Genomic DNA, 72089 nt, shown 5'->3' with positions numbered 1-72089 from the left:
AGGACCCTGAACTCCACGCAGGAGAACATCAGGACCCTGAACTACACGCAGGAGAACATGAGGACCCTGAACTCCACGCAGGAGATCATCAGGACCCTGAACTACACGCAGGAGAACATCAGGACCCTGAACTACACGCAGGAGATCATCAGGACCCTGAACTACACGCAGGAGAACATCAGGACCCTGAACTCCACGCAGGAGAACATCAGGACCCTGAACTCCACGCAGGAGATCATCAGGACCCTGAACTCCACGCAGGAGATCATCAGGACCCTGAACTACACGCAGGAGATCATCAGGACCCTGAACTACACGCAGGAGATCATCAGGACCCTGAACTACACGCAGGAGATCATCAGGACCCTGAACTACACGCAGGAGATCATCAGGACCCTGAACTACACACAGGAGATCATCAGGACCCTGAACTACACGCAGGAGATCATCAGGACCCTGAACTACACGCAGGAGAACATCAGGACCCTGAACTCCACGCAGGAGATCATCAGGACCCTGAACTACACGCAGGAGAACATCAGGACCCTGAACTATCAGGACCCTGAACTCCACGCAGGAGATCATCAGGACCCTGAACTACACGCAGGAGAACATCAGGACCCTGAACTACACGCAGGAGAACATCAGGACCCTGAACTACACGCAGGAGAACATCAGGACCCTGAACTCCACGCAGGAGATCATCAGGACCCTGAACTACACGCAGGAGAACATCAGGACCCTGAACTACACGCAGGAGAACATCAGGACCCTGAACTACACGCAGGAGAACATCAGGACCCTGAACTCCACGCAGGAGAACATCAGGACCCTGAACTCCACGCAGGAGAACATCAGGACCCTGAACTCCACGCAGGAGAACATCAGGACCCTGAACTATACGCAGGAGAACATCAGGACCCTGAACTCCACGCAGGAGAACATCAGGACCCTGAACTCCACGCAGGAGAACATCAGGACCCTGAACTACACGCAGGAGATCATCAGGACCCTGAACTACACGCAGGAGAACATCAGGACCCTGAACTACACGCAGGAGATCATCAGGACCCTGAACTACACGCAGGAGATCAGGACCCTGAACTACACGCAGGAGATCATCAGGACCCTGAACTACACGCAGGAGAACATCAGGACCCTGAACTACACGCAGGAGATCATCAGGACCCTGAACTACACGCAGGAGGCCCGTCCAGCCTTCAGCGTTTTGTGTGGAAGTCCGACATCAGATCCCCTCAAACTTTAATCGTCTTTATAACGTTTCAATACTTCTCCAAAGCCCGACACTCAGAGGACACATCTTTATGTGGACGATCCGGCTGAATCCATCGAACATCAACACAAAGTCTCATATAGTTGGCTAGCTTAGCACGTTAGCAAACAATCACGGTTGAGGATGAACTTTTAAGTATGAGAGCCCCGGTCTGTGGAAGCTCCTCATGTAGGTAATGAAGCGTCTGAGGAGTCTCAGCGCAATGTTCACCGAGCGTCACTCAGTAAACAGGAAGTGTTGTCCCTGTTGGTCCGACGCGGCGTTGAGGACGTTTGTTTTGACGTCCACGGCGACGTGTGAATCCTCCAGCTGGAAACTCGCTCTGTCACAAAGCCAGTTGTGAGATCTCCATCAGTCACATTTTAATATCTGGCTTTTGTCCAACCAAATGTTTCTGAGGTCGTTTCCACCCAGCTGGTCTCACGTCCTCCGGTTGCCAGACCAGCTCTGAACGCCCCCTTTTCAGAGGCGCTAATGTGACGTGCTTATTGCAGCAATAGAAATAATTGGAAGCTGTTTACAACAGCTGTTAAAATATGGACAATTATCTAGAAGGGTCAGATGAGACGCAGCAGTCTTCTTCTTCTCTCGAGATATTCTTCTTCTTCTTCAAAACAGAACCAACATCCACCAGTGAAATAGTTTCATATCAATCAGTCAGAGGGTCATAAATCATCCGCTGAAAATATTCCTTAGGGACGCTTTATTTACACAAGCTGCTCCTCTTCTTCACGTCCTCTTCTTCACGTGGGTTAACCCTAACCCTAACCCTTAAATGCTGCTGGACTCACATTTCATCTCCAGATATAACATCAAAAGAATAAAGCAGACATGAGATGTGAGTCAGTGTCTTGTCTCACTTCCTGTCTGTCCCCTCAGCTCAAAGCCCATTGGTTCCTCATGCAGCAGCTTCCTGTAGGATGGGGACTACTTCCTGTAGGAGGACATTTGATGGGACTATTTCCTGTAGGAGGACATTTGATGGGGACGACTTCCTGTAGGAGGACATTTGATGGGGACGACTTCCTGTAGGAGGACATTTGATGGGGACGACTTCCTGTAGGAGGACATTTGATGGGGACAACTTCCCACCATGATGATCGACTTCCTGCCAGGAGGACATTTGATGGGATACTTATGAGGACATTTGATGGAAGACTTCCCTGGAGACATTTAGGGGACGACTTCCTGTAGGAGGACATTTGATGGGGACTACTTCCTGTGGTGGATTCACACTCCAGTGAGCGTGAGACAGAAGGACGACAACATCCCACCATGATGGTTCTTCGCTCTTGAACCCATGTGGTTCTTCCTCTTCCTTCACCAGCCTGGTTCTTCCTCTTCCTCTTCCCACCCTGTGGTTATTCCTCTTCCTCTTCCCACCCTGTGGTTCTTCCTCTTCCTCTTCCCACCCTGTGGTTCTTCCTCTTCCCCCCATGTGGTTCTTCCTCTTCCTCTTCCCACCCTGTGGTTCTTCCTCTTCCTACCCTGTGGTTCTTCCTCTTCCTTTCCCCCCCATGTGGTTCTTCCTCTTCCCACCCTGTGGTTCTTCCTCTTCCTCCCCATGTGGTTCTTCCTCTTCCTCTTCCCACCCTGTGGTTCTTCCTCTTCCTACCCTGTGGTTCTTCCTCTTCCTTTTCCCCCATGTGGTTCTTTCTCTTCCTCTTCCCACCCTGTGGTTATTCCTCTTCCTTTCCCCCCCATGTGGTTCTTCCTCTTCCTCTTCCCACCCTGTGGTTCTTCCTCTTCCTCTTCCCACCCTGTGGTTCTTCCTCTTCCTTTCCCCCCCATGTGGTTCTTCCTCTTCCTCTTCCCACCCTGTGGTTCTTCCTCTTCCACCCTGTGGTTCTTCCTCTTCCGTCCACCACCCACCGTCCACCTCTGCCCAGCATCCTTCTTGCTAACGTCCAGTCTCTGGAAAATAAGATGGATGATGTTAGGGCAAGGATCAGATTCCAACGGGACATGAGGGACTGTAACATCTTTTGTCTGACGGAAACATGGCTGACCCCGCTGGTGCCGGATCGAGTCATATGCCCAACCGAGTCCTTCTCTGTTTTCCGTGCAGACAGAACGGAAGAGTCTGGTAAATCTAAGGGTGGAGGGGTTTGCTTCATGACTAACAACATGTGGTGCGACCCCAAGAACATTAAGACTCTTTCTCGTTCCTGCTCGCCGAACCTGGAACATCTGGCGATCTCATGCCGTCCATTCTACCTTCCCGGGGAGTTCAGCTCGGTCATCACCACAGCCGTCTACATTCCACCACAAGCGGACACCGGCGTAGCACTATCGGACCTACATGATGTGTTATGTCGGCATCAGAACAAGTATCCCAGCGGCTGTGGTGGTGGCTGGGGACTTTAACAGGGCAAACCTAAAAAAGTCATGCGAACTTTCACCAGCACATTACGTGTGCTACCAGAGGAAAGAACGTTGGACCACTGCTATCGCCATTCAAGAGAGGCTACAAGGCTGTCTCTCTCCCTCCGTTCGCAAATCAGACCATGCCGCCATTTTCTGCTTCCGGAGTACCGACAAAAGATCGCGGGAAGCGGTAGTGACGAGGCGTAGCGGTGGTCTGACCAATCAGAGGCTGAGCTACAGGGCGCTCTGCGTGTCGTCGACTGGGACATGATCCAATCCAGTTCCAGTGGCGTCAGCGAGTTTTGAAGTAGCAATGAGCCTCATAGCAACGCTAGCGGACACCATCGTCCCCACGGTAAAAGTTAGGGTCTTTCCTAACCAAAAGCCGTGGGTTGATAGATCCATCCGTGAAGCTGTGACGCCCGTACTGCTGCCTATAACTCCGGTCTTGTATCCGGCAACATGGACGAGTACAAGGCAGCGGTCTATGGACTGAGGAGGCGGTGAAGGAAGCCAAGAGGAGGTACCGAGACAGAGTGGAATCACAGATGGAGCAGCGCGACACCAGGCGCCTATGGCAGGGGCTACGGACTATCACAGACTACCAGAGCAGACCCGCGCAATGGTGAGTGCCGACGCATCCCTAGCGGACGACCTGAACTCATTTTATGCACGGTTTGAGGCTAGCAACAACAGCGCTAGCTCGCCGCTAACAACAACACCGTTAAGCGTAGCCGAGGTGAGTTCTACCGCTGGGGATGAACACACACTCTCTGTGACCGAGCACAGTGTGAGGAGGGCTCTGTTGAGGGTGAACACCAGGAAAGCTGCAGGTCCAGATGGCATATCTGGGCGAGTACTGAAGACCTGTGCTAATCAGCTAGCTCCAGTGTTCACCACAATATTCAACCTCTCCTGGCTGAGTCCGTGGTCCCCGCCTGCTTCAAGAGATCCACTATTGTCCCTGTGCCCAAGAATGCTTCTCCAGCATGTATGAATGACTACCGACCGGTGGCCCTCACCTCGGTGGTCATGAAATGCTGAGAGGCTGATAAAGGACTACATCTGCGCCTTCCTCCCTTCCTCCATGGACCCGCTGCAGTTTGCTTATCGCCAAACAGATCCACAGATGATGCTGTCTCCCAGGTACTGCACACCACACTCTCTCATCTGGACAGCCAGAGGGGGCTATGTGAGACTGCTGTTCATTGATTATAGTTCAGCTTTCAACACCATAGTCCCTCCAGACTGGCGGCAAGCTGATTGAGATGGGACTGAACACCCCCTGTGTGCTTGGATCCTGGACTTCCTGACCGCCAGGCCACAGGTGGTCAGGGTGGGCAGACACACCTCAAATCCCTCACCCTGAACACAGGATCCCCAGGGTTGCATCCTCAGCCCCTACTGTACTCCCTGTACACACATGACTGTGTGGCCAGGTTCAGCTCAACACCATCATCAAGTTTGCGGATGACACAGTGGTGGTGGGCCTGGTCTCCGACAACGACGAGAAGGCCTACCTGGAGGAAGTTGCTGATCTGTCACTCTGGTGCCAGGACAACAGCCTCATCATGAATGTCACCAAACTAAGGAGCTGATTGTGGACTTTGGGAGGGTGCTACATCAGAGGACGTACACCCCTCTGGGAGTTATCGGGACCACTGTGGAGAGGGTGGCGGGTATAAATACCTGGAGTCCACATCACGAGGATCTGACATGGTCAACGAACACAGACACTCTGGTGAGAAAGGCAAGGCAGCGCCTCTACCACCTCAGGCAGCTGAGGAAATTTAAAGTTTCCCAGAGGATCCTTCAGTCCTTCTACTCTGGAGCTGTAGAGGCGTCCTGACAGGAAGCATCACAGCCTGGTTTGGCAACTGCTCCGCTCAGGACAGGAAGGCTCTGCAGAGAGTAGTGCGTTCGGCTGAACGCACTATTGGAACTACACTCCCACCCTGCAGGACTTGTACACCAGGAGGTGCAGAACCAGAGCCCGCAGGATCATGAAGGATCCTCACCACCCCAACAACAGACTGTTTCAGCTGCTGCGGTCAGGCAGGCGCCTCCGTAGTCACGCTGCAAGAACAGAGAGACTGAGACGGAGTTTCTTTCCTCAGGCCATCAGGACTGTGAACTCCGACCTCACCAGGACCCCCACATAGACCCACACAACTGCCCCTCTTAGGCACACACACACACACACACACACACTTACTGTAAATATTGTGTTGTTTTTTATTGTAAATAGTGTGTACTTGTTGCCCTTGCACATTCCTGCTGAGCATTGCCACTTTCATTTCACTGCACACCCTGTGTGTGTATGTGACAAATAAAACATCTTGAATCTTGAATCTTGAATCTTCCTCTTCCCACCCTGTGGTTCTTCCTCTTCCTATTCCCACCCTGTGGTTCTTCCTCTTCCTTTTCCCCCCATGTGGTTCTTCCTCTTCCTCTTCCCACCCTGTGGTTCTTCCTCTTCCTTTCCCCCCCATGTGGTTCTTCCTCTTCCTCCCCATGTGGTTCTTCCTCTTCCTTTCCCCCCATGTGGTTCTTCCTCTTCCTCTTCCCACCCTGTGGTTCTTCCTCTTCCTCTTCCTACCCTGTGGTTCTTCCTCTTCCCACCCTGTGGTTCTTCCTCTTCCCCCCCATGTGGTTCTTCCTCTTCCTTTTCCCCCATGTTGTTCTTCCTCTTCCCACCCTGTGGTTCTTCCTCTTCCTTTTCCCCGATGTGGTTCTTCCTCTTCCTACCCTGTGGTTCTTCCTCTTCTCTTCCCACACACATGGTTCTTCCTCTTCCACCCTTGGTTCTTCCTCTTTCACGTCCACCTTCCCCGTCTCACAGCATCATGCCCTTTCAGTCTCTGGAAAATAAGATGGATGATGTTGAGACGGATCAGATTCCAACAGGACATGAGGACTGTAACATCTTTTGTCTGACAGACATATGGCTGACCCTTTGGTGCGGATCGAGTCATAGCACAACGAGTCCTTCTCTGTTTTCCGTGCAGACCAGAGCGGAAGAGTCTCTGAAATAAATCTAAGGGTGGAGGTTTGCTTCTTGACTAACAACGTAGTGCGACCCAGAACATTAAGACTCTTTCTCGTTCCTGCTGTGAACCTGGAACATCTGGCGATCTCATGCCATCCATTCCTTCGGGAGTTCAGCTCGGTCATCACCACGGCGTCTACATTTCCACCTGGCGGACGCCGACGCACTATCGGACCTACGCGTGTGTGTTATCGGCGTAGAGCTAAATATCTACGGCAGCGGCTGTGTGGTGGTGGCTGAGACTTTAACGAGGGCAAACTAAAAAAAGGTCATGCGAACTTTCACCCAGCACATCCGTGTGCTGGAGGAAAACGTTCGGACCACCTCAACCCATTCAGGGCTACAAAGGCTGTCTCTCCCTCCGTTCGGCAAATCAGACCATGCCGCCCATTTTCTGCTTCGAATACCGACAAAAGATCGCCTTGAAGCAGTAGTAGCGGCAGCAGCGGTGGTCCTGACCAATCAGAGCTGAGCTACAGGACGCCTGCGTGTCGCCGACTGGGACATGATCCAATCCAGTTCCAGTGACGTCCAGCGAGTTTATGGAAGTAGCAATGAGCCTCATAGCAACGCCATGCGGACACCATCGCCCCACGGTAAAAGTTAGGGTCTTTCCTAACCAAAACCGTGGGTTGATAGATCCATCCGTGAAGCTGTGAACGCCTGCACTGCTGCCTATAACTCCGGTCTTGTATCCGCAACATGGACCAGTACAAGGCAGCGGTCTATGGACTGAGGAGGGCGGTGAAGGAAGCCAAGAGGAGGTACCGAGACAGAGTGGAATCACAGATGGAGCAGCGCGACACCAGGCGCCTATGGCAGGGGCTACGGACTATCACAGACTACCAGAGCAGACCCCGCTATGGTGAGTGCCGACGCATCCCTAGCGGACGACCTGAACTCATTTTATGCACGGTTTGAGGCTAGCAACAACAGCGCTTAGCTCGCCAACAACAACACCGAAGCGGCCGAGGTGAGTTCTACCGCTGGGGATGAACACACACTCTGTGACCGAGCACAGTGTGAGGAGGGCTCTGTTGAGGGTGAACACCAGGAAAAGCTGCAGGTCCAGATGGCATATCTGGGCGAGTACTGAAGACCTGTGCTAATCAGCTAGCTCCAGTGTTCACCACAATATTCAACCTCTCCTGGCTGAGTCCGTGGTCCCCGCCTGCTTCAAGAGATCCACTATTGTCCCTGTGCCCAAGAATGCTTCTCCAGCATGTATGAATGACTACCGACGGTGGCCCTCACCTCGGTGGTCATGAAATGCTTTGAGAGGCTGATAAAGGACTACATCTGCCTTCCTCCCTTCCTCCATGGACCCGCTGCAGTTTGCTTATCGCCCAAACAGATCCACAGATGATGCTGTCTCCCAGCTACTGCACACCACTCGCGATCATCTGGACAAACAGAGGGGGCGCTATGTCAGACTCCTGTTCATTGATTATAGTTCAGCTTTCAACACCATAGTCCCTCCAGACTGGCCGGCAAGCTGATTGAGATGGGACTGAACACCCCTGTGTGCTTGGATCCTGACTTCCTGACCGCCAGGCCACAGGTGGTCAGGGTGGGCAGACACACCTCCAAATCCCTCACCCTGAACTCAGGATCCCCCAGGTTGCATCCTCAGCCCCTACTGTACTCCTCTACACACATGACTGTGTGGCCAGGTTCAGCTCAACACCATCATCAAGTTTATGGATGACACAGTGGTGGTGGGCCTGATCTCCGACAACGACGAGAAGGCCTACCTGGAGGAAGTTGCTGATCTGTCACTCTGGTGCCAGGACAACAGCCTCATCATGAATGTCACCAAAACTAAGGAGCTGATTGTGGACTTTAGGAGGGTACAACAACAGAGGACGTACTCACCACTGGGGATTAACGGGACTACTGTGGAGAGGGTGAGCGGGTATAAATACCTGGGAGTCCACATCACCGAGGATCTGACATGGTCAACGAACACAGACACTCTGGTGAGAAAGGCAAGGCAGCGCCTCTACCACCTCAGGCAGCTGAGGAAATTTAAAGTTTCCCAGAGGATCCTTCAGTCCTTCTACTCTGGAGCTGTAGAGAGCGCCCTGACAGGAAGCATCACAGCCTGGTTTGGCAACTGCTCCGCCAGGACAGGAAGGCTTCAGAGAGAGTAGTGCGTTCGGCTGAACGACTATTGGAACTACACTCCCACCCTGCAGGACTTGTACACCAGGAGGTGCAGAACCAGAGCCGCAGGATCATGAAGGATCCTCACCACCCCAACAACAGACTGTTTCAGCTGCTGCGGTCAGGCAGGCGCCTCCGTAGTCACGCTGCAAGAACAGAGAGACTGAGACGGAGTTTCTTTCCTCAGGCCATCAGGACTGTGAACTCCGACCTCACCAGGACCCCCACATAGACCCACACAACTGCCTCTTAGGCACACACACACACACACACACACACACACTTACTGTAAATATTGTGTTGTTTTTTATTGTAAATAGTGTGTACTTGTTGCCCTTGCACATTCCTGCTGAGCATTGCCACTTTCATTTCACTGCACACCCTGTGTGTGTATGTGACAAATAAAACATCTTGAATCTTGAATCTTGAATCTTCCTCTTCCCACCCTGTGGTTCTTCCTCTTCCTATTCCCACCCTGTGGTTCTTCCTCTTCCTTTTCCCCCCATGTGGTTCTTCCTCTTCCTCTTCCCACCCTGTGGTTCTTCCTCTTCCTTTCCCCCCCATGTGGTTCTTCCTCTTCCTTTCCCCCCCATGTGGTTCTTCCTCTTCCTCCCCTGTGGTTCTTCCTCTTCCTATTCCCACCCTGTGGTTCTTCCTCTTCCTTTTCCCCCCCATGTGGTTCTTCCTCTTCCTCTTCCCACCATGTGGTTCTTCCTCTTCCTCTTCCTACCCTGTGGTTCTTCCTCTTCCCACCATGTGGTTCTTCCTCTTCCTCTTCCCACCCTGTGGTTCTTCCTCTTCCTCTTCCCACCCTGTGGTTCTTCCTCTTCCTATGCCCACCCTGTGGTTCTTCCTCTTCCTTTTCCCCCCATGTGGTTCTTCCTCTTCCTCTTCCCACCCTGTGGTTCTTCCTCTTCCCACCATGTGGTTCTTCCTCTTACTCTTCCCACCCTGTGGTTCTTCCTCTTACTCTTCCCCCCATGTGGTTCTTCCTCTTCCTCTTCCCACCATGTGGTTCTTCCTCTTCCTCTTCCCACCCTGTGGTTCTTCCTCTTCCCCCCATGTGGTTCTTCCTCTTCCTCTTCCCACCTTGTGGTTCTTCCTCTTACTCTTCCCACCCTGTGGTTCTTCCTCTTCCTTTTCCCCCCATGTGGTTCTTCCTCTTCCTCCCATGTGGTTCTTCCTCTTCCTCTTCCCACCCTGTGGTTCATCCTCTTCCCACCCTGTGGTTCTTCCTCTTACTCTTCCCACCCTGTGGTTCTTCCTCTTCCTCTTCCCACCATGTGGTTCTTCCTCTTCCTTTTCCCCCATGTGGTTCTTCCTCTTCCCACCCTGTGGTTCTTCCTCTTCCCACCCTGTGGTTCTTCCTCTTCCTTTTCCCCCATGTGGTTCTTCCTCTTCCCCCGTGTGATACAGATCTTAATGTCATTGATTGTCTTGTTCTCTGCTCCTCTTTGTGATGAAGATGAAGAGCGGATCTCCTCTTGTTCTTCACGTTGGTCGTTGGCTTCCTGTGGTTCTGTAAACATGGCGTTTCTTCCATGATCAGAATGTAAATGGCGGCTGATGAAATGCTGGACCGGGTCGGGTTCTCTGGCGATGACGCAACGCGCCCGTCGACGCCGCCGAGCCGCATTAAGCGGCGGAGCACGTAGGAGCGGCTCGCCGACAGGATATGAGAGATGAGCAGCTGGAGTTTCCACTGCAGTGACGTGGAGATCCTCCTCCGGGGTCGCGACCTCTCCTTTCCACGTCGCTTTAACGGCCCGCAATCTTTTGGATTATTGGCACAATCGTCATGTTTTACTGCCCCCGTTATCGTACCATGAGCCTTAATGCGCTCTCAGGGTCTGTGGAGAGCTAGTCACGTTAGCAGCACCGCTAACGGAGAACCAAAAGGAGAGCTAGTCACGTTAGCAGCACCGCTAACGGAGAACCAACAGGAGAGCTAGTCACGTTAGCAGCACCGCTAACGGAGAACCAACAGGAGAGCTAGTCACGTTAGCAGCAGTGGTATATTATTATTATTATGATGATTAGCATACAGACCCGTGTCGGCGTCGTTCGGTGGCTTCATCCATTAAAACGGAAACAAAGAAACACGTTGACACCACTGAGTGGAAACACCTGTTATTACTTATTAATACAATAAATACACGTTATAAATACACGTTATAAATACATGTTATAAATACATGTTATGAATACATGTTATAAATACATGTTATGAATACATGTTATGAATACATGTTATAAATACATGTTATGAATACATGTTATAAATACATGTTATAAATACATGTTATGAATACATGTTATAAATACATGTTATGAATACATGTTATAAATACATGTTATAAATACATGTTATGAATACATGTTATAAATACATGTTATGAATACATGTTATAAATACATGTTATAAATACATGTTATGAATACATGTTATAAATACATGTTATAAATACATGTTATAAATACATGTTATGAATACATGTTAAAAATACATGTTATAATAACATGTTATAATAACATGTTATAAATACATGTTATGAATACATGTTATGAATACATGTTATAAATACATGTTATAAATACATGTTATGAATACATGTTATAAATACATGTTATAAATACATGTTATGAATACATGTTATAAATACATGTGATGCTGGAGTGAATAAATAAACGACTTTTAGAAAGTCGCGCTTAAAACAATTAAACTGTTGAGGGTAAAACCAGAAGCTCCAGACGGAGTACCTTCAAACGCTTAGTGTCACACTCTCCTGGTCCTAAAGGGGGTCTGGGTAGACCTGGTCCCTGGTCCTAAAGGGGGTCTGTGGTAGACCTGGTCCCTGGTCCTAAAGGGGGTCTGGGTAGACCTGGTCCTAAAGGCGGTCTGTGGTAGACCTGGTCCTAAAGGGGGTCTGCGGTAGACCTGGTCCTAAAGGGGGTCTGCGGTAGACCTGGTCCTAAAGGGGGTCTGTGGTAGACCTGGTCCTAAAGGGGGTCTGTGGTAGACCTGGTCCTAAAGGGGGTCTGTGGTAGACCTGGTCCTAAAGGGGGTCTGTGGTAGACCTGGTCCTAAAGGGGGTCTGGGTAGACCTGGTCCTAAAGGGGTCTGGGTAGACCTGGTCCTAAATGGGGTCTGGGTAGACCTGGTCCTAAAGGGGTCTGGGTAGACCTGGTCCTAAAGGGGTCTGGGTAGACCTGGTCCTAAAGGGGTCTGGGTAGACCTGGTCCTAAAGGGGGTCTGGGTAGACCTGGTCCTAAAGGGGGTCTGTGGTAGACCTGGTCCTAAAGGGGGTCTGTGGTAGACCTGGTCCTAAAGGGGGTCTGCGGTAGACCTGGTCCTAAAGGGGGTCTGCGGTAGACCTGGTCCTAAAGGGGGTCTGCGGTAGACCTGGTCCTAAAGGGGGTCTGGGTAGACCTGGTCCTAAAGGGGGTCTGGGTAGACCTGGCCCTAAAGGGGGTCTGCGGTAGACCTGGTCCTAAAGGGGGTCTGGGTAGACCTGGTCCTAAAGGGGATCTGGGTAGACCTGGTCCTAAAGGGGGTCTGGGTAGACCTGGTCCTAAAGGGGGTCTGCGGTAGACCTGGTCCTAAAGGGGATCTGGGTAGACCTGGTCCTAAAGGGGGTCTGGGTAGACCTGGTCCTAAAGGGGGTCTGCGGTAGACCTGGTCCTAAAGGGGGTTTGTGGTAGACCTGGTCCTAAAGGGGGTCTGGGTAGACCTGGCCCTAAAGGGGGTCTGGGTAGACCTGGTCCTAAAGGGGGTCTGGGTAGACCTGGCCCTAAAGGGGGTCTGCGGTAGACCTACTCCCTGGTCCTAAAGGAGGTCTGGGTAGACCTGGCCCTAAAGGGGGTCTGCGGTAGACCTACTCCCTGGTCCTAAAGGGGGTCTGTGTAGACCTGGTCCTAAATGGGGTCTGGGTAGACCTGGTCCTAAAGGGGATCTGGGTAGACCTGGTCCTAAAGGGGTCTGGGTAGACCTGGTCCTAAAGGGGGTCTGGGTAGACCTGGTCCTAAAGGGGGTCTGTGTAGACCTGGTCCCTGGTCCTAAATGGGGTCTGTGTAGACCTGGTCCTAAATGGGGTCTGTGTAGACCTGGTCCTAAAGGGGGTCTGGGTAGACCTGGTCCTAAAGGGGTCTGGGTAGACCTGGTCCTAAAGGGGTCTGGGTAGACCTGGTCCTAAAGGGGGTCTGGGTAGACCTGGTCCCGGGCCCTGGGGGGTGAGCAGACAGCCTAACCTCCACATGCAGAGGCAGAACACGGGGAACTCCTCCGACAGCAGGAAGACCCGGTCCAGCTGGGCCCGGAAGCCGGTCTGGTCCGACTCCGCCTCCAGCCGGCACGGCGCCGTGGAGTTCTGCAGCAGCCGCTCCGCCACCCAGAACAGGTAGCACGAGTTCTGGTACCGGACCACGGGGAACCGGGCCAGCGCCGCGGCGTCCGGCCCCTGAAACAGGAAGCGACATCGCCGTTAGGGTAAAGAAATGCATCCTGGGAAACGGACCGGAGACGGAAGACTGAGGGGTTTTGGACCTTCGTCGTCATGGCAGCGTCAGAACTTTAGAAGATTTCATTCTGCTCAGACTCTCCTCTCCCGGAGAGACTTTAACCGTCACTGGACGGCCAGAGGAGGACCTCATCTCCAACGCCTTCTGGACCCGGCCCCCCGGGGCCACGCGGCCCCCGGGGCCTTCAAGGAGCCTGTGCTCCCCGGTGGCGCTGAGGCCCAGACCTCCTGCTGGGTCCTTCAGAAGGACTTTAGAGAACATTAACGAACAGAGCTGCTGCCAGGGCCACGTCTAGAGTGAGTGTGTGTGTGTGTAGGTCTGTATGTGTGTGTGTGTCTGTATGTATGTGTGTGTGTCTGTATGTATGTGTGTGTATGTGTATGTATCTGTATGTGTGTGTGTGTCTGTATGTGTGTGTGTATGTGTGTGTCTGTATGTGTGTGTGTGTCTGTATGTGTGTCTGTATGTATGTGTCTGTCCGTATGTGTGTGTGTCTGTATGTGTGTGTGTGTCTGTATGTGTGTGTCCGTATGTGTGTATGTCTGTATGTATGTATGTGTGTGTCTGTATGTATGTGTGTGTGTGTGTGTGTCTGTATGTATGTGTGTGTGTGTGTGTCTGTATGTCATATATATGTGTGTCCGTATGTGTGTGTGTATGTGTATGTGTATGTCCGTATGTGTGTATGTATATCCGTATGTATGTGTGTCTATGTATGTATGTGTGTATATGTGTGTATGTGTATGTGTGTATGTATATGTATGTCCGTATGTGTGTGTGTATGTCTGTATGTGTGTGTATGTGTCTGTGTGTGTCCGTATGTGTGTGTGTATGTGTGTGTATGTGTCTGTGTGTGTCCGTATGTGTGTCTGTCTGTATGTGTATGTATGTATATATGTATATATCTATATGTGTGTATGTGTGTGTGTGTCCGTATGTGTATGTATATGTCTGTGTGTATGTATGTGTGTATGTGTATATGTGTATGTGTCTGTGTCCGTATGTGTGTGTATATATGTATGTATGTATGTGTATATGTGTGTGTCCGTGTGTGTGTCTGTATGTGTGTGTGTCTGTATGTGTGTGTATGTCTGTATGTGTGTATGTGTGTGTGTCTGTATGTGTGTGTGTATGTCTGTATGTGTGTGTGTCTGTATGTGTGTGTGTGTCTGTATATCCGTATGTGTGTGTGTCTGTATGTGTGTGTGTCTGTATATCCGTATGTGTGTGTGTCTGTATGTGTGTGTGTGTCTGTATATCTGTATGTGTGTGTATGTGTGTGTGTGTATGTCTGTATATGTGTCTGTCCGTATGTGTGTGTGTCCGTATGTGTGTGTGTCTGTATGTGTGTGTGTCTGTATGTGTGTGTGTGTCTGTATATCCGTATGTGTGTCTGTATGTGTGTGTGTCTGTATATCCGTATGTGTGTGTGTCTGTATGTGTGTGTGTGTCTGTATATCCGTATGTGTGTGTGTATGTCTGTATGTGTGTGTATGTGTGTGTATGTCTGTATGTGTGTGTATGTGTCTGTCCGTATGTGTGTGTGTCTGTATGTGTGTGTATCCGTATGTGTGTCTGTATGTGTGTGTGTGTCTGTATATCCGTATGTGTGTGTGTCTGTATGTGTGTGTGTGTCTGTATATCCGTATGTGTGTGTGTCTCCAGATGGCTGTCAGGTGTTCCTCCAGCCTTCAGAGAGCTGTCAGCATGTGACTGAACTCTTAAAGAGACAGTACGCCCTCTCCTTTCTCTCCACTTCCTGACAATCGGCGACTAACACACGTTTTAAAGTCCTGGGCGCTGCGTTCGAAGACAGAGCTTCGGAAACCAGGGAATATCACCACATAAAGAGAAGACCTGAAGGCCACGTCACGACGGTCCATCCCAAAACATTCCTCTGGAGGAGGAGTCCAACATGTCAACAACCACAAGGAGCTGAACCCATGACCTTTGTGTTCCTCCTGGTCTGAAGCTCCTTCACACGCTCATGTTCAGGACTGGAGGTGTTCCTGAGGATCAGACCGCACCTCTTCACCTCTTCACCTCCACCTCAGAGCTTCAGGATAACAATCACACAGAATCACTTCATAGACTAATTGGATAGTCAGAAAATATTGAAAATGTTGACTTCAAAAGTTTAATTCGGTCCAAAACACCCAAAAGTTAAAGGTCACGCCGACCTTAAAGCACCGATGCTCCTACGCAACACCTGAGGTCACATGACCTCCGGTTATTGTTTATCGAGTTTCCTTTGAGCCTCCAGGGGGCCACGGGGGGGGGGGGGGCCTGATTGGCTCGTTAGCTGGCGAGAGCTCCTCGGGGAGCCTTTGAAGACGGCCTCCACACGCAGGTCACTCTGCTCAACCTTCATCAGCACTTCTTCAACACACCAGTCTGACCTTTGACCCTCATCTGAATAAAGCAGAAAGTTCCCATCATGCTTTGCTCCCTCGTCACATGGAGCGCTGCTGACGTGGAGCAAATGGAAGTGTTAGTGGAACCACAGTGGAGAGAGCGGGGGAGAGAGAGTGAGAGGGGGGAGAGAGAGAGAGACAGAGAGAGGGGAGAGAGGAGAGAGAGACAGAGAGGGGGGAGAGAGAGACAGAGAGAGGGGGGAGAGAGAGGGGAGAGAGAGACAGAGACAGGAGAGAGACAGAGAGAGGGGAGAGACAGAGAGAGGGGAGAGGAGAGAGACAGAGAGCGGGGAGAAAGAGAGTGAAAGACAGAGAGAGAGGGAGGAGAGAGACAGAGAGAGGGGAGAGAGACAGAGAGAGAGAGGCAGAGAGAGGGGAGGAGAGAGAGACAGAGGGGGGGGAGAGAGAGGGGAGAGAGACAGAGAGCGGGGAGAGAGAGAGTGAAAGACAGAGAGAGAGGAGAGAGACAGAGAGAGGGGGGGGAGAGAGAGAGAGAGAGCGGGGGAGAGAGAGAGAGAGAGGGAGGGAGAGAGAGACAGAGAGAGGGGGAGAGAGAGAGAGGGAGAGAGAGACAGAGAGCGGGGGGGAGAGAGAGAGAGAGTGAAAGACAGAGAGAGACCTCAAGTGGGAGCTGAACATCCGCTCCATCACCAAGAAGGCCCAGCAGAGGATGTTCTTCCTGAGGCAGCTGAGGAAATTCAACCTGCCAGGGAGAATGATGGTACAATTCTACACGGCCATCGTTGAGTCCATCATCTGCTCCTCCATCACCGTCTGGCACCCTGCAGCCACAGCCAAAGACAAGCGCAGGCTGCAGAGCATCATCCGCTCGGCCGAGAGGGTTATCGGCTGCAATCTGCCTTCACTCCAGATCCTGTTCACTTCCAGGTCACTGAAGCGGGCCGGAAAGATTGTCGCTGACCCCTCCCACCCTGGACACTCCCTGTTCGAGTCCCTCCTCGGGAGGAGGCTGCGTCCATCATGACCAAGACCACCCGCCACACCAAAAGCTTTTCCCGTCGGCGGTCGGGCTCATCAATGGACCCCGAGACTGACTGACTGTCACCCCCTGGACTACCACCTCTTCTTCCACCTTCCTCTCTCCTCCTTCTTCCCGCTCCTTCTTCTTCCTCCTCCTCCTTCCTCCTCCTCCTCCTTCTTCCTCCTCCACACACGTCACTTTAACATGCACTTTAACTTGAGGCCTCCTCCACACACATGCCACTTTATTTACATGCACTTTAACTTAAACACACGCCACATGTAACATACACTTTTAACTAAAACACACCACTTGAAGCACACACCCAAACACTTTCACATTATTTGTTGTCTTTCTGTCGTGTTGATTGTTTGTCATGTCCAAATGTTGCACCTTCCACCAAAAAAAATTCCTCGTTTGTGTAAACATTCCTGGCAATAAAACTGTTTCTGATTCTGATTCTGAGGGAGAGAGACAGAGAGAGGGGGGAGAGAGAGAGAGAGAGACATAGAGAGGGGGGAGAGAGAGAGACAGAGAGAGGGGGGGAGAGAGAGGGGGGAGAGAGAGAGTGAAAGAGAGAGAGAGGGAGGGAGGGAGAGAGAGACATCATCATGCGATAAGAAGTACTCTCTCTCTCTGGAGGGGAATTCAATAGAAGAGTCTCCGCACTGCTGCGCGGTAGATGCAGAGGATTATTATTAATGAAGACTGAGCCGGGCGAGTGGGAGGAGAGAGAGAGGGGGAGAGAGAGAGAGAAGTAATCAAGCCGTCAGCACCAGAGCCCTGGTGTGTTTCTCCCGGTGCTTTTGCCCGTTAACGTCTCCGTCCTCATGCTGAGGAGACGGCGTGAGGATGAGGAGCTCAGCGATGACGTCATCGCTTCAGCATCGCGAGTAACACATATAACACATGAAGACGTAAAGACGTGAAGACGTAAAGAATAAATACTATAAATAAATACTATAAAGAAATAGCATAAAGAAATACCATATATAAATACAATAAACAACATACCATAAATAAATGTCATGAATAAAGACTATAAATAAATGTCAAAAATAAATGTTATGAATAAATACCATGAATAAGAAGATAATAACTGTTCATGCAATCGTGTGCATTTGACTTCTGGGAAAAGAAGATGTGTGTTCTAAGTTAAATGCCAGCGAGTTGGAAAGAGAGGATTTCTTTTTGCCGTCGCATTCCTCTGAGGACGAGAGCGGCCACGAAGGAATAATTAATTTCATTACAATAGCAAATACCAGCGTACGTGGGAAGCGGCGCTGAAATGTCACCGAGGGCCAGAGTTGGTGCGACATTAATTCTGTAATCCTGTCACATCTCTGGACGCGTTAGCATAAGAGTCGTGGATAACACGGCTCACATCCTAAAGTGTTAATGGAGACTCAGATACACCAAAGGGGTGAAAGGGTCCACACGGCAAACGACAATCACACAAAAGCATTCTGCTCTCAGGGCTGAGAACCAATCAGGACGAGGAGAAAACGTTTAAAAAGAGCTTCAAGTTGAACATCTCTGAACCCTTCAGAGAAAGAGAAGCTGCATTCTCTCTCCTGACCACCAGGGGGCGACTCCTCTGGTTGTATAGAAGTCTATGCTTCATGTGTTAAAGCTGCATTCTCTCTCCTGACCACCAGGGGGCGACTCCTCTGGTTGTATAGAAGTATGTGCTTCATGTGTTAGAGCTGCATTCTCTCTCCTGACCACCAGGGGGCGACTCCTCTGGTTGTATAGAAGTCGGTGCTTCATGTGTTAGAGCTGCATTCTCTCTCCTGACCACCAGGAGGCGACTCCTCTGGTTGTATAGAAGTCTGTGCTTCATGTGTTAGAGCTGCATTCTCTCTCCTGACCACCAGGGGGCGACTGCTCTGGTTGTATAGAAGTCTGTGCTTCATGTGTTAGAGCTGCATTCTCTCTCCTGACCACAAGGGGGCTCCTCTGGTTGTATAGAAGTCTATGCTTCATGTGTTAAAGCTGCATTCTCTCTCCTGACCACCAGGGGGTTCCTCTGGTTGTATAGAAGTCTATATAGTGACTCTACTTCTCTTGATGTATTCTCTCAGTAAACATGAGTTTATGTCTCAGTCTCTAGTTTCAAGTCTTCTTCTATACAGCATGTCATCATTTATACTTTATGGTCTGTAGATTCACACAGACCATAAAGCAGGGGACGCTATATATATATATATATATTCCCTATATATAAATATGCTATATATATATACACACACATATTCCTTTTATATATATATATGCACATATATATATATATATGTGTGTATGTATACACACATATATATATATATACATATATCCCTTCATATTTAAGGTTTCAACAGTATAATAATATATATATAGTATATATATATATTTCAGCAGAAGGAGCAGTGTCTGTGTGAGCGTTGAGTCGCTCATCAGACAGAATGATTTATTGCAGTTGGAAATACTGAAGATAAGGAAGTTAAATGGTGAAAGTAAATAAATGATATGCACACTGAAGCGTTTCCCGTATCGCCCCTGAACGCCTCACCGTAGGACCATGTGACTGTTTGTGTTATCAGCGTTCGGGGTTGATCAGTGTTCTGGTGCTACAGTGTGGAACGTGACCGGGAGGAGGAGACCGGGAGGAGGAAACCGGGAGGTGGTGACCGGGAGGAGGAAACCGGGAGGAGGAAACCGCGAGGAGGAAACCGGGAGGAGGAAACCGGGAGGTGACCGGGAGGAGACCGGGAGGAGGAAACCGGGAGGAGGAAACCGGGAGGAGGAGACCGGGAGGAGGAGACCGGGAGGAGGAAACCGGGAGGAGGAGACCGGGAGGAGGAAACCGGGAGGAGGAGACCGGGAGGAGGAAACCGGGAGGAGGAAACCGGGAGGAGGAGACCGGGAGGAGGAGACCGGGAGGAGGAGACCGGGAGGAGGAAACCGGGAGGAGGAAACCGGGAGGAGGAGACCGGGAGGAGGAAACCGGGAGGAGGAAACCGGGAGGAGGAAACCGGGAGGAGGAGACCGGGAGGAGGAGACCGGGAGGAGGAAACCGGGAGGAGACCGGGAGGAGGAAACCTTGAGGTGACCGGGAGGAGGAAACCGGGAGGAGGAAACCGGGAGGAGGAGACCGGGAGGAGGAGACCGGGAGGAGGAGACCGGGAGGAGACCGATCTGTTGTGACGTCACCGTTGTTCTGGGATGAGTCACGATGACGTCATCGCTCCACGAGGAGCTCAGAACGTTTTGTTTTACCACGACTTGGGGACGAGATTTCAAACGAGGCGCGGGGAACATTTTCTTTTTGATGAAATATCAAAACTTCAAAGCTTCAATCCGGTCGTGGTTTCTGAGGGAAGTGGTCGTCACACAGGCTGTGGTGCGTTCGAGGACCGATTGTTTAAAGAAAACTTTTTTCATCCTGCTGGTGGCTTTGGGGTTCAGAGGTCATGGAACACATCAACAAGCCCCTGTGTTGTGTTTTATTGGACAGCATGATTGGATGTCGTGAAGCAGAGCCTTTGATGAGATATCATATGATAAATCATAAGTGTTAATATTCCCTCCAGAGGAGCGTGCAGCGCGTTCTGTTTGCTTCATTCTGGCCGTGAGTCCCTGAACCTTCAGCCGCCAATGTCATGACAATAAACACAACATTTTACTTTTTAAAAGCTAATCTAGAACTGATGAAGCAGTCCTATGAATAAATATTCATTTGGAATAAAAACAAATGAATGCAACGATGTATTGATTCTCAGGGTTCTGACACATTTCCAGGACATTAAACCAAATGTCCATGACCAAACTGACATCTCGATTTATCCATGAAACAGTGAGAGCACTTTGTATTTAAACTGTGAATTCCAAAGCATACAGTAAACATTAAATTAAACAAATGACCAGCGAGCTTTACAGTTAAGGTGCGTTCACTTGCAACGCGAAAAAATAACAATTGCGCCGCCAGTAAGAGAGCGTATGCCGGATTATATTTTGAGCGTCTTTCTTTAAAAAACAAATAAATTATTTCAGAATCGGCGGAAATGAACGTGTGATAACACATTTCCACGACTTTTCCAAAACTTTTATGATTTAAGATTTTTCCATGACTTTCCAGGCCTGGAAATGACCATTTTAAAATTCCAGGACTTTTCCAGGTTTTCCATGACGGTACGAACCCTGACGTACTTTTGACAGCGTATAAAACATTCTGTTTCCAGAGGATGTCCACACAATAAATCATCGTGACGCGTTCACTGCCGGCTCAATGAACCGGTAATAATCCGGAGCTCGTGGTCGGGGTTAACGGGTAATGTTGCCGTCAGAGTTTAAGTAACGGACCACTGTTCTCGGCGCGGTGGCCTTTATATCCCGCGGCGTGTTCGTCCTCGTCGTTCTTCTCGTTGCCCCGAGGGTGCGGCGGCGTTTCCGTGCGACAGGACGCCCAGACGGCGCCGCTCATCGCCGAGCGTCTCCGAGGAAGCGTGTCAGGAAGTGCCGGCCTCGGGTCGGTCCTGACGGGACGCTGCCCCGAAGACGCCTTTCACCACGCGGCAGGATGAAAATGTATCCGCCCTAACGGCAATAGACTTCTATACAACCAGAGGAGGAGCCCCCTGGTGGTCTGGAGAGGGAATACCGCTTCAACACATGATGCATAGACCTCTATACAACCAGAGGAGTCGCCCCCTGCTGGTCAGGAGGGAGAATGCAGCTTTAAGACATGAAGCATAGACTTCTATACAACCAGATGAGTCGCCCCCTGGTGGTCAGGAGAGAGAATGCAGCTTTAAAACATGAAGCATAGACTTCTATACAACCAGAGGAGTCGCCCCCTGGTGGTCAGGAGGGAGAATGCAGCTTTAACACATGAAGCATAGACTTCTATACAACCAGAGGAGCCCCCTGGTGGTCAGGAGAGAGAATGCAGCTTTAAGACATGAAGCATAGACTTCTATACAACCAGAGGAGTCGCCCCCTGGTGGTCAGGAGAGAATGCAGCTTTAAAACATGAAGCATAGACTTCTATACAACCAGAGGAGTCGCCCCTGGTGGTCAGGAGGGAGAATGCAGCTTTAACACATGAAGCATAGACTTCTATACAACCAGAGGAGCCCCCTGGTGGTCAGGAGAGAGAATGCAGCTTTAAGACATGAAGCATAGACTTCTATACAACCAGAGGAGTCGCCCCCTGGTGGTCAGGAGGGAGAATGCAGCTTTAAAACATGAAGCATAGACTTCTATACAACCAGAGGAGTCGCCCCCTGGTGGTCAGGAGGGAGAATGCAGCTTTAACACATGAAGCATATACTTCTATACAACCAGAGGAGTCGCCCCCTGGTGGTCAGGAGAGAGAATGCAGCTTTAACACATGAATCATAGACTTCTATACAACCAGAGGAGTCGCCCCCTGGTGGTCAGGAGGGAGAATGCAGCTTTAACACATGAAGCATATACTTCTATACAACCAGAGGAGTCGCCCCCTGGTGGTCAGGATAGAGAATGCAGCTTTAAGACATGAAGCATAGACTTCTATACAACCAGAGGAGTCGCCCCCTGGTGGTCAGGAGGGAGAATGCAGCTTTAAGACATGAAGCATAGACTTCTATACAACCAGAGGAGTGGCCCCCTGGGGTTCTGAAGGCTACCTGAGTGAACATCACTGACGTGAGACATTTGATCCACAGCAGCTGAACTCTTTAAACTTCTGAGTCTCGCTGAAGGAATTCGACTCGCATCTTAATTCAAGTGCATCGCGTCCTGATTTTAATTCAATAAAATCACCCGTCCCTGATTCAGAGTGATTGTTGTGCACTTTTCATCACCAGCCATTCAAAGTGAAGAGCGCCGCTCAACAAAGGCCTCGTCGGAACACGCCGTGATCAATCAGAGGCGCGAGCCGTGCTCCACGCCGGCCCGGCGCCGCGCCACTCGGCTCTCGAGGGACTCGCGCTCTTTACTCCGTTTGCAGCGAGCGTGACTAACGCCGCGCCGACGGCCGTGATCACTCCCTCTGACGGGATGGATGGAAACCCGATGATGACGCACGCCGACTGGATGGGAGCGCCTCCCAGGAGGTGCTGTGGTTCAGGAGGACGGTCGGATGCCAGCGAGTTCGTCCTCATCAATAAAAAAGGTTCCACCCACTTTGGTCAATGCCTAAAAAAAAAGACACCTATAGTCCGGTTCGTTTGGTCCAGGTTTAAGTGTAAAAATATGATATACATCACTGACTGTCACACCGCCGAACTGCATGCTGGGTAAATCCTCCCCCCGGTCATTTGACACAGCATCATCTGGGTCCGTAACAGCCACCGTCATACCGGTGAACGGCATGCTGGGTACACGATGCTACGACCGCGCGGGCTTTGAATGAGCACAACACCGGTGTTCACCACGAACGTCTGGAGACCGAACCGAGAAGACGGTTCAATCACACCTTTCACGGACTTCCGGAAGACTCTCGTATCTAATAGAGACCTTCAGGCAAACCACTGAGCATCTTATTTTGAAAACACAAGTCACTTCCTGGAGGACAAACAGCTTGGTGACCAAGAGAAGTGCTGACCTCGAATAACAGGAATCCAAAGAGTGGAGCCTGAAGCGGGAGGACGTCCACTCAGTTTCCACCTCGCCCACTCAGGGGGCCTCCTGCTGCGGACAGAGAGGCAGGAGGTCCAGGGGTCCACCAAGGGGGTCCACCAAGGGGGTCCACTCAGGGGGTCCGCATGGAGCGTATATGGAAGCTCACAGCTGTGTTCCGGAGGAGAGTGGAGCCATGCGGGGTCCAAACAGAGGACAGGGGACCCCCACAGGGTCTTTGTAGACTCCCACTGGGTCCTCAGCAAAGTGGCACATGGTGTACTGTCACTTTAAGTGTTTAATTAGCATCTAAAAGGTCCCTACATGTTTAATTGAGTCATCAATTAGTCCGACAGCTACAATAACCTCATTAAATCTCCATGGTAGGAGTTACCGTGAAGTCACCGCATTAGAACCCAACGCCGAACGCCACATAAACCCTGGTGGTCATGAGCGACGCCGCTAGCGCCCCCGCTGGTAGTCATGAGCGACGCCGCTAGCGCCCCCGCTGGTAGTCATGAGCGACGCCGCTAGCGCCCCCGCTGGTAGTCATGAGCGACGCCGCTAGCGCCCCCGCTGGTAGTCATGAGCGACGCCGCTAGCGCCCCCGCTGGTAGTCATGAGCGACGCCGCTAGCGCCCCCGCTGGTAGTCATGAGCGACACCGCTAGCGCCCCCGCTGGTAGTCATGAGCGACGCCGCTAGCGCCCCCGCTGGTAGTCATGAGCGACGCCGCTAGCGCCCCCGCTGGTAGTCATGAGCGGCGCCGCCAGCGCCCGCTGGTAGTCATGAGCGACGCCGCTAGCGCCCGCTGGTGGTCATGAGCGAGCGGCGCCGCTAAGCGCGCCCGCTGGTAGTCATGAGCGACGCCGCCAGCGCCCGCTGGTAGTCATGAGCGACGCCGCCAGCGCCCCGCTGGTAGTCATGAGCGACGCCGCTAGCGCCCCCGCTGGTAGTCATGAGCGACGCCGCTAGCGCCCCCGCTGGTAGTCATGAGCGACGCCGCTAGCGCCCCCGCTGGTGGTCATGAGCGACGCCGCTAGCGCCCCCGCTGGTAGTCATGAGCGACGCCGCTAGCGCCCCCGCTGGTAGTCATGAGCGACGCCGCTAGCGCCCCCGCTGGTAGTCATGAGCGACGCCGCTAGCGCCCCCGCTGGTGGTCATGAGCGATGCCGCTAGCGCCCCCGCTGGTAGTCATGAGCGACGCCGCTAGCGCCCCCGCTGGTAGTCATGAGCGACGCCGCTAGCGCCCCCGCTGGTAGTCATGAGCGACGCCGCTAGCGCCCCCGCTGGTAGTCATGAGCGACGCCGCTAGCGCCCCCGCTGGTAGTCATGAGCGACGCCGCTAGCGCCCCCGCTGGTAGTCATGAGCGACGCCGCTAGCGCCCCCGCTGGTAGTCATGAGCGACGCCGCTAGCGCCCCCGCTGGTGGTCATGAGGCTCAGCGGGAGGCGGGCAGGAAGGAGGGGAAACCATCTGTAACCTTTGGCCATTTTACACATTTCCATTTCCATGACCCCCGCGGTGGCGACCACTCAGCGCTCACAGGAAGCCGGCCGCCACGAGAGGCTCGGCCCGGCCGGCGGGACGCGGCATCGATCGGTAAAGAAGCGGCCGGCGGCCGACTGGGCGAAACCGCTTGCATCCCGAAGCCTCCGCACGAAGCCCGGCGAGCAACGAGAGAGAGAGAGAGAGAGATCCACGACGGACGGCGAGCTGAAAGACGGACGAGAGGAGGAGGATGAAGATGAAGATGAGCGCTTACCTGGAAGGACTGGTGGAGCTGGTCGGCCAGGCCGCTGATGAGAGAGAGGAGGTGACGGAGGAGGAAGGAGGTGGCCATGCTGCTGCTCCCCAGGGTGATCAGACGCTCCATCAGCTGGTCTGAGGACTGGAGCTGGAGGGGTGGAGCAAACATTGATGAAGACCTCCTCTTCCTCTCCTCTGGACATGGACTCCTTCTCTATGTGGTTACAACTATATAGACTTCTATACAACCAGAGGGGTGGCCCCCTGGTGGTCAGGAGAGAGAATGCAGCTTTAACACATGAAACATAGACTTCTATACAACCAGAGGAGTCGCCCCCTGGTGGTCAGGAGAGAGAATGCAGCTTTAACACATGAAGCATAGACTTCTATACAACCAGAGGAGTCGCCCCCTGGTGGTCAGGAGAGAGAATGCAGCTTTAACACATGAAGCATAGACTTCTATACAACCAGAGGAGTCGCCCCCTGGTGGTCAGGAGAGAGAATGCAGCTTTAACACATGAAACATAGACTTCTATACAACCAGAGGAGTCGCCCCCTGGTGGTCAGGAGAGAGAATGCAGCTTTAACACATGAAGCATAGACTTCTATACAACCAGAGGAGTCGCCCCCTGGTGGTCAGGAGAGAGAATGCAGCTTTAACACATGAAGCATAGACTTCTATACAACCAGAGGAGTGGCCCCTGCTGTCCCCTCCTGGAGGCCCTTAGCATGTGGCTCAGCCTCCGGTGTCCCCCTCCTCAGCTGTTGTCGTGCCAGCAGACGGCTCTGCAGCTGGGATAAATGGTTTGGCTCGAGGCCGCGGCCGTCGTTGCCTTTCAGTTCCGTTCGGGGAGTCGGGCTCTGAAGAGCTCGCAGACGATCAGATAGCGTCGGGTTGTTCTTCCACACCAGAGCGGCTCAAAGAGCAACCGGCAGAAAAATAAATTACATTTGCTCCGCTGTGCCTCTGCTGCCGATGACCCCCGGGGACGGCGTGAAGCGGTGCGGATGATTATCCAGACATTAATTCATCTTTTTGAAACAAGTGAAGGGAGCAGATTGTTTCTCCTCCAGTCGAGGCTTCACTTGCTCCTCTGTCGTCTCCTGGTGACCAGACGCTCGGTTATGATCCTCCACATTCAACTCTGTGCTCCTGTCCTGGCGTCAGCAGCGCCGTCTCTGTGCAACAACAAGCATTCACTGTCCCATCGTTTGGTCAATAAAACACAACGTTACTACGATCTGACACCTATTTGAGGATTTGAACCCCCCTATTACCTTTGGGGTCAATTTGACACCATTCAATATTTAACGTCTCTAAAAGAATGATTGACATATTTGTTGCTTCATATTTCATCACTTTTCCTAATAGTGGGGCAGAGAAAAGCATTTTAAAATAAGAATCGTGCAAATTTTGATAAAAGCATGAAATCTGGTGGATTGTTCTCCAGAGGCTTTTTCATCAAATCTGCCTGATTGGCCATTCAAGAATCCAAGATGGCGGCTATTTTTCAAGATGGCCGCCAATTGGGTCTCCAAAAATGTGTTTTCTTCTTAAAACCGTTTGTATTTCCCCGATTTGAACTTGATTATTCTACTATCTGGGGACAACTGGGAAAACATAAATACACAACTTGTACGCATCGGTGTTCTTTGGGTTTAATTTGACCCCAGGCTGTTTTTCACTGTGTAAAACATATAAGGAATATCAACTTTTTTTATTTATTTAAAGGACTATTTAGGTAGTCAACAAACAAACATAAAGTACCTGACACTGAAACTTGGGAAACGATATTAATTCTAATAATTTTCTGTAGGTTTTAATTGCTTGGTGTCAAATTGACCCCAAAGGTAAAAGATGTTAGTAAGTTGTAAGTAGAAGGAGTGAAAGTGGTTGAACTGTCAGTTGAGGGATGGAAGTTATAGTTGAAGTGTTAGTTAAAGTTTGAAAAGTGAAAGAAGTTGAAGGACAGAAAGTGAAAGTAGTTGAAGTGTAAATTGTGTCGTTTGAGTTGTCATTTATTGAGTGTGTATCGCGTAACGTTGTCGTTACTCTACTGCTGCTCGAGGAACCGGGACGTGGTTCCTGCTCCTAGTCGAGCCAGACCACGGCCCGAGACAGGAAGTGGAGGCCGTGACGTCACCCATTGGATTGTAGAAACTGTGACGCCTCGAGTGCGATGTCTTGACTGTCGCCATCTGGTGGACGGTGGAGAGAATGCGGCTTTAAGACGTGAAGCTTCTCCTCCTCAGGAGACCCAAACTCTTCGCTTCTCGGTGACGTGGAAAGCACCGAACGTCCGTCGGCATCCGCACGTATTTTGTATTTTTTTCCCCGCCCCAGAACGACTTCTGTCAAAGCGCCACGTTAAAATAACGCGTGGCGTTCTTCATCCTGACGGGCGCTGGCTGCAGTCATCGCGGTGACAGGCGCCGCCGTGTGAACAGAGGGATGAAAGGAGTTTGGGGCTTGGAGGCAATAAACCAGAAGGTGGTAAAAGGTCTCGCGGTCGACAGAAGGTGAGGCGGTGAAACGTCTTTTATGAGGCCGGCCAGACGCCAAAGCGCCTCCTTTATGAAAGGTTATTACAACGCGGTGCGCCTGCAGTCGCTCACATCGGGCGAGTGACATCTGAATGACTCCACTTGAGATTCAGGACTCTGCAATTTCATCGTCTGGGGCTCCTCACTCGATCCAATCTTCTCCCTCCCAGACGTCGGCCCCAGGTGTGTCTGAGAAAGTGAGCCGGAGAGAAAAGAGCTCTGCTCGCCGTGGAGGCGGGGCTAAGAGCAGCAGCCTCGCGGCGCACTGCAGACGGTGAGCGGTAAGCCGACGACTGGTCAGGAGAGAGAATGCAGCTCTAACACATGAAGCATAGACTTCTATACAACCAGAGTAGTCTCCCCCTGGTGGTCAGGAGAGAGAATGCAGCTCTAACACATGAAGCATAGACTTCTATACAACCAGAGGAGTCGCCCCCTGGTGGTCAGCAGAGAGAATGCAGCGTCAACACATGAAGCATAGACTTCTATACAACCAGAGGAGTCGCCCCCTGGTGGTCAGGAGAGAGAATGCAGCTTTAAGACACAAAGTTTTTGATTTACTGATGCCGAGTAAATATCATCTTAAATATGGTTTCTCTGCTTTGTTGCAGGTGACGTGAAGTGAAGCCAAAAGAGTGTTCCATTGTTATATATTTCTTAAACTTTTATACCCACACATCCACAAATATTGATGTGCAACATTAAATAAAGTGTGTTATTCTGAACTGTAGTTCAAACAATTAAAATGTTGTACTTATTGCATCTGAATCCAGGACTATCCACAATAACAATAATCACATGAGGTTCCTGACATCAGACGGGAGCGTGGGCGGCTGTCAGCTCCAAATTAATATGTGAGCGGATTGATCAGGCTGATGATGCAATCATGACCTGATCTTCATTATCTTTTGAAAGAGAAAAAGAAACAAATTTAATAAAATATATATTTTTAAATTAAATATAACTGAAAAATTCAAAAAAAAGTTAATTCAATAAATAATAAAAAATCCCATCCCGAGGAGAAGTTTGATAATAACAATAATAATCCATATTTCACAGGATGCTCCACATTCAATTTACATTATTTTACACAAGCGCTCGGCATCATTCAGAAGAAAACTCTTCGCAACGACGAGGACGAGGAGAGAGGGAACCGGCCGCAAGCACCTAGACGTTCTCCGAGCGCTGAGGCAGGAGAACCACCCCCCCCCCCGCCTCTTATTCATGGCCCGCTGGGCTCCGAGCGGTGCGTGGGCCCGATGCCGCAGGACGCTCCGCTCCTTCAGTGTGATGACGAGCGTCCTCAGCGACGCTCCCAGAGCAGCAGAGGATGAAGATGGAAGACTACGGAGGCAGGAAGCCGGTTCCTTCAAAATAAAACACCACGCGGCCCTCTAAAACGCTCGGCACGCCGCGTACCTCTGGTTCTACACGCCCTTCAAAATGAGTAATGACACCTCATTTTGGATCTTTGCTTCATGAAGAAGAATCCCAAACAGCTGGAGTTGAATATGATCTATAATAATAATAATATTTGAGTATTTACATATATCACAGCCTTCAGCTGAACTCTTTGGGAAAGGTTTGCCCTTTAAAATCATATTCTGAAAAAATAAAGGAGAAAATATTTTAATAATTTACTTTGTTTCTTTCCTTATATAAATTAGGAATAAAAGCAGTAATAAAGAGTTCACTGACTCCAGCTGCAGCTTTCTTTGACATCTGAGTGAACTGAATGTCATTTCTAAGAACCAAACAATTAACCAGAATAATCAGTAGTTGCAGTTTTTAATGCTCTTTTTAAATCATTGGTTTCCAATCAATAAAGATTTACAGAGGAAAAGTATTCGGCCCATTTTAATCTGGCTGGACGGTCGATACTCCGAGCGAGCCCGTTGAGCTGAGCCAACGGACCGGCCCGCTGCAAGGCATCGTGCATCTTTAACGGCGCCGCTGGGAACTCGAGGCGTTCGACTTGTTCTGGCGGACGTCAAGACGTCAACGCCATCGCAGAACGCCACACGCTCAACGCGGGGAATCGATCCGCTAGGTGAGAGGTTTTAAATAATACAACAAAACATCGAGACGAGCTGGAAGACACCAGACTGGAGCTGGAGCTGTCAACATATGACAATCAAGAGCCGTTTTATAGAGACTTCTATACAACCAGAGGAGCCCCCTGGTGGTCAGGAGAGAGAATGCAGCTTCAACACATGAAGCAGAGACTTCTATACAACCAGAGGAGCCCCCTGGTGGTCAGGAGAGAGAATGCAGCTTTAACACATGAAGCAGAGACTTCTATACAACCAGAGGAGTCCCTGGTGGTCAGGAGAGATGCAGCTTTTAACATGAAGCAGAGACTTATACAACCAGAGGAGAGTCCCCTGTGGTCAGTAGAGAGAATGCAGCTTCTATACAACCGCAGGTTCCACTCACCGAGCTCAGCGGATCTCTGTCCAGCAGCAGTGCCGTCAGCCCCCTCAGGGCCTCCTCCACCTGGTCCTTGAACTCCACAGATGGCGGCCTCTGGGAGCAGAAGAGGTCCATCGCTCGGGCCGCGACCCGGCAAGCCTGCGAGACCGGGTCGCCGGACCCCAACGGAGGGGGGTCCCTGCATGCCCCCACCACCGAGTCCAGGAGCCTGCATACCGACTCCGCCAACACGGACCCCGCGCCCCCCTCGGGACTGAACCACAGGGCCTCCAGGCCGCGGCCGCTGTCCTCTACCCGGTGGAGGGCGCACAGCGACTGGAGGAACTGAGCGTGGGGGACCGGCGGCTGAGCTCCGCGGGGACTGGAGGGATCAGGGGGGTCAGGGGCCGGGGCGGCAGGCTGGGGGTCCTGCTGCAGGAAGTCAGGAGTCGCTGAGTCGCAGCACGGTTGGAGGTCAGTGCTGCACGCCTCACTTCCTGGACCGAACAGATCCTGCGAGGCGTCCATCGTGTCGTCAAGACCTGGAAGGTTGAAACAAGTCCGGTTTGACCTCGAGTTACAGTCCAGACATCCGTAAACAAACTAACTATGAACTCAAGTTATCGTTATCTGCTCCGGAACCAGTCTCATGACACCCTAGTGTAGTCCTGGTCCTCTACAAACCTCAGTCTAGTCCTGGTCCTCTCTAGACCTCCTTCAGTAAACCGATCCCCATAGAGACGCTGGTCTGGTTCCAGAGAGTTCTTTTTAAAGCTCCTCATCGCAGCCCAAAACCCAGAACCAACACTACCGCTTTAGTCCACAGGGGGCCCCAGAACCAACACTACCGCTTTAGTCCACAGGGGGCCCCAGAACCAACACTACCGCTTTAGTCCACAGGGGGCCCCAGAACCAACACTACCACTTTAGTCCACAGGGGGCGCCAGAACCAACACTACCGCTTTTGTCCACAGGGGGCCCAGAACCAACACTACCGCTTTAGTCCACAGGGGGCGCCAGAACCAACACTACCACTTTTGTCCACAGGGGGCCCAGAACCAACACTACCACTTTAGTCCACAGGGGGCCCCAGAACCAACACTACCACTTTTGTCCACAGGGGGCCCAGAACCAACACTACCGCTTTAGTCCACAGGGGGCGCCAGAACCAACACTACCACTTTAGTCCACAGGGGGCCCAGAACCAACACTACCACTTTAGTCCACAGGGGGCGCCAGAACCAACACTACCACTTTAGTCCACAGGGGGCAGCAGAACCAACACTACCGCTTTAGTCCACAGGGGGCGCCAGAACCAACACTACCACTTTAGTCCACAGGGGGCACCAGAACCAACACTACCACTTTAGTCCACAGGGGGCAGCAGAACCAACACTACCGCTTTAGTCCACAGGGGGCACCAGAACCAACACTACCACTTTAGTCCACAGGGGGCACCAGAACCAACACTACCACTTTAGTCCACAGGGGGCAGCAGAACCAACACTACCACTTTAGTCCACAGGGGGCGCCAGAACCAATACAACATAAAAAGTTCCTCATAGTAACTTTATTTACAGTTTAAGACCATCTGGAGTGTAAAGTACAATATTCAGTAAATTCATAAGTAACTTGTAGACATAAATACAGACGTTGGCGTCAGAAGAGGTCAGAGGTCGTCCTGCTTCGCAGAAGGCCTACCTGCTGCCTGTGCGCCGCTCCTCTGGTTGGAGGTGACCCTGAGGATCAGGAGCTCCTGCCGCAGCCTCAGCACCTCCTGCTGCAGCCGGCGGGCCTGCTCCTCCCAGCGCTCCTCGCGGCCCCTCAGCCGGCGGGCCAGCTGCTCGGCGTGCCGCCGGCCTTCCATCCCGGAGGGCGCGCTCTTTATGACCGCCGCCGCCACTTTGACCTTCGTGAAGATCCAGTCGGCCGGACTCGCTCCTACAGAGGGGTCCACAACGACTTCATCACTGAAGCATCACATGTTTTATAAGGAAGCTGAGGGCTGCATAGCATGTAGTTCATCTGGCTGCTACATACTAACTACATGTTAAGATTTAAAGTAATTGTGCTTTGTTTAACGCTCAGATGTGTAAATCATGTTTTAATCTAACTCTTTTGAGGTTCACGTCACCAGTCTCAGACAAACTCAATGAAATACTCAAACCAAACAATTATGTGTAATCATTATTTCATTTATTACAATTCCATCTTCTCTTCAGATGTGTTGCTTTTGTTTGTTTCATATGAAAGTAAAATGATTATATTTGGGATTTTGTGGTATTTTCTGAAACTGTAATGCAAGTTAGTTGGTTAATTAGTTAGATTGTAGGTAAATAGGTTGGTAGGTTGGTAGATATGTAGGTTGGTAGGTTGGTAGATAGATAGGTTGGTAGGTAGATAGGTTGGTAGGTAGATAGGTTGGTAGGTAGATAGATAGGTTGGTAGGTAGATAGGTTGGTAGGTTGGTAGATAGATAGGTTGGTAGGTAGATAGATAGGTTGGTAGGTAGATAGGTTGGTAGGTTGGTAGATAGATAGGTTGGTAGGTAGGTAGGTAGGTAGGTAGGTTGGAAGGTAGATAGGTTGATATAAAGGTTGGTAGATAGGTAGGTTAGTTGGTAGGTAAATAGGTTGGTAGGTCAGTTGGTTGGTAGGTTGTTAGGTAGTTTGGTAAGTAGGTTAGTTAGTTGGTTAATTGGTAGCAGACCCACACTGTGTATTTGTCTGGAAGCTTCTCAGTTCTGGTTAGTCCTCACACAGTTTCGTGGTGATTGTACATTTCCTCTAGAGCTGTACTTCAGTGGGCATTTCATTTAAATGTCAGCTTCATCATGAACACATATACTTTATTATATATACACTACCGTTCAAAAGTTTAGGGTCACTTAGAAATGTCTTTATTTTTCAAAGAAAAGCACTGTTTCTTCAATAAAGATAACATTAATCAACAATACCCTCTATACATTGTTAATGTGGTAAATGACTATTCTAGGTGGAAACGTCTGGTTTCTAATGAAATATCTCCAGAGGTGTATAGAGGCCCATTTCATCATCACTCCAGTGTTCTCATGGTACATTGTGTTATCGCCTTAGAAGACTAATGGATGATTAGAAAACCCTTGTGCAATTATGTTAGCACAGCTGAAAACAGTTATGCTGGTGATATAAGCTATACAACTGGCCTTCCTTTGAGCTTGAAGTTTGTAGAACAAAATTAATACTTCAAATATTAATCATTATTTCTAACCTTGTCAATGTCTTGACTATATTTTATATTCAATTTTCAATTCATTTGATAAATAAAAGTGAGTTTTCATGGAAGAGACGAAATGGTCTGGATGACCCCAAACTTTTGAACGGTAGTGTATATATATATATATACATACACTTTAACAAACTAAATCACTTTAACATGTGTTACTAAGGTTTATATATTTGATTTCAAATAATCTATTTACCTTCAACCACAAAGTAGGAAATAGCAATCACAATATATATATATATATATATATAGTAAAGAGTATTAAATGAATAATGTGTTGTGGGAATCAAACACGCTGCAGTGAACATTTTAATTTGGCGATTTGAAAAGTCATCATCATGTCCAAGAAGCATGTCTAATTTACATTTTCTACTTTTCTAAAAACCCATTAGGCGCTAAAACAAACGTTAACAGTCTTTAATCTTTCATCTTTCTCTCTGTTTGGTATAAACATCCATAACACTGGAAGCGCACCTTTGAAGAATGAGAATTTCATTACACTTCAAACTACGTTTGAGAAATATTACTTTTGGCACTATTGCATATATTTGACAGCTAAAGTTAATTTAGAAATTTAGATTTTTATAATAATATGATGAATTGGTAAAACATAGAGGGATAATATGCAGTGACTTTAAATGAGTAGTAATGTATAGAGTAAATTATGAATTAATTCATGTTCTGAAGTAAAACTCCTAAAAGTGAAACATTAAACAGCGTCAGCTTCTCAGATGTGAAGATATACAGCGTTTCACAATTTAAATGACATTAAACTGAATAATTTAAAGGTTTCGACAGTTGGTCAGACGGACCACGTTTGACGTGTATTTATTATTACGATGAAGTATCTCAATATTCCTCCAGCGCAGCAGTTCAGTTTATGATTCTCACTTTCAGCCTTCCCAACATATGAAATGCCTTCAAGTGTCACTCATCAAGTAACCATCGCAGTTTGAGGAAAGTGTGAACCATTATCAAAATAAACATTGGATTGGTCCAAAGCTTAAGTTAAAGAAGCAACACTTACTTTAAAAGTAAAATAGAACATCTTACATTTTAAAAAGCTAAAAATAAAAAAAAATACTATAACTATTCTACACTATTAGTACTATTTAATATTGTTCTTTATAATTATTTGTTTAGGCTGATTCTATCATAAAATATAATAAAATATAGAAAATAATAATAAAATATAGAAACAAATAAAATAAATAAATGAATTATTATATTAAATGAATAAAATAAATAAAATGAATAAAATAAATGAAATAAATAAATGATTATATTAAATGAATAAAATAAAATGTAATTTAATTAAATACATTTATTATAATAATAAGTATAAAATATAGAAATAAATTAAATTAAATACATTTATAATAATAATAAAATAAATAAAAATAATAAAATAAAATAAATTAAATTAATTAAATACATCTATTATGTCACATTTAACTGTACAAAGTGTTTAATTACTTGTTTGATCACTTTTTTTCTAAATCTCGAGGTCAGTTCCCAACGTAGGCCCGTTGTCACGAGACAGCTAGCTTAAACCGAGTGCTAGTTTAGCTCATGACGTCAGTTGGACGTTACGCGACATTTCCGCTTTAACGTCAACCGTCAAACTACTCAAATCACTTTTTCAGATAATTACCTTTTAAAAGACTCTCGAGGCGCTCCATCGCGAGGCTCCGGGTGTTCTCGGCGTCCCGTTCAAGGTGTTCGATCGGACCGGTGTCGGTGCTGCCGTTCAGCCTTACCGACGCGCAGGTGTCGCACCCAAATCCGTGACGGGTAGAATCCTGTGACAACGAACAGAAAGATGTCCGACCGGAAGGTACAACACGTTTCTCTTGTGCTAGTTTCTACTCTTCGACATTTCAGAGATTTATTTTACACGTGTTTGACGAATATACACTTTACAGATTGATTCTACATACAACGCGTGTTGTTTTGTGGCTTTATTTGAGAACTCAAAGTTAAAAAATAAATAATTTTAAAGTTTAAAAGAAAAACAACTTTAGCTCAGTAGATTGTGACGTCATGCTAGTATTTAAATGTAAAAATATCTATTAGTGGAGCAACTTGAATTTTCTTTCTTGTTTCAAGCTAAATGTATACATATATTTATTAATATAGTATATATTTTAATATTCTGTATTTGTAAATATACAAAAGTGGATATATATATACAGGACTGTCTCAGAAAATTAGAATATTGTGATGAAGTTCTTTATTTTCTGTAATGCAATTAAAAAAACAAAAATGTCATGCATTCTGGATTCATTACAAATCAACTGAAATATTGCAAGCCTTTTATTCTGATTTATTGCTGATTATGGCTTACAGCTTAAGAAAACTCAAATATCCTATCTCTAAATATTAGAATATCATGAAAAAGTATACTAGTAGGGTATTAAACAAATCACTTGAATTGTCTAATTAACTCGAAACACCTGCAAGGGTTTCCTGAGCCTTGACAAACACTCAGCTGTTATAAATCTTTTTTTTACTTGGTCTGAGGAAATATTAAAATTTTATGAGATAGGATTTTAGAGTTTTCTTAAGCTGTAAGCCATAATCAGCAATATTAAAAGAATAAAAGGCTTGCAATATTTCAGTTGATTTGTAATGAATCCAGAATGCATGACATTTTTGTTTTTTTAATTGCATTACAGAAAATAAAGAACTTTATCACAATATTCTAATTTTCTGAGACAGTCCTGTATATATATAGAAAGAGAGAGAGAGAGAGAGAGATAGAGAGATAGATAGATAGATATATATGCACAAATGTGGAGTAAATTGTCTTGTTCTTTTTTTTCTTGTTTCAAGCTATATTTACGTCTGTGTATCCACATATTTATGTCTATTTATTTATATAAATATGTAAATATATAAGTGGAGCAACTTGTCCAGCTCCCCCTCACTCATTTATAAGACATCTTTTTAATTTATATTAAACTCAAAGGTGATGAAAAGTAAGAATACAGTGTGACGTGTTTCCTTTGAAACATGAAGATCAGTTTAGTCGTGTGTTGGGTTGCATTATGGAAAGTTTCATCTTTAATAAAAAACGGAGAAAAAGTTCAGATGACCTGGATTTGGTGAAAGATTCTTGTTAAGAATGTAATATTATTAATGGATCCTCCTCCATGCCCACTGCACACCATGCAGTCCACACAGCGCGTCCATACGCCCCGTGGAATATATATATATTGTATTTTAAAATGATATTTCCACAGATACAACTCTCTGGAAGCTGCTTTTACGGCCGATAGCCGCGGACGTCCATGTCTGATGCGGACGGCCTTCAGCGACGGCTTACGCTCTTCTTCTTCACGCAGGTGGAGGTCGGCGGGAGCCTCCTCTTCCTCTTTCTGACTCAGCAGCAGCGATCAGACCGCACAGCGTGAACGTGAGGTGAGGGATAGGAAGTGCGGATGAATTATTGAGGTGTGAAATCTCACTGTGTTTGTGCAAAGAATAGAAGAGAATGAAAGCAAGTATTTGTGTTTTTGCCTCGATGCAACAAACTTTTAAAAGTTCGCTGCATCGTCATCTTTACGCCTCCTTGTCTCCGGTAGCATCGACATGCTAATGTTTAGCATGCGAGTCAAGCATCAGCCCATCCCCCGCATCACCTGAGCTTCCTAAAACAGGACCGAGGGACACGGGGAGGATGCAGCTCAGTGGGGTCAGGGGGTCGTCCTGCAACCCCAAGGTCGTCGGTTTGATCCCCGCTCTCCCCATTAGTTGCAAGTGGAAGTGTCCATGAGAAGGCACTGAACCCCCAGTTGCTCCCCGGGCGCATCACTGCAGCCCACTGCTCCTTCATCACGAAGGAGGGGTTAAAGCAGAGGATACATGTCGTTGGATGTGTACCTGGACTCTGTGCGATGACAATAGATTGAATCCAATGAAATAAAATAAGACAGAAACACTAAATATACTAGAACGGGCACTCGGTAGAGCGCATACCTTCGCATATCACAAGATTAGGCATTGAATTATGAACATTTTGGCATTAGTTGCATGCCAATTGGACAAAAATGCATCGTGCTATGGTAAAAAAGAAGATTTTGACCTTTCCATGACCTTGACCTTTGACCCGATTGATCCCAAAATCTAATCAAATGGTCCCCGGATAATAACCAATCATCCCACCAAATTCCATGTGATTCAAGAAGATTTGACCTGTTCATGACCTTTGACCCGATCGATCCCAAAATCTAATCAACTGGTCCCCGGATAATAAACAATCATCCCACCAAATTTCATGCGATTCGGTTCAATACTTTTTGAGTTCTGCGAAAGATTTTGACCTGTTCATGACCTTTGACCTTGACCTTTGACCCGATCGATCCCAAAATCTAATCAACTGGTCCCCGGATAATAAACAATCATCCCACCAAATTTCATGCGATTCGGTTCAATACTTTTTGAGTTTTGAGAATAACACGCATACAAATAAATGAATAAATAAATAAATAAATAAATACACGGCGATCAAAACATAACCTTCCGGCATTTTCAATGCGAAGGTAATCAGGACAACTAATACAGGTTAGATGATGCCTTCAGGGTCAGCTTGGTATATTCACCACTTCCTTTTTCTTATGGGAAGTGAAATATTTCTTGGCCTCACAATTCTAGGACTTCAAATTAAATATTCAACATCGGGCAAGTGAGCTGCTCTCGACCCACCAGAGTCCTGCTCCTCCTGACCCACCAGAGTCCTGCTCCTCCTGACCCACCAGAGTCCTGCTCCTCCTGACCCACCAGAGTCCTGCTCCTCCTGACCCACCAGAGTCCTGCTCCTCCTGACCCACCAGAGTCCTGCTCCTCTTGACCCACCAGAGTCCTGCTCCTCTTGACCCACCAGAGTCCTGCTCCTCCTGACCCACCAGAGTCCTGCTCCTCTTGACCCACCAGAGTCCTGCTCCTCCTGACCCACCAGAGTCCTGCTCCTCTTGATCCACCAGAGTCCTGCTCCTCCTGACCCACCAGAGTCCTGCTCCTCTTGATCCACCAGAGTCCTGCTCCTCTTGACCCACCAGAGTCCTGCTCCTCTTGACCCACCAGAGTCCTGCTCCTCCTGACCCACCAGAGTCCTGCTCCTCTTGACCCACCAGAGTCCTGCTCCTCCTGACCCACCAGAGTTCTGCTCCTCCTGACCCACCAGAGTCCTGCTCCTCTTGATCCACCAGAGTCCTGCTCCTCTTGATCCACCAGAGTCCTGCTCCTCCTGACCCACCAGAGTCCTGCTCCTCCTGACCCACCAGAGTCCTGCTCCTCTTGATCCACCAGAGTCCTGCTCCTCCTGACCCACCAGAGTCCTGCTCCTCTTGATCCACCAGAGTCCTGCTCCTCTTGATCCACCAGAGTCCTGCTCCTCCTGACCCACCAGAGTCCTGCTCCTCTTGATCCACCAGAGTCCTGCTCCTCCTGACCCACCAGAGTCCTGCTCCTCTTGACCCACCAGAGTCCTGCTCCTCCTGACCCACCAGAGTTCTGCTCCTCCTGACCCACCAGAGTCCTGCTCCTCTTGATCCACCAGAGTCCTGCTCCTCTTGATCCACCAGAGTCCTGCTCCTCCTGACCCACCAGAGTCCTGCTCCTCTTGATCCACCAGAGTCCTGCTCCTCCTGACCCACCAGAGTCCTGCTCCTCTTGATCCACCAGAGTCCTGCTCCTCTTGACCCACCAGAGTCCTGCTCCTCTTGACCCACCAGAGTCCTGCTCCTCCTGACCCACCAGAGTCCTGCTCCTCTTGACCCACCAGGTCTCTGTGATGGGTGGTGGGTTCACCTGAAGTAAAGACTTCATCCTTCTTATTTTTCTGGCAACCGGATCAACCACCAGGCAGCCAGGTGCATTCTGGGTAGTGCAGTATAGCCTCGGGTCCTTTAGCTGAGGAAGTCATCAGATTCTCAGCGTGTGGTCAAAGTCTTAAAGGAGCAGTACGTTAACATCTCTCCCAGGCCTCAGAGGAATACTTCACAAAGGATCAACACGTATTGACTTCTCGTTAAATATTCATGGTGTTGAGGAGCCGCGGTGCTGATGGACGGGACAGGAAGCGTCACATCGATCGGACCGAGACGCTGGACTCCTTCTGTCCTTCCAGCTGAACACGCTCACAGAGAGACATTTTATTATTGTGTCAGAGGGATGGAGCTGCAGGGAGTCCCTCGGGCACTAGGACCCAGCGGAGGGCCTTCATGAAGCCGCTTGAATGAATATCATTTATTAGCAAATAAAAAACATAAAGAACCTTTTCACCCCGTTAAGTCAGGAGTGTCTGAATAAGTATATATATAGATATATATATCTATATTTATATATGTAAAAGTATATCTATATACCTCTATACTTTTATATATAAATATATCTACAATATAATATTTATTTATTTATTTTTAACCTTTATAAACCGTAGACCCCCTCTAAATATATATATATATATGTATACGTATATATGTATATATAATATATATACCTAAGCGGGAGAAAGATGGAGCGAGAAAGTGAGAGAGATAGAGGGAGGGAGAGGCATAGAGAGAGAGAGGGAGAGGCATAGAGAGAGAGAAAGAGGGAGAGGAGGAGAGACAGATAGAGAGAGACAGAGAGAGAGGGGTAGAGAGAGAGGGAGAGAGAGTGAGAGAGAGAGGGAGGGGGAGAGAGAGAGAGGGGAAGAGAGAGAGGGAGAGAGAGAGACAGAGAGAGGGAGAGAGAGAGAGAGAGGGAGGGAGGGGGTATAAAAGCAGCCTCAGCCTCGGAGCTCTCCTCGAATCACTGACGGATTATAAAGAGACAATAAAAGTGTGAAATATTTTCTTCATCTGAACTCAACACGGTGACGTCACAGAGGAAGAGGAGCGGGTGATGAAGAGGCCGCTCCTCGTCTCCCTCTCTCGGATGTTATTTAAGTTGAAGTGGACGAATTAGTGTTTAAAAAAAAGAAGAGAAACGTTAAAAAAAAAGCCCCAAATGCCTGGAAGTGAAGAAGTGACGCGTTGAAGAGCGCGATGAAGAGGAGGAGGCAGAAGGTGTTGTGACGGCGCGGAGGGGATATGGAGCCTCCGGCACTCTCCCGCGGAAGAGACGCGTATCTGGGCGGCGGCGCGCGGCCGGTCTGCGGCGCGTGACGCGGGATGGAGCTGTGGAACGACTCCACCCCGCGCGGCGGCAACTCCACCTCCGGGGAGCCGGGGGGCGGCGCGGCGGGGGGGCCGCACCTGGCGCTGCGCTCCGGGCTGGCCGTGACCTTGACCCTCATCACTCTGGCCACCGCGCTGTCCAACGCCTTCGTCATCGCCACCACCTACCAGTCCCGGAAGCTGCACACGCCGGCCAACTTCCTGATCGCGTCGCTGGCCGTCACCGACCTGCTGGTGTCCATCCTGGTGATGCCCGTGAGCGCGCTCTACACCGTCAGCCAGACCTGGACCCTGGGCCAGGTGGTGTGCGACATCTGGCTGTCCTCGGACATCACCTGCTGCACCGCCTCCATCCTCCACCTGTGCGTCATCGCGCTGGACCGCTACTGGGCCATCACGGACGCGCTGGAGTACAGCAAGCGGCGCACGGTGGGGCGCGCGGCCGGCATGATCGCCACCGCCTGGGTCATCGCCATCTCCATCTCGCTGCCGCCGTTCTTCTGGCGCCAGGTGAGGGCGGAGGAGGTGACGAGCTGCAACGTGAACACGGACCACGTGTTCTACACTGTGTACTCCACCTTCGGCGCCTTCTACATCCCCACGCTGCTGCTGCTCGCGCTCTACGGCCGCATCTACGTGGAGGCGCGCAAGCGCATCCTGAAGCAGTTGCGCAACAAGCCGGGCAAGCGGCTGACCTCCGCGCGCCTCCTCACCGACTCGCCGGGCTCCGTGGCGTCCAGCGCGTCGCTGAACTACGGCACCGCCGCCGCGGAGGACGGCGGCGCGTACGCGTGCGCCGCCGCGCAGCAGCAGGTGAAGGTGACGGTGTCCGACGCGCTGCTGGAGAAGAAGCGCATCTCCGCGGCGCGGGAGCGGAAGGCCACCAGGACGCTGGGCATCATCCTGGGCGCCTACATCGTGTGCTGGCTGCCGTTCTTCGTGTACACGCTGCTGCTGCCGGCCTGCGCCGCGTGCTTCAGCGCGGCGCTGTTCGACATGTTCACGTGGCTGGGCTACCTCAACTCCCTCATCAACCCCATCATCTACACCATGGCCAACGAGGACTTCAAGCGGGCCTTCCACAAGCTGCTCCGCTTCCGGTGCTGCAGGGCATGAGCCCCCCTGAGGACCACATCCCCAACAGGTGGTGATGGTTATATTGGAATATACAGAAAAGAAACGTCTCAGAGGAGGACTGAGCGTGGACCTATCAGTCTGGCACCCCCCCCCCCCCCCTGAGGACTCACTTTGCCATAGAGTTTGACAGTCTGCCGTCTTTAAGCACAAACAGCTTATGAATTATTATAAGCTGCCACTCATCACCTGATACTGGTGCCTGGTTTCAGTCTGAGACTCAAAGAACACACCGTGTGTGTGTGTGTGTGTGTGTGTGTGTGTGTGAGTCTTCTCTGCCCACACACACACTCATGTCTTTGTGACTGATCTGAGCTCCATCCTCACCGACCACACGGTCACTGGACCGAGGAAAGAGGACTTTGTATTAATGCTGGACCATGTGACTCTGCTCTAAGCCCCGCCCCCCCCCCCCCACACACACACACATGCTGAATGTCATGAAGCTTTAGCTGCTCTGATCCTCTCGGTTGAGAAGTTTCAGAAGAAGAAGATGGAGATCCCACGAGGACACGCGGCTTAAGTGTTTATGTGTTTATGTACTTATGTACGTCGACAACAGGAAGACACTATTCGTCCGTTTCTTAGCATTAAAATAAAAATATTTGATTGATTTTAGGCCCCAACAAACTAAATGACACATCAGGGACTCGTCAGAAGTGAAGAAGTCATAAATACGATTATATATCATTCAAAAGGTAAAAACAGATTTACAGAATATATTTGAACGATAAGTTACAGCGTTTATTTTCCGTCAGAAGTGATTTTAGTTTTGGGGGACAGGTCGAGGCTGTGAGGATGGATATCAGCCTGATGCTGAGTCATCACCATGACCTCATTGTTTACACACGGCGCCTACAGTACCCACAATGCAGCTCCACCGCGGCTCATGCTGCGTTCACCCCAAAAGCCCATCGCGAATATTCTGAACGCTTTACTCGGGTGAGTATTTGTGTTTTTTCCCCGCTTCATTCGTGCCTTAATGGGGGCGGGGCTTATCTCCATGGAAACAGTCACCTTCATCTGCCATGAAGAGCCACTAGTTCTGCTTCTTACTTCTTGACGTCCCACAAACGTCGGAACGTCTGACGCTTCGTCCACGTCGGGAAAATTTTTCCGTTGAAGTAGAAATATTTAAATTTGAGGCAAATTTTTGCCGGCGTGCAATTCTCCTTGTTCGCCGCCCGCCGAATATTTGCGTCAATCACAACATCAACGTCGCTCACGGGATCTACTGCGCGGAAAATCGTCAGCACCTTCCACGCGTGAGTTCACTCGCGTGACTGTTTGTGGCTTTTCGCTTCATTCGTGTCATTCGCGCCGTGTAGGGGGCGGGGCTTATAGTGGGCGGGGTTTATCTCAGTGTCTTTACTCTGTGGAAACAGTTATCATCTCCTTCATCCACCGTGAAGAGCCTCGAGTTCTGCTTCATACGTGTTGAGCTCGTCACACACGTGAACATGATGCCTCGTGCACGTCGGGCACATTTTTCGCCTAAATTTAAATATTGTTAGCCTAAATTTAAATATTTTTCGCGTCCGCTCGTTGACTTCGTTCATCGGATCGACTCGCGCAAAAGTTCTCACGGCGTTTGGTGTGAACGCAGCATCAGATATGCCAGGCTAGCCGTTTCCCCCTGTTTGCAGTCTTTATGCTAAGCTAAGCTAACGGTGACTCCCAGCAGACATGAGAGCGCCTCAAAGGATTTGATCCCAATAACAACCAAACTGACTTTGAACCCGAGCTGGTGGAAGTACCGAGGACACGAAAGAAAAGTCACTTCCCCTCACCGCGTCAAAGATGGCCGCCTTCTGTTTCCTCCCAGCCGCCATGTTGGAAACGCGAGAGGGAAGAACGCCTCTTTGTGTACAGTGATGGAATGCTTCAGAGACGCACCGCCTTCCTAGAGGAGGAGGAGGAGGAGGACGTCCTTCTGCTCTGCTCCTGGAGGAGGGGGAGGAGGAGGAGGGGGAGGAGGAGGTGGAGGAGGAAGAGGAGGAGGACGTCCTTCTGCTCTGCTCCTGGGGGAGGAGGAGGAGGGGGAGGAGGAGGAGGAGGACATCCCTCCGTTCTGGTCCTGGAGGAGCAGGAGGAGGAGGACCAGGAGCAGGAGGAGGAGGAGCAGGAGGAGGAGGCCCCTCCCCTCCAGAGAACACAAACCTGTTGCTGCTGTTGTGAAATCTGCAAAAAATAATAAAACATGAATCAATAAAAGCTCCACGGCCTCATGCTGGTTCTGTTGGTTCTGGTTCTGTTGGTTCTGGTTTTGAGGCGTTGACAGAGCACTGCATGTCCTTCACGGCGTGGTGTTGTTGGTGTTGTTGTTGTGGTGGTGTGCTGCCTGTCGGCTCTCTGGCTCAATGATCTCAATGTTTCTGCTGAGTCATCACTTCTTCTTTATCAATGGTGTTCCAGCGTGTTGTTGTTGTTGTCGTTATTGTTGTTGTGTTTGAGACCTTATGAGCTCCGTTTTAAAACCTGTAATATTCCTCTTCACATATGTCCAAACTGCAGAGTACGAAAAAGAAAAGAAAGAGAAAAAAAGAGAAAAAGAAACTCCACACGCTGCTCTCTAGCGCCCCCAGTGGTCACGCCACACGCTGCTCTCTAGCGCCCCCAGTGGTCACGCCACACGCTGCTCTCTAGCGCCCCCAGTGGTCACTCCACACGCTGCTCTCTAGCGCCCCCAGTGGTCACTCCACACGCTGCTCTCTAGCGCCCCCAGTGGTCACTCCACACGCTGCTCTCCTGCCCCAGTGGTCACTCCACACACTGCTCTCTGACGCCTCCAGTGGTCACTCCACACGCTGCTCTCTAGCGCCCCCAGTGGTCACTCCACACGTTGCTGTCTAGCGCCCCCAGTGGTCACTCCACACGCTGCTCTCTAGCGCCCCCAGTGGTCACTCCACACGCTGCTCTCTAGCGCCCCCAGTGGTCACTCCACACGCTGCTCTCAGCGCCCCAGTGGTCACTCCACACGCTGCTCTCTAGCGCCCCCAGTGGTCACTCCACACGCTGCTCTCTAGCGCCCCCAGTGGTCACTCCACACGTTGCTCTCTGGCGCCCCCAGTGGTCACTCCACACGTTGCTCTCTAGCGCCCCCAGTGGTCACTCCACACGCTGCTCTCTAGCGCCCCCAGTGGTCACTCCACACGCTGCTCTCTGGCGCCCCCAGTGGTCACTCCACACGCTGCTCTCTAGCGCCCCCAGTGGTCACTCCACACGTTGCTCTCTAGCGCCCCCAGTGGTCACTCCACACGTTGCTCTCTGGCGCCCCCAGTGGTCACTCCACACGCTGCTCTCTGGCGCCCCCAGTGGTCACTCCACACGTTGCTCTCTGGCGCCCCCAGTGGTCACTCCACACGTTGCTCCCTGGCGCCCCCAGTGGTCACGCCACACGCTGCTCTCTAGTGCCCCCAGTGGTCACTCCACACGCTGCTCTCTAGCGCCTCCAGTGGTCACTCCACACATTGCTCTCTGGCGCCCCCAGTGGTCACTCCACACGCTGCTCTCTAGCGCCTCCAGTGGTCACGCCACACGCTGCTCTCTAACGCCTCCAGTGGTCACTCCACACGCTGCTCTCTAGCGCCCCCAGTGGTCACTCCACACGCTGCTCTCTAGCGCCCCCAGTGGTCACTCCACACGCTGCTCTCTAGCGCCCCCAGTGGTCACTCCACACGCTGCTCTCTAGCGCCTCCAGTGGTCACGCCACACGCTGCTCTCTAGCGCCCCCAGTGGTCACTCCACACGCTGCTCTCTAGCGCCCCCAGTGGTCACTCCACACGCTGCCTTTAATAGTCGACCATCTTTCCCAAGCTTTAAAAGAGGAGGAGCCTCAAGATAACCTCAAACATCCGGCACATGTGAAACAGAAAATAGAGCGTTAGCCGGGGACTATTTCCCACAGCGGATTAATCCACGCTGGAGTCAGAATGAAGGCCAGCGTGATGATGATGATGATGATGATGATGAGTGGATGAAGGCTCATTGACACTCCTCCTCTACGTCAGGTTATGATGAGCAGAAACACAGGAAAGAAAAGGAGAACCTCCCGATGTTGAAGGTTCCTCCTGCTCCCGGAGAGCCGCGTCACTCCTTCAGCTTTTGTCCGAAGCGTTTCCATGGAGCGCCGCTCTGCTGAACCATGGCAACGCGGCTGGAAACGAGCGGAGCAGGAGGGACCTGAACGCCTCATGTGAGGTTCAGGTCACAGCCTCAACACCTCATGTAAGGTTCAGGTAACAGCCTCAACACCTCATGTAAGGTTCAGGTAACAGCCTCAACACCTCATGTAAGGTTCAGGTAACAGGGTCTACACCTCATGTGAGGTTCAGGTAACAGGGTCAACACCTCATGTGAGGTTCAGGTAACAGCCTCAACACCTCATGTGAGGTTCAGGTCACAGCCTCAACACCTCATGTAAGGTTCAGGTAACAGCCTCAACACCTCATGTAAGGTTCAGGTAACAGGGTCTACACCTCATGTGAGGTTCAGGGAACAGCCTCAACACCTCATGTGAGGTTCAGGTAACAGCCTCAACACCTCATGTAAGGTTCAGGTAACATGGTCTACACCTCATGTGAGGTTCAGGGAACAGCCTCAACACCTCATGTAAGGTTCAGGTAACAGCCTCAACACCTCATGTAAGGTTCAGGTAACAGGGTCTACACCTCATGTAAGGTTCAGGTAACAGGGTCTACACCTCATGTGAGGTTCAGGTAACAGGGTCTACACCTCATGTGAGGTTCAGGTAACAGCCTCAACACCTCATGTGAGGTTCAGGTAACAGGGTCTACACCTCATGTAAGGTTCAGGTAACAGCCTCAACACCTCATGTAAGGTTCAGGTAACAGCCTCAACACCTCATGTGAGGTTCAGGTAACAGCCTCAACACCTCATGTGAGGTTCAGGTAACAGGGTCTCTACACCTCATGTGAGGTTCAGGTAACAGCCTCAACACCTCATGTAAGGTTCAGGTAACAGCCTCAACACCTCATGTAAGGTTCAGGTAACAGGGTCTACACCTCATGTGAGGTTCAGGTAACAGGGTCTACACCTCATGTGAGGTTCAGGTAACAGGGTCTCTACACCTCATGTAAGGTTCAGGTAACAGCCTCAACACCTCATGTAAGGTTCAGGTAACAGCCTCAACACCTCATGTAAGGTTCAGGTCACAGCCTCAACACCTCATGTAAGGTTCAGGTAACAGCCTCAACACCTCATGTAAGGTTCAGGTAACAGCCTCAACACCTCATGTAAGGTTCAAGTAACAGCCTCAACACCTCATGTAAGGTTCAGGTAACAGCCTCAACACCTCATGTAAGGTTCAGGTAACAGGGTCTCTACACCTCATGTAAGGTTCAGGTAACAGCCTCAACACCTCATGTAAGGTTCAAGTAACAGCCTCAACACCTCATGTAAGGTTCAGGTAACAGCCTCAACACCTCATGTAAGGTTCAGGTAACAGCCTCAACACCTCATGTGAGGTTCAGGTAACAGGGTCAACACCTCATGTGAGGTTCAGGTAACAGGGTCAACACCTCATGTGAGGTTCAGGTAACAGCCTCTACACCTCATGTGAGGTTCAGGTAACAGCCTCTACACCACATGTGAGGTTCAGGTAACAGGGTCGACACCTCATGTGAGGTTCAGGTAACAGGGTCAACACCTCATGTGAGGTTCAGGTAACAGCCTCTACACCTCATGTGAGGTTCAGGTAACAGCCTCTACACCACATGTGAGGTTCAGGTAACAGGGTCAACACCTCATGTGAGGTTCAGGTAACAGGGTCAACACCTCATGTGAGGTTCAGGTAACAGCCTCAACAACTCATGTGAGGTTCAGGTACATTATTTAACTTTTAAACTTAATGAAGTAGAAGTCAAAGGAATACTACAAGGAGTATTGTGTACATGTATTTATTGATGAATCCTGTGAGTTATTCTTCCTCCACCGTTAATAAAAGCACAATGACAAAAACAGAGGAAGAAGAGAAGAAAGGAACATGTGATGAAGTGTGTAGGCGAGGAAGAGAAACAGCCCCGTGCCAAACAAACAACACACACTCGAAATATCTCAAGAAACAACACGAGTACATGAGTGTGTGTGTGTGTGAGTGTGTGTGTGTGTGTGTTCCCTCATCACCACCAACGACATGCCCAGAGTCTCCTCTGTGCTGCTCTGTCTGAGCTCATGAAGCGTTATGAACTCTGTGGATTTAAATCTACAGACAGAGTAAAACAAATGTTTCATTTCCAGAGTTGAAAGAAGAAAGAAACATCAGAATTATGTTTTCACTCTTCCTTCAGAGAATCCTAATACAGTCTGTTATCTTTATGAAGCTTATGAAGCTTCATGGAGCTTAAAACGCTTTATGAAGTGTTATGAAGCTTACAAAGCTTTATGAAGCTTGATGAAGCTTTGTGAAGCTTACAAAGCCTTATGAAGCTTTATGAAGCTTATAAAGCTTTATGAAGTGTTATGAAGCTTTATGAAGCTTGATGAAGCTTACGAAGCATTGTGAAGCTTGTGAAGCTCTATGAAGCTTTATGAAGCTTACAAAGCTTTATGAAGCTTGATGAAGCTTATAAAGCTTATGAAGCTTGATGAAGCTTATAAAGCTTATGAAGCTTATGAAGCTAAGATAAGAACTCAAACCGCCAGAGGGGAAACAAACCGGATGGCTCAGCAGATCCATATTTCATGTGTTCATGTCTGAGGGAACATGAGAAACACATTACTCTACGTCTCACAGCCAGCGAGGACCAATCAGGACGCAGCTTCTCCGGGAGAAGTGAAGGATGAGAGGACCAATCAGGACGCAGCTCCTCGGGGAGAAGTGAAGGATGAGAGAACCAATCAATTCTGGTCCAGAACGCTTTTCTGCCCCTGGGGGGGTTGCCAGGTCCTTCAGGAACAACATAATTCTCTCTGAACCTTCAAGTCCAGATCGCTGTGTTCTTATTTGACTCAGATGTTATGAGTCATGGCCGACAACTGGAAGAGCACCAGAACCTTTCCTCTCACGCTCAGTGAACTACAGAAGAAGAATGAACCGTCACGCCGTCGCTCACCTGCAGGGCTTGACCCTGGTCTCTGGATCCTGGTTCCATCGACACGCCGTGAGGTCACCTGGTCTCTTTGGACCCCTGGTCTCTTCGGGTCCTGGTCTCTTTGGAACCTGGTCTCTTCGGGTCCTGGTCTCTTTGTGTCCTGGTCTCTTTGGACCCTGGTCTCTTCGGGTCCTGGTCTCTTTGGACCCTGGTCTCTTTGGACCCTGGTCTCTTCGGATCCTGGTCTCTTTGGACCCTGGTCTCTTCGGGTCCTGGTCTCTTTGGATCCTGATCTCTTTGGACCCTGGTCTCTTTGGACCCCTGGTCTCTTCGGGTCCTGGTCTCTTTGGACCCTGGTCTCTTCGGGTCCTGGTCTCTTTGTGTCCTGGTCTCTTTGGGCCCCTGGTCTCTTTGGGTCCTGGTCTCTTTGGACCCTGGTCTCTTCGGGTCCTGGTCTCTTTGATGTCATCTGGAGGTGTGATGTCATCTGGATGTGTGATGTCATCTCCTCTGGAGGTGTGATGTCATCTGGAGGTGTGATGTCATCTGGAGGTGTGATGTCATCTCCTCTGGAGGTGTGATGTCATCTCCTCTGGATGTGTGATGTCATCTGGAGGTGTGATGTCATCTGGGTGTGTGATGTCATCTGGAGGTGTGATGTCATCTGGATGTGTGATGTCATCTCCTCTGGAGGTGTGATGTCATCTGGAGGTGTGATGTCATCTGGATGTGTGATGTCATCTCCTCTGGAGGTGTGATGTCATCTGGAGGTGTGATGTCATCTCCTCTGGAGGTGTGATGTCATCTCCTCTGGATGTGTGATGTCATCTGGAGGTGTGATGTCATCTGGATGTGTGATGTCATCTGGAGGTGTGATGTCATCTGGATGTGTGATGTCATCTCCTCTGGAGGTGTGATGTCATCTGGAGGTGTGATGTCATCTGGATGTGTGATGTCATCTCCTCTGGAGGTGTGATGTCATCTGGATGTGTGATGTCATCTGGATGTGTGATGTCATCTCCTCTGGAGGTGTGATGTCATCTGGATGTGTGATGTCATCTGGATGTGTGATGTCATTTGGAGGTGTGATGTCATCTGGAGGTGTGATGTCATCTCCTCTGGATGTGTGATGTCATCTGGAGGTGTGATGTCATCTGAGGTGTGATGTCATCTGGATGTGTGATGTCATCTGGATGTGTGATGTCATCTGGAGGTGTGATGTCATCTGGAGGTGTGATGTCATCTGGAGGTGTGATGTCATCTGGATGTGTAATGTCATCTGGAGGTGTGATGTCATCTGGATGTGTAATGTCATCTGGAGGTGTGATGTCATCTGGAGGTGTGATGTCATCTGGATGTGTGATGTCATTTGGATGTGTAATGTCATCTGGATGTGTAATGTCATCTGGAGGTGTGATGTCATCTGGAGGTGTGATGTCATCTGGATGTGTAATGTCATCTGGATGTGTAATGTCATCTGGAGGTGTGATGTCATCTGGATGTGTAATGTCATCTGGATGTGTGATGTCATCTGGAGGTGTGATGTCATCTGGATGTGTAATGTCATCTGGAGGTGTGATGTCATCTGGATGTGTGATGTCATCTGGATGTGTAATGTCATCTGGATGTGTGATGTCATCTGGAGGTGTGATGTCATCTGGATGTGTGATGTCATCTGGAGGTGTGATGTCATCTGGATGTGTGATGTCATCTGGAGGTGTGATGTCATCTGGAGGTGTGATGTCATCTGGATGTGTAATGTCATCTGGATGTGTGATGTCATCTGGATGTGATGTCATCTGGAGGTGTGATGTCATCTGGATGTGTGATGTCATCTGGAGGTGTGATGTCATCTGGATGTGTGATGTCATCTGGAGGTGTGATGTCATCTGGAGGTGTGATGTCATCTGGAGGTGACGCCCCATGAACACCAGCTATCGACTTCCTGTCCGCCGCCATCGTTTCCTCCCCAGCGCCATGTGATCGATCCACTCCCAGTGCACCCTGGGTAACTGAGCAGGAAGCTCCACGTCTCAGTCTGTCAACCTTCCGAAGCTTCATCACCTCAACTTGACTTCTTCTTCCTCTTCTTCTTCCTCTTCTTCTTCTTTGTGTCTTTGTCTCTTTGCATCTTGTTGTATCTTTACATCGCTTTGTGTCTTTGCATCTCTTTGTATCTTTGCATCTCTTTGTAGCTTTGCATCTCTTTGTGTCTTTGTATCTTTGCATCTCTTTGTATCTTTGCATCTCTTTGTGTCTTTGCATCTCTTTGTGTATTTGCATCTCTTTGTGTCTTTGCATATCGTTGTATCTTTGCTTCTCTTGGTGTCTTTGCATCTTTGCATCTCTTTGAGTTGTATTCTTGTCTCTGTTGTTGTGACCTTTTCTTAGTTGTTTAGTTTATGGAACATAAATCAGATCAAATGTCTCAGCTCAACATTTGCAGTCAGAACCCCGATGTGGACAGAGACACGTGTGTGTGTGTGTGTGTGAGCGCTTTGTTCTCACACCTCCCCCCTAAACCTCATTGTGTGTGTGTGTGTCCCTGTGTGTGTGTATGTGTGTTTATGTGTGTGTGTGTGTCCCTGTGTGTGTATGTGTGTGTGTTTGTGCGTGGGTGTGTGGATGTGTGTGTGTATGTGTGTGTGTCCCTGCGTCGAGGAGAGAGAAAAGAAGTCGATGGCATATCGGCTTTTCTTTTCTACCTTCGAGCTCAGAGAGGTTTCTGTGTGTGCGTCTGAGTGGAACACATACCTTGTGTTCACCTTCGGTCTCTTTGTGGTCTCTCTGTTTCTATTTGTCCTTTATGGTGCTTTTATTTTCCTTTTGGTCATTTGCAGTCTCTGTCGTCTTTTGAGTCTTTGAGGTTGTTTTATAGAATAGAATATACACTTTTATTAATCCCCAAGGGGAAATTAGTTCTCTGCATTTAACCCATCCTTAGTTATTAAGGAGCAGTGGGCTGCGGTGAAGCGCCCGGGAAGCAGCTGGGGGTTCAGTGCCTTGCTCAAGGACACTTCGACTTGCAACTAATGGGGAGAGCGGGGATCGAACCCACAACCTTGCGGTTGCAGGACGGCCCTCTTACCCCACTGAGCTAAAGCCGCCCCAAAATGGTCATTTTGAGTCTTCCTGGTTGACATGTTGTTAGTGAAGGCTAGAAGAAGTCCTTTGAACGCTTGGTCCTGTCACACCTCAAGACCATCACCGACCCACTCCTGGACCCCCTGCAGTTCGCCTACAGAGCCAACAGGTCTGCAGACGATGCAGTCAACATGGCCCTTCACTACATCCTCCAGCATCTGGACTCCCGAGGAACCTACGCCAGGATCCTGTTTGTGGACTTCAGCTCTGCCTTCAATTCCATCATCCCGTCCCTGCTGCAGGACAAGCTCTCCCAGCTGCACGTGCCCGACTCCACCTGCAGGTGGATCACAGACTTCCTGACCGACAGGAAGCAGCACGTGAGGCTGGGGAAACACGTCTCAGGCTCCCGGACCACCAGCACGGGTTCCCCAAGGCTGTGTTCTCTCCTCTGCTGTTCTCCTGTACACCAACAGCTGCACCTCCAGTCACCAGTCCGTCAAGCTCCTAAAGTTCGCGGATGACACCACCCTCATTGGACTCATCTCTGGCGGGACGAGACCGCCTACAGGTGGGAGACTGACCACCTGGTGACCTGGTGCAGCCAGAACAACCTGGAGCTCAACGCTCTGAAGACAGTGGAGATGGTTGTGGATTTCAGGAGGAATGCAGCCCCACCCGCCCTCTCATCCTGTGTGACTCCCGACGGCTGTGGAGTCCTACCGCTTCCTGGGCTCCATCATCTCCCAGGACCTCAAGTGGGAGCTGAACATCGGCTCCATCTCCAAGAAGGCCCAGCAGAGGATGTTCTTCCTGAGGCAGCTGAGGAAATTCAACCTGCCAGGGAAGATGATGGTACAGTTCTACACGGCCATCGTTGAGTCCATCATCTGCTCCTCCATCACCGTCTGGCACCCTGCAGCCACAGCCAAAGACAAGCGCAGGCTGCAGAGCATCATCCGCTCGGCCGAGAGGGTTATCGGTTGCAATCTGCCTTCCAGCAAGGTCCTGTTGCCTACCAGGTCACTGAAGCGGGCCAGAAAGATTGTCGCCAAACCATCGCACCCTGGACACTCCTGTTCGAGTCCCTCCCTCGGGAGGAGGCTGCGTCCATCATGACCACGACCTCCCGCCACACCAATAGCTTTTCCCGACGGCGGTCGGGCTCATCAATGGACCCGGGACTGACTGACTGTCACCCCAGGACTACCACCTCTTCTTCCACCTTCCTCTCTCCTTCTTCCCGCTCCTTCCTCTTCCTCCTCCTCCTCTTCCTCCCTCCTCCTCCCTCCTTGCGTTGATTGTTGTTTGTCATGTCCAAATGTTGCACCTTCCACCAAAAAAAATTCCTCGTTTGTTTGTGAAAACATTCATTCTTTGGCAATAAACCTGTTTCTGATTCTGATTCTGATTCTGAAGAGGGCCCCCCCCCCGGCCCCCTCCTCCAACCTGATACTGATGATAAATATAAATCATTTTGTCTTTTCCTCCGTCCTCTGAAACGGAGCTTCAGAGTGTTTGAGGTTCTGATAGCTCGACCCGGCTCCACGGCGAAGCTTCACGGCGAAGCTTCACAGCTTTACGGCGAAGCTTCACAGCTCCGCGGCGAAGCTTCACAGCTCCGCGGCGAAGCTTCATAGCTGGGCGCACAGATGCCGCCACGCGGCTTATCGGCCGCCGCCACGCGGACCGGACTGTAAATGTCAAGATGTGGATCCTGAGAGAGACTTTAATCTGGAGGCTTGATGTGCTGAACGAAGATGAGCAGCCAGATGAAGAAGAGGAGGAGGAGAAGCCTTCAGGACCTCATCCAGGACCTCATTCAGGACCTCATTCAGGACCTCATTCAGGACCTCATTCAGGACCTCATTCAGGACCTCATCCAGGACCTCACACAAACACTCACACAAACACTCACACAAAGGTATGCTCGTTAACATGTTAGGTATGCTCGTTAACATGTTAGGTATGCTCGTTAACAGGTTAGGTATGCTCGTTAACATGTTAGGTATGCTCGTTAACAGGTTAGGTATGCTCGTTAACAGGTTAGGTATGCTCGTTAACATGTTAGGAATGCTTGTTATTAAGTAAGGGATGCTCGTTAACATGTTAGGTATGCTCGTTAACAGGTTAGGTATGCTCGTTAACATGTTAGGTATGCTCGTTAACAGGTTAGGTATGCTCGTTAACATGTTAGGTATGCTCGTTAACAGGTTAGGTATGCTCGTTAACATGTTAGGTATGCTCGTTATTAAGTAAGGGATGCTCGTTAACATGTTAGGTATGCTCGTTAACATGTTAGGTATGCTCGGTAACAGGTTAGGTATGCTCGTTAAGATAAGATAAGATAAGATATATACTTTATTAATCCCCAAGGGGAAATTAGTTCTCTGCATTTAACCCATCCTTAGTTATTAAGGAGCAGTGGGCTGCAGTGATGCGCCCGGGAAGCAACTGGGGGTTCAGTGCCTTGCTCAAGGACACTTCCACTTGCTACTAATGGGGAGAGCGGGGATCGAACCGACAACCTTGGGGTTGCAGGACGACCCTCTTACCCCACTGAGCTACAGCCGCCCCTGTTAACATGTTAGGTATGCTCGTTAACAGGTTAGGTATGCTCGTTAACAGGTTAGGTATGCTCGGTAACATGTTAGATATGCTCGTTAACATGTTAGGTATGCTCGTTAACAGGTTAGGTATGCTCGTTAACAGGTTAGGTATGCTCGTTAACATGTTAGGTATGCTCGGTAACAGGTTAGGTATGCTCGTTAACAGGTTAAGAATGCACATCTTTGACTTCTTGCTGACAATAAAGTCTTCAACGTCTCTGAGAAAATATTAATAATTCAGATTGTGTCCGCGTCACCATCGAGAGAGAGAGCAGGAACTAAAGTCATAATTCGAGGTCCTCCGGCACTAATTTGTCGCTGAGCTCGTGCCTGGAGCGCCGAGTTCTCTCAGAGGAATAATATAAGTGTGATTGACCTCCGACCCCTTCTGCTGCTCTTCAGGATTACTAATGCCTCGTTTGGAACTCACGGAGGACTTCTGAAGCTGATAAAGTGGCCCCCTTTTTAATTGTTTCTATTAATTTAATAAATATTTGTATTATTCTCATTATTCCCGCCATGCAAAAAGAAGAACTCTAAATGCTTCGTGGAGACAAGATGTCTTCCACTGACGAGGTCACATGTCAGATATGTTCCCAGCAAGCAGCTGAAGTAAACCAGGAGTCACGGGTACTTTCCTGGAGTACTGCTGTGTACTTCTACTTCAACACATGGATCTCACAGCGTGAGCTACTTTACTAATGGAGAAAAAAAACATTTGGCCTAATATAATAAATCCATTAGAAAAACGAAATTAATCTTTTATTACAATGCAATCATCACTATATATACACTGAGGTCTATCGAGGACATGGGTTAATGATAATAATATATAATCTATAATAATAATAATATATAATAATAATATATAATATATAATAGTAAAATATAATAGTAAAATATAATATATAATAATAATACATAATATATAATAATAATATATATTATATAATAATAATACATACTAATAATATATAATATAATAATACTATATAATATATAATAATAATATATAATTATAATATATAATATATAATATTATTATATAATAATAATTCATAATAATATATAATAATAATATATAATAATAATATATAATAATATAATATATATAATAATAATAATATATAATAATAATGTACCCTTTATAGATCCACAGGGGGGAAATGCATTGACCATCCTGAGTTATTAAGGAGCAGTGAAGCCCGGGGAGGTGCTGGGGGTTCTGTGTCTTGCTCAAGGACACTTCAACATGAACCTCGGGGAGAGCGTTTACCAGCTGTAAAGTGAACAGAAGATGAGCTGCAGGCATTCGGTGAAGTTTGGTTTCATTATTATATTCCAGAACTAAACTCGGCCTCCTGCTGTCGTCTTCCTGCGTCTCCTCCAGCCGACGGGGCGCGGTGGCTAATGTATTCGGTACGTCCGTCATCTCCAGATCAAGACCTCATTATCTCGTGAGACCACCGTGTCCTTGTTGTGATGACTTCATTTTTCAATAAGTATGGCTCACGACTTTTTTCATTCGGTGGACTTCATGACGTTGACGGGCCGTGACGGACGGAGGCGACCGAGCTGACATCGGGCCGAGAGGCAGGGAAGCTCCGATCTCTGAGGAATCCGTTGAGTCAGGAGAGCGAAGCTAATGGAGCATCGTCTGTTACATCACAATCACTTCATGAGTCGCGGTCACACAAATAAATAGTTTTAAGTATGTACGTTTTTGACGAGTGAGAGGAACGCACTTTGAGAGAATACGCTTGTTTTGTTTCAGGTAACTGAAGCGAAAGTTAGCCAGCTAATTAGCTAAGTTGCTAATAGCACAACATGTATTCTCATTTGATTAAAAACATGTTTCTAACACCTGTCTGGTGCTACATTACATACGCTACGTACGCTATGCTACGTACGCTATGCTATGTACACTACGCTACGTACGCTACGCTACGTATGCTACGTACGCTACATTACGTATGCTACGTACGCTACATTACGTACGCTACATTACGTACACTACATTACGTACACTACATTACGTATGCTACGTACGCTACATTACGTATGCTATGCTACGTACGATACATTACGTATGCTACGTACGCTACATTACGTATGCTACATTACGTACACTACATTACGTACACTACATTATGTATGCTACGTTATGTATGCTAGGCTTGTTATTTTAAAATGTAAAAAATAATCCTTCATTTGTATCCGTGCAACGTAGATAAATAAAACAGCACAATTAAAAGTTTTAGGAGCAACTTTGAAGGAATCCTGATCATAAATGTCTCATGAAGACTAATCGTCGAGGATGGAATTAAACAAATAAATGACGTTTTTCTTGATTTGTGGAGCTGACTTTCAACATTTTGACTGTTAAACGCAATGAAACATTTAAACCACATTACAGTTTTTGTCCGTTGCTTGAACACTATAGACACATGCTTAAACCAAAGTAACATAACTTGAAGTTGTTGTTACCACACCTTAAACAAAAGCGCTGCTTTGCACTTTAGTTGCAATTCTGCAACACACTTGCTCCTAGACACTACACACTATTTCATACATAAGACACTTAGTTCAAAAATGAAATCTCAGGGTACCATTGGGAAAACACCTCTATTCAAAATACAACACACATTGGTTCATTGAAAAGACATAGACACACACCTGAAAACACTTACTTACAAAACTGAACACCAATCAGCCAGCTGCAAAACATTTTGTTACAGAGAATCTTGGACATGGATGGAGCTGCCAGCCGCATGAATGTATTTACATTGACGAGGCTTCAACCTGAGCAAAAACAGACAACGGGGACCTAATATAATTGGCCAAAGGGCAATTTTGCACGTCCCGGGGCAGCGCGTGTAACACCCTGTTCCGTGTCTCCTGTGTTCCGTGTCTCCTGTGTCTCCTCTGTGTCTCCTATGTCTCCTCTGTGTCTCCTATGTCTCCTCTGTGTCTCCTATGTGTCCTCTGTGTCTTCTGTCTTAATTGTTTAATTCCCTGCACCTGCCCTCAGCCCCTCTTGTCTCGTTAGTCTGATGTCGTTCACCTGTTTCCCCGCCTATATATTGTGTCAGTCTTTCCCTGCTCTGCTGTCGGATTGTCGTCTAGTTCCGTGTCCTTTTCCCGCCGTCCTGTCCGTGTTCCTGGTTCTGCCTGTTGACCCGGCCTGCCCTGACCGACGATCCTCTGCCTGCCCCTTTTGGACCTTGTTTTTTTGTAAACTGTTTTGCCTCATTAAAGAGTGCTTTTTTTTGTTATTTATATTGCGTCCAGCCTGTCTCTCTGCGCCTGATCCTCACCCCGTCACAAAGACCTGACAGCGCGGGGGAAACATCACATTGTGTGCTGCCATGAGTCTTCGAGGGCGACTGCACCATCATGCCAAACTGGGTCCCTACAATGCGCAACACATAATCACATTTATAGATTAATCTTCCATGTACAGTACAAGTTGTTTACTTGGTAAAGATGAAAGATTTTAAAGTGGACTCTCCTGGACTCACCTCATTTGCTCATTTCCAGGATATTTTCATCGTGAATCTTAATCTCGGGTTGTAACTTCTTCACATCGGGCGAGTTACGATCTCTCCTCGCAGAACAACTGGCAAAACGTTGAAATAATAATTTATGTTGAAATACTTTCTGAATATTGAGTTATGATTATAAAACACTGATTGTCAACCCAAATATGCAAATAAGCCAGTTTATACAACATATGTAGTTATTTAAGACATTTTCAAATCATAAATATGAATTTTGGATAAAGTCAGGTTTACAATCATTGGATTTTGTTGAGATATTAGCGACCAAAGAAAACCAAGATGGCGACCAAAGAAAACCAAGATGCCGACGGAAAAAAACCAAGATGGCGGAAAAAAAGCAAAAAAAGATGGCGATATAAAAATTAAAAAAATGGCGACGGAAGAAAAGGTGACGAGTCTCCGGCTCACGCCATCGTTTACGTAACCGACCGGTCCACGTGCTCCGTGTCCACCGCCATCATTAAATATGCAAATGAGATGTCAGCTGATGGAATCTCCTCCCAGATGTTTGGTGCACGCCGACCCGACTGGCCCGACCCGACCCGACCGGCCCGACCCGACTGACCTGGCCCGACCCGACCGTCCCGACCCGATCGGCCCGACCCGACCGGCCCGACCCGACTGGCCCGACCCGCCTGACCCGGCCCGACTGGCCCGCCCGGCCCGACCCGACTGGCCCGGCCCGACCCGACTGGCCCGACTGGCCCGACCCGACTGATCCGACCCGACCGGCCCGACCCGACCCGACCGTCCCGACCCGATCGGCCCGACCCGACCGGCCCGACCCGACTGGCCCGATCCGGCGCGTCCAGAACCAGACGCAGAGCGAGGCTGCGTGCCGAGTCTCCAGCAGCTTCGTTGTCATGCAACACGTCGCTCTCCTGACAGCCTGTTGCCACGGCGACACGCCAAGCCCGTCTCTGCCTCTCGGCGCCACGGGATCCGACATCTGAGGATGGAGCAGCGATAGGTGTCCACCGAACCGCCTGCAGGACCCCCGCAGCTCCTCAGAAGGAACGACTTGTCACCCATGCATTATGCAGCCGGAGAGGAGGTCTCACATATATATATATGTATATATATAAATACATATATATACATATGTATATACATATATATACATATGAATATATGTATATATATGTATATATATATACATATAAATACATCTGTATATATATATATATATGCAACTCACGTTGGCTCTTGGTTCTAGTCCTGCAGCGTCGAGGCGCTCGGGGTCAGATCCTCCGGGTCAGAGCATGTCGGTGAGTCCATGTCCGGCACCCTGACCCGGGTCACACGAGTCCTGGATCAGGGTTCAGAAGAAGGAGGAGGATACAGAAGAAGAAGAAGGAGAAGAAGAAGAAAAGAAGGAGGAGAAGAAAAGAAGAAGAAGAAGACACTTCCTAGCTTCATCCCTTCTTCCCTTCATCTCATTCTCGTGTTTTATCATTTAAAGCTCTGCTGTGTTTAGCAGATGAACTTTCTCTTTTTTCTCCGACTAACTCTCTCACGGAAAAAACTTAATGTGTATCTTCCAATTTAAAAAGCTGCGTTTCCTCAATAGAAACTAATTCATAGACTCTTGCTTTGAAATGACCGTTAAAAACGAAGAATAAATTGTTGCTGACTTCATTGTCTCTCCATAATGCAAACAGGCTCAGAGGAGGCCGAGTGATCGATGAGCTCTTCCAGTTAATGAGCCGTAAATGGCAAAGCCATCCACCCATCCGCGTGTGTGTGTGTGTGTGTGTGTGTGTGTGTGTGTGTGTGTGTGGAGTTCATTAAACCTCCATTTTCCAGATTCAGACCTTTTGTGTTCTTGAACGCCTCACGCTCCGCCTGTAGCTCTGAAGCTCCTCTGCACTACATGCTCCGTGTCTCCGTCCGGCAGCTCGCTGCGAGCGGATCAGGAAGTCACACACACACACACCTTGGAGCTGCAGGTTCTGCCCAGTCAGCGGTTCTGTGATGGGTCAGCCCAGAGGGGAGAGCGTGCAGCGCCTCCTGCCCCCTGATTGGCCGACGTGGCGCGGGGCCAGATGTCGTTGCCGCGGTTCCAACTGGGTTCATGCATATTGAAATGCAAACAACATATAAATATATGTCATAAACACACGATGCAACAACACAAGAGTCTGATCCTCAAGACGGTTTATGATTACATCATTTATCACTTCTTATTTCCTTACCTCACACAACTGATAGTCATGATGTCATATCAAAGATCCTAAATCTGGAGAAGAGCTTCACTTGGGACTGAACTGAAGACACAGAACGAGACCAAAGAGATATGAAGCATATAGAGATATGAAGCATATAGAGATATGAAGCATGTAGAGATATGAAGCATATAGAGATATGAAGCATGTAGAGATATGAAGCATATAGAGATATGAAGCATGTAGAGATATGAAGCATGTAGAGATATGAAGCATATAGAGATATGAAGCATATAGAGATATGAAGCATGTAGAGATATGAAGCATGTAGAGATATGAAGCATATAGAGATATGAAGCATGTAGAGATATGAAGCATAAAGAGATATGAAGCATGTAGAGATATGAAGCATATAGAGATATGAAGCATGTAGAGATATGAAGCATGTAGAGATATGAAGCATATAGAGATATGAAGCATATAGAGATATGAAGCATGTAGAGATATGAAGCATATAGAGATATGAAGCATATAGAGATATGAAGCATGTAGAGATATGATGCATATAGAGATATGAAGCATGTAGAGATATGAAGCATGTAGAGATATGAAGCATATAGAGATATGAAGCATGTAGAGATATGAAGCATATAGAGATATGAAGCATGTAGAGATATGAAGCATGTAGAGATATGACGCATATAGAGATATGAAGCATGTAGAGATATGAAGCATATAGAGACATGAAGCATGTAGAGATATGAAGCATATAGAGATATGAAGCATGTAGAGATATGAAGCATATAGAGATATGAAGCATTTAGAGATATGAAGCATATAGAGATATGAAGCATATAGAGATATGAAGCATGTAGAGATATGAAGCATATAGAGATATGAAGCATTTAGAGATATGAAGCATGTAGAGATATGAAGCATATAGAGATATGAAGCATATAGAGATATGAAGCATGTAGAGATATTAAGCATGTAGAGATATGAAGCATGTAGAGATATGAAGCATATAGAGATATGAAGCATGTAGAGATATGAAGCATATAGAGATATGAAGCATGTAGAGATATGAAGCATATAGAGATATGAAGCATGTAGAGATATTAAGCATATAGAGATATGAAGCATATAGAGATAAGAAGCAAATAGAGATATGAAGCATGTAGAGATATGAAGCATATAGAGATATGAAGCATATAGAGATATGAAGCATGTAGAGATATGAAGCATATAGAGATATGAAGCATATAGATCTCCCAATGAATAACTTATCCAGAAGACATGACAATATAATGGCTGTTGGATGAAGAAGAGGAAGAGGAGGAGAAAGAGGATGAGGAAGAGTGTCAGAGGGTCTCAGTCCCTCGCTTCGTTCACACACACACACACACACACACTCACACACACACTCTCACACACACACACTCACACACTCACACACTCACACACACCCTCATACACACACACACACACACCCTCACACACACACTCACACACACCCTCACAGCTCTCTGAACCTGTGATGAGGTCATTACCTTCGCAGGTTGTTTATACACAACATGCTGTTTAGTCTCATCTAATCACCACGGAAACAACAATAACAGTAATTATGTTGTGTAATACGTGAAACACACACACACACGCACACTGATGGGCTGCATGATGGGTGTGTGTGTCACTCGACATAATTAAAACCTCCAAACTAACGACCACCAAAGGTTTCCTCTCAATATTTCTGCTTTAGTTTTACAAATAATGACAAATAGATTCACATGAAGCTGTATCTGCTCCACACACACACACACACGCACACACAAACACACACGCACATGCACACACACACGTGTACATACACACGCAAATGCAATTAATAATCGATATGCAAATGAGAATTAATACTCCAGAATGCACCAAATAAAATAAGATCGGCAGAAAAATTATAAATATAAAAAACACATGACACGCAATACAATAAAATAAATAAAGTAAATGTTCTTGAGGGTTTGGGATGTATTCTGTCGGAGACGGGTTGAAACTCCTACTCAAACTTTTCTTTGTTACTTTTATCTTAATCACCAAAGGAGAACTTTTTCTTGCAAAGTTAATCCACTAAACTCATATTGTAAGAAGTATTTGCATGTCTGCACTCGAGTTCTTTGTCTTCCTCCATGTCCGTCCCACATGGTTCTCATCACTCTGGGCATGGATTGACCGATATGACAGTGGAAGTGGGATATTGATCTCTCGCTCTGCCAGTCGAGCCGTGGCGGCTGCACAGGAGGATGAGTCACGTTGTGGTGGATGTATGTTTGTGAAGCGTGATGCAACCACACAGCGGCTGCTTGTGTTTCAGGCCGAGCAGACAAAGATCGTCCGGTGATGAAGCCGAGGAAAGATCCTGAGATCATGGAGGTAAACAGAGAGTTCATCCTCCGGGTCACATGAATCAACGTATCCGCCTCATACTTCGGCTTGTATGATATCGATATAAAAAAGAGTAAAAGAAATGCTTCACAACATACATGAACTACTTGGTCATGTTTAGATTGGGTAGGGTTACATTGAATGCTTTTTATTATTAATAATTTTTTTCTTTAAAAGTTTCCTTTCTTTCTTTACCCAACTCTTATTGCTGTTTCATTCTATTTTACATTCAGGGCCGTTATTTAGACATTTAATCACGAAGAAATGTTTCAGCTGGAGGACACATTTCTAGAGGAATACAAATAACACGTTTTTGGGTTTGTAGCCTTGAATGTTTTATACTGAAGTTCCACATCTGTGGATTTGTTCTTCGCTGCATGTCATAAATCAAACTATCCCTATCATCTCATATTCTGTTGGATTACGTTTTAATTTGAATGTCCTCTTTTTTAAATGAATACTAATGAGGAGGAAGCTGCAGAGGAGTGAAGAGCTGAGTGTTCGTGATGTTTCAAGTCAAGAAGGAAGGGTTCAGGAAAACAACGTCTCTCTCACCAGCACCACCGGACTGAAGGAGATCTCCAGCTCGTGTCAGAAACCTGCAGAAACCTTTGATTTCAGGACATCTAGCGGAATGGAGCAGTTCACGCCTCATTAGAAATGCTCCAGTCTCCTCTCAGCCTGAGCGGCTGCAGAGGGAATTCATTCAGATACACGAGGCAGCGCGGTGGTGCTCTCTGTGTTCATCTGCTGGCGTTTGTGAGGAGAGTTCTCTCCTGAAACCATGGATACAGTCGATAGGTAGAGAGGTGGGTAGGTGGGTAGATATATAGATATATATATTCCACCGTCCGAAACACAGGTGGCGGCACGAATCTCTGCCTGTCTGACTGACATCTCTCAGTGGATGTCTGCTCACCACCTGAAGATCAACCCTGACAAGACTGAGCTACTATTCCTTCCAGGGAAAGGCTCCCCCACCCACGACCTGACTATCACCTTCAACAGCTCTGTGTTGGCCCCCTACCCTGACTGCCAACCTCTCGGGTGACACTCGACAGTCAACTCTCCTGGCCAACATCGCTCGCGCGCGACGGCGTTCCTGTAGGTACATGCTGCACAACATCAGGAAGGAGAATCTTCCTCTTTACTCAAGCGGGCGCAGGTTCTGATCCAGGCTCTGGTCATTTCACGCCTCGACTACTGCAACTCCCTCCTGGCTGGTCTACCTGCTAAGACCATCCGACCCTGCAGCTCATCCAGAATGCAGCAGCTCGACTGGTCTTCAGCCTCCCGAAATTCACCCACACCACTCCGCTCCTCCGCTCTCCACTGGTTACGGTGGCTGCTCGCATCCGCTTCAAAACACTGGTCCTGGCGTACGTGCTCTAGACGGATCGTGCTCTGTCTACATCCGGGATATGGTCACACCGTACACTTCGTCACGTTCGCTCCGCTCTGCAACAGCCAATCGACTTGTGACTACTGCACCTCGAGCTAATCACTCGAAATCCAGACTGTTTGCTGTCCTGGCTCCTCAGTGGTGGAGCAGGCTCCCACTGACATCAGGACAGCAGAAAGTCTCTACATCTTCCGTCGGAGACTGAAAACACACCTTTTCCGACTATATCTGGATTAAAACACAGATTAGCACTTCAGTGGCACTTAGATAGCACTTACTTATGGTACTTTTGTAGTTCGACTATGTTGAGGAAATGTTACTTCCTGTATTCTTGTTGTTCTTAGTTTGTACTCTAGGTTGAAATGCACTTATTGTAAGTCGCTTTGGATAAAAGCGTCTGCTAAATGACATGTAATGTAATGTAATATATAGATAGATAGATAGGTAGATAAGTAGGTAGTAGGTAGGTAGATACATAGGTAGGTAGAGAGGAAGCGAGGAGGGTAGGTTGGAAGGTGGGGAAGGTGAAAAGGGAGGTAAGGTAGGAACAACATGAATACGGTAGACAGGAATGGAGGTGGGTATGTAGGTAGGGAAGGTAGTTAGGGAGGTAGGGTTGTCCACAACAGAGTTTTATTAGTCTGGTTTTCAGTAACGTGTTTAAGTGTTTTCTGACGCTTGAATAATTGAGACTTTGTATTGATATAAACTTCATGGTCATTTAGGGTCGTCCTCATGAATCTGAATACATCACATTTAAATTGAAGTGTGTGGGGGTCACGGTCATCCTCTCAGGTATCTCTTGCAACTAAAATATGTTCTTGGTAGAAGTGTCTCGGTCTTGGTTTATGTCTCTTGTTTCCTGTTTTATTTTGAAGTCCTTGTCTCTGGTGTTCTCTGTTCCCCTTCACTTCCTGTCCCTGATTGGTCATTCCCTTCACCTGCCCTACTCTGCCTCATGTCTGATTGCGAGCCCCGCCCTCATTGTTTCCCCCTGTGTCTCGTTCCCCTGTGTATTTAGTCCGTCTTCTCCTTGTTCTGTACCAGATGGTCTTTGAGAGTCCTCTGTGGTCCTCGCCGGACAGCCTGACTTCCTCGTCCTCCTCTGACTTTTGCAAGTAAAGAGTTTTTTCATCTGGACTCCAGACTATTCTTCTTCTCCTGAGTTCCTAAGAAACGTGACAAGAATTCTAGTTTATTGTCCACTGGCACTAAATTATAACATCCAGCAGCTTCTTTGTTCAACCCTTTGTGTCTCTGTAAAGAGACGACACATTTAACACCATCTACACCAGTGGTCGCCAACCCGTCGATCGCGATCGACCGGTCGATCTCGGAGACGTTCCCTGTCGATCTCCAAAATAAAATGAAAATAAATTCAGAAACACATTGTTACTTGTTTTCGAACATTTTCTGAAGTGTCTTCTGAAATGTTTTCTTTCTGACTGGAAGATTGACGTCAGAAAACATCTCCGCCTGATTCATGAACGCCTGAAAACGGGTTCGCTTACACAGCCGTGTTGTCAGCTGTGCTCCTGAAAGAGGGGAACGTACCACTACAGGTGAGGCGCAGGGGGAAATGCAGAAAGACCTTTATTTATTTTATTTTATTTCATTTATTTAACCAGGAAATGCCTCATTGAGATTAAAAATCTCCTTTACAAGATTCTTGATTGATAACTTCACATATTACACAAGCTCAAAGTACACCGACATAAAACTAAGTCATCAATAAATACATGTTGAAATGCCTGTACCTTCGTGTACATGTTTACGTTACGGCATTAGCAGGTTATGCCTGCGCATGCGCGACAGCCGAGATTCTTGGCGACTTGCCAGGTCTTACCTCGGTGAGTTGGGCTTTTCTGCTGTTGTCCTTCAAAACAAAAGCTCAACATTGAGCTTTTTTTTCTTGTCTGATAGAGCAATCTGGTTTACTTGAAAGTGATTGCAATTGCATTTATTCTATTATTTGAAAAGGGACAGATGCAGGAGTCACAAATGGTGATTCTCATATTTATTATTATGATAATTATTTAAATCTGAGGATGTCTGTTGAGTTGATGTGAATGTAATCACCAACGGTCTGAGTTCAGAATCAATCCCAGATGAGAAAACTTCCATGAATACCAAATTTGCCCCGAAAAATTTGTCAGTCGAGTTGAGAAACTCACCAAATCAAAGACCAGGAGCTGGATTACTGACACAGCTGACAGACGGCCTCAGACTGGCTGTCTGTGATTATGAACTAACTACAAGCTCACAGACAGAGTTCAGTCACAGCATCACACTGACTGGAGTCACATGACTTGATGGCATTGTGATGAGAGCTGAACTTACATGAGTTGCACTGACTGATCATGTTGTCAGTGTTGTGCTGTAACTGGATTGGATTCAATTTATTGTCATTGCTAGAGTACAGGTACAGAGGCAACGAAATGTAAATAAATACAACATTTATATTGGTAGTTCATCCAGCTGCTCATTGCAAATGTGTTTTTTCTTGTTCATATTGTGTGCTGTTAACACATATCTTACTTGTTATATTACACTTAAATTCTGTGTTCCTGGTCCCATCAATTTGAACGCTGGACCCAAATGACAATTAGGCCAAATAAAAAGTTGTAAATCCAGTCTGGACAGTCGTTTTCTCTCAACGCCTCAATAGGTAGATCTTGCCGGTCATGAAGGCGGAGGTCAGGGATCTTGGGCTCAAAAAGGTTGGTGACCACTGATCTACACGGTTCTCCTTCAAGGTTGTCTCTCTTTTCCAGACATACCATGTGGACTTTTTAGAGTCCACATGGTATGAAGCAGGGCAACACAGGAAGTCATCCAGAGGAAGCAGGGCGACACAGGAAGTCATCCAGAGGAAGCAGGTCGACACAGGAAGTCATCCAGAGGAAGCAGGGCGACACAGGAAGTCATCCAGAGGAAGCAGGGCGACACAGGAAGTCATCCAGAGGAAGCAGGGCGACACAGGAAGTCCCCCTGCTCGGTGTGCACCAGGTGGAGCACTTCATCTCGCTCAGTGCTCCGTCGTTGGGTCCGTTCATCTCGTTTGTTGCTCGGGGAGTTTTTCCCTGATGGGCCGAGTTTCTCTCGGCAGAAGGACTCGATGCGTCTGGAGAGCCGTCTTTCTCCCGCCGAGCCGCTCCCAGGACAACGGGAGGAGAAGTCCGTTAGCCGTGTGGCATCTGTGCTTCAGAGGTAATGACGCTTCACCCAGAGAGCGGAGGCCACAACTCAGAGACCCTGACCCTCTCATGGCGGTTCAGACCCCAAAGAGGGTCAAAGGTTAGACGGTGACGTTCAGCCCTCCTCCTTCGGGAGGGTTCATCAGTCAACACTCACTTTTTAAACGCTCTGGTTTTCTTTATTTTATTACAATATGAATAGTTTTGGACGAATTATTATCAACATTTCTTGACTCACTAACTGATGAACAAATGGAACGAGAACATTTAAAGTAAAAAAAACATAAATATGTATTAGAACTATGTCTGTTTGTGTTTTTAAAGGAAGAAAATGTAAATATACCAAAACTATTTTTTATTTTATTAAGTGTAAATATTGTAAATACTTGTTTTAAGGTCCTGAGTAATTGTTCTACGTGGGCTCCATCTTGATTTTCTTTTTAAGCCCTTTTGAAGGATTAGAGGCGACTGGAGCAACACTAGTATTCTCCAAACACAAATGATCAGACGACTTCGATCACAAACAGGAAGTCGTGTTGTTTACTCACGGTGTGAAAGGTGGAACAAAGGCGACATTAACGGGATTATCCGTCGTTCCCGTCTGAGAGAAACTGTCGAGTGTAAACAGGCTCATTCATTGCCTCAAATGTTTAGTTCTGGTAACTTATTCGGGTTTACAGTACTAACTACCACAACTTCCACTACTACTACTACAGACTCTACTTCGGACTCTACTACTACGAACTCTACTCTTCTACACAGCCCTCTCCTGTCTCCTCCACACATCACACCTCCCAAACACCTCCTCCCCCTCTGTCCCCCCTGCTGAGCTGCACATCCACCGAGCCCTCAATAACAATGGGCTTCCACCTCCCCCTCTCTGTGACGACTGACCAGGTGAGAAGACAGCTGGAGAAACTACACCAGCGCAGAGCTGAAGGTCCTGATGGCATCAGCCCCAGGGTCCTAAAGACCTGCGCCACCCAGCTGTCTGGTGTCCTGCAGCGCCTCTTCAACCTCAGCCTGAGGCTGGGGAAGTCCCGTGCTGTGGAAGACGTCGTGCCTGGTCCCTGTCCCAAAGAAGTCAACACCATCTGGCCTCAACGACGACCGACCGGTCGCCCTCACCTCCCATGTGATGAAGGTGCTGGAGAGGCTGGTCTTGGCCCACCTCCGGCCGCAGGTGAAATCGTCGTTGGACCCTCTGCAATTTGCTTACCAGCCTCATGTGGGAGTGGACGACGCCATCATCTACCTGCTGCAACGAGCTCAGTCGCACCTGGATGGAACCGGTGTCTCTGTGAGAGTCACTTTCTTTGACTTCTCCAGTGCATTTAACACCATCCAGCCACTGCTGCTGAGTGAGAAGCTGCGGTGGCGTGTGGACGCTGGCCCACCATCTCCTGGATCACTGACTACCTCACAGGCAGACCACAGTTTGTCAGAATGGGCGTGTGCTGTCTGGAACGGTGGTCAGTGATGTTGGAGCCCCACAGGAACTGTTCTGTCTCCTTCCTCTTCACCCTGTACACCAGTGACTTCCAGTACAACACGGAGTCATGCCATCTGCAGAAGTACTCTGATGATTCTGCAGTGGTCGGGTGTATTAGGGATGGACGGGAGGAGGAGTACAGGGCAGTGGTGAGTGACTTTGTAAAGTGGGCCGATGAGAACCACCTGCGGCTGAACGTGGCCAAGACCAGAGAGATGGTGGTGGACTTCAGGAGGAAGGCGACAGCTCCTACACCTCTGAGTGTCCTGGGAGTGGACGTGGACATGGTGGAGGAGTACAAGTACCTGGGCGTCTCCATCGACAGCCGACTGAACTGGAAGGCCAACATCAACGCTGTGTACAAGAAAGGGATGAGTCGACTCTTTTTCCTGAGAAAGCTTCGATCCTTCAACGTGTGCAGCAAGATGCTGGAGTTATTCTACCAGTCGGTTGTGGCCAGTGTGCTGCACTTTGCCATTGTCTGCTGGGCGAGCAGCATCCGAGCCGGTGACACCAGCCGTCTTAACAAACTGGTTAGGAAGGCTGGCTCCATCATCGGCTGCCAGCTGGAGCACCTGGAACAGGTGGTGGAGAGGAGGACGTTGAAGAAACTGGTGTCCATATTGGACAACCCGGACCACCCTCTCCACCACCTCCTACAGGGACAGAGGAGGACTTTCTCCAGACGTCTCCTCACGCTCCGCTGCCACAAGGACAGATACAGGAGAACATTCCTGCCGACGGCTATGAGGCTCTACAACAGTTCACCTCTTGCCAGATCACCCTAACCCTTCTTATATTTGTGTTTTTTATTTTATTTTTATTTTTATTTTTTATTCTTGTGTTGCTGCTACTGGCTCGACAAATTTCCCCTTGGGGATTAATAAAGTATATTTCTATTCTATTCTATTCTTCTACCACTCCTACTACTAACTACTCTTCTACCACTATCAGGGAACATAACCCGAACTTGACGCTCCTCCAGCCACCGGATTAGAGATTAAAAGTATTTTCTAATCTTCTTTTGACCAAACTCTCTGATGTCTGAGCTCCAGTTTAATGCCTTCAACTTTCCCCCACTGGTTCCCATCAAGAAGGCTCACTGGTTCCTCTTCCCTTCCCCCGGGGTACCACAATAAATTTAGTTTTAGATCAATCAGCCGATGACTCGTTAAATTGAAGTTATTTTGTTCATCAGTTTGTTTGCTTCCTTATAATATTCTTCTTTTCTTTTTTATTCTTCGGCTGTATTCTTGCATGTTTTTGCCGTTAAACAAATCGAGCAAAATGTCAACTTTGGCTTTGAGAAACTGCTGAAAAAAAGAAAAAGAAAATTCTAATAAAAGAATGAATTAAATACAGAAAATAAAGAAATTTGGTGAGGATAGGACCAGTGGTTTGGAAGTTGTCTTTACATATTAGGCCACACCCCTTAGTAGTTCATTGGTCCATATCTTCTGAATGAAATGAGATATCAACACTCTTTTAAAGATATTTGATGATATTGAATGAATGATGACCCACAACATTTTTTGTATGAATCGGACACAGCGTTTAGGCACAGATGGAATAACTGTGTTTTTACAAGATTCAAAATGGCGTAAAATCTAAGTAGGCAGAGTTTATGGCCATTAGTAACTTTTTTGTAGAGCAGTTCCAAGTGGACATGTCTGCCACATGTCAAGTCAATCGGTCTTTGGGGGAAAGATGTGGCCTTTTTTAACTCAATTAAGATTCTAGGGGGCGCTATAGAGACATTTCTTGACAAAGTCGCCACAAGGACCCAAATTATCTTAAAATATTGAACCAAACAAATATAAATTAGAATACGTTTAGTGTTTAAAGTAGAGTTAAATGTAACGTTAACATGTGAAACACAATACAGTATATATATATATATAAACAATAACATTAAAATGTACTAAGAAAACTAGATAAATTGCAAAAATGTACATGTAAATTTTTCCCGTATCTTTAGTTCTTGAGTAAAAAACAATAATTTATTTTCCTCATGCAACAAGAGCCAGATTAGTCTTTTCTTCCAGAGCCGTAAAATGAGGACTTATTATGGGATTTGTAACAGAAGCATGAGAGTGCTGTTGACAGAGGATTTAGGGATTCATTTATTCTCACATGTGGAGACGGCCTCTGTAGCAGAATGTGACCGGATCATGAACATGATCTCTCTTTATTTAAAGCTCTTCTTTTCTTTTTTTTAAAGAACAAAAAATGAAGGTCTTGCAAAACAAATAAAAAGAACAGATTGAAAGAAGCAGAATGACGCTTGAAGATACGAGTTTACAAGGATGACAAATGGGTCGAACTCAAGAGTGAAACCTTGAATATGAACACACGGCCTCCAGGCCGATGTAAGAGGACCAGTAAGGGGGGGGGGGGTGGTGGTGGTGGTGCTGGTGGTGCAGTTGGTGCAGGTTGTGGTGGTGGTGGTGCAGGTGGTGCAGGTTGTGGTGGTGGTGCAGGTGGTGCAGGTGGTGCAGGTTGTGGTGGTGGTGGTGCAGGTGGTGGTGGTGTTGTTGGTGCAGGTGGTGATGGTGGTGCAGGTGGTGCAGGTTGTGGTGGTGGTGCAGGTGGTGCAGGTTGTGGTGGTGGTAGTGGTGGTGGTGGTGCAGGTTGTGGTGGTGGTGGTGGTGCAGGTGGTGCAGGTTGTGGTGGTGGTGGTGCAGGTGGTGGTGTTGGTGGTGGTGGTGCAGGTGGTGGTGGTGTTGGTGGTGGTGCAGGTGGTGCAGGTTGTTGTGGTGGTGCAGGTTGTGGTGTTGGTGGTGGTGCAGGTGGTGCAGGTTGTGGTGGTGGTGGTGCAGGTGGTGGTGGTGGTGGTGTTGGTGGTGGTGCAGGTTGTGGTGGTGGTGGTGCAGGTGCAGGTGGTGGTGCAGGTTGTGGTGGTGGTGGTGCATGTGGTGGTGGTGCAGGTGCAGGTGGTGGTGTTGGTGGTGGTGGTGCAGGTTGTTGTGGTGGTGGTGGTGGTGCAGGTTGTGGTGGTGGTGGTGGTGGTGCAGGTGGTGGTGGTGCATGTGGTGGTGGTGGTGGTGCAGGTGGTGGTGTTGGTGCAGGTGGTGGTGGTGCAGGTGGTGTTGGTGCAGGTGGTGCAGGTTGTGGTGGTGGTGGTGCAGGTTGTGGTGGTGCAGGTGGTGCAGGTTGTGGTGGTGGTGGTGCAGGTGGTGCAGGTGGTGGTGCAGGTTGTGGTGGTGTTGGTGGTGGTGGTGGTGCAGGTGATGCAGGTGGTGGTGGTGCAGGTTGTGGTGGTGGTGGTGCAGGTGGTGGTGGTGTTGGTGGTGGTGGTGCAGGTGGTGGTGCAGGTGGTGGTGGTCCAGGTGGTGGTGCAGGTGGTGGTGGTGGTGGTCCAGGTGGTGGTGGTGGTGCAGGTGGTGGTGGTGGTGGTGGTGGTGGTGTTGGTGGTGGTGGTGCAGGTGGTGGTGGTGCAGGAGGTGGTGGTG

The 72089-nt window shown here is 48.5% G+C and overlaps 2 protein-coding genes across 2 annotated transcripts; one reads left to right on the top strand and one right to left on the bottom strand.

Annotated features, from left to right (window-relative positions):
• Positions 1-12569: 12569 nt before the first annotated feature.
• Positions 12570-35077, bottom strand: mei4 (meiosis-specific, MEI4 homolog (S. cerevisiae)). Its single transcript, XM_056427524.1, has 5 exons — positions 34995-35077; positions 31778-32017; positions 30101-30618; positions 25137-25268; positions 12570-13333 (listed from the first exon to the last, which is right to left on the bottom strand). Exons 1-5 carry the CDS (start codon positions 35020-35022, stop codon positions 13040-13042), a joined length of 1212 nt encoding a protein of 403 aa, XP_056283499.1. The 5' UTR covers positions 35023-35077; the 3' UTR covers positions 12570-13039.
• Positions 35078-40123: 5046 nt separating this feature from the next.
• Positions 40124-43586, top strand: LOC130202176 (5-hydroxytryptamine receptor 1B-like). Its single transcript, XM_056427531.1, has one exon. It carries the CDS (start codon positions 40498-40500, stop codon positions 41617-41619), a length of 1122 nt encoding a protein of 373 aa, XP_056283506.1. The 5' UTR covers positions 40124-40497; the 3' UTR covers positions 41620-43586.
• The last annotated feature ends 28503 nt before the right edge of the window (positions 43587-72089 follow it).

The sequence above is a fragment of the Pseudoliparis swirei genome, chromosome 12 (genome assembly GCF_029220125.1).
Source record: "Pseudoliparis swirei isolate HS2019 ecotype Mariana Trench chromosome 12, NWPU_hadal_v1, whole genome shotgun sequence".
Taxonomy (NCBI): domain Eukaryota; kingdom Metazoa; phylum Chordata; class Actinopteri; order Perciformes; family Liparidae; genus Pseudoliparis; species Pseudoliparis swirei.
Note: the sequence above shows the minus strand (reverse complement) of the source record. Positions and strands in the feature narration are given on the sequence as shown.

Bases quoted from the DNA above. Each gene is read 5' to 3' on its own strand.
- mei4 (XM_056427524.1), bottom strand. From the start codon at position 35,022: ATGGAGCGCCTCGAGAGTCTTTTAAAAG. The intron at 32,018-34,994 runs GTAATTATCTGA...ACCCCTCTGTAG, and splicing joins CCTCGAGAGTCTTTTAAAAG to GAGCGAGTCCGGCCGACTGG. The intron at 30,619-31,777 runs GTAGGCCTTCTG...TCAACCTTCCAG, and splicing joins GAGCGGCGCACAGGCAGCAG to GTCTTGACGACACGATGGAC.
- LOC130202176 (XM_056427531.1), top strand. From the start codon at position 40,498: ATGGAGCTGTGGAACGACTCCACCCCGCGCGGCGGCAACTCCACCTCC.